The 69,926-nt window shown below is 48.5% G+C and overlaps 2 protein-coding genes and 3 long non-coding RNA genes across 16 annotated transcripts in view; 4 read left to right on the forward strand and 1 right to left on the reverse strand.

Moving 5' to 3' along the window:
- Positions 1-22,441: 22,441 nt before the first annotated feature.
- On the forward strand, positions 22,442-27,507 carry LOC128423724 (uncharacterized). Of its 2 annotated transcripts, none has more exons than XR_008332821.1 (4): positions 22,442-23,213; positions 23,928-24,076; positions 25,312-25,465; positions 26,365-26,949. It is a non-coding gene; the product is annotated as an uncharacterized LOC128423724 (long non-coding RNA). The 2 variants fall into 2 exon arrangements; XR_008332822.1 differs by lacking the exon at positions 26,365-26,949 and adding an exon at positions 26,974-27,507 and having other exon boundaries at positions 22,443-23,213; positions 25,312-25,459.
- Positions 27,508-31,504: 3,997 nt separating this feature from the next.
- NR2F1 (nuclear receptor subfamily 2 group F member 1) lies at positions 31,505-41,774 on the forward strand. Of its 3 annotated transcripts, none has more exons than XM_053409181.1 (3): positions 31,505-32,072; positions 34,803-35,330; positions 40,980-41,774. In XM_053409181.1, the coding sequence occupies exons 1-3, from the start codon at positions 31,640-31,642 to the stop codon at positions 41,258-41,260; spliced, it is 1,242 nt and encodes a 413-aa protein (XP_053265156.1). In that variant the 5' UTR covers positions 31,505-31,639; the 3' UTR covers positions 41,261-41,774. The 3 variants fall into 3 exon arrangements, with proteins under 3 accessions (XP_053265156.1, XP_053265157.1, XP_053265158.1); XM_053409182.1 differs by lacking the exon at positions 31,505-32,072 and adding an exon at positions 34,056-34,385; XM_053409183.1 differs by lacking the exon at positions 31,505-32,072 and adding an exon at positions 34,057-34,358.
- Positions 41,775-49,818: 8,044 nt separating this feature from the next.
- The window catches only part of LOC128423529 (uncharacterized), a 21,736-nt gene continuing 1,628 nt past the window's right edge, over positions 49,819-69,926 (forward strand). Inside the window, exons 1-2 of the long non-coding RNA XR_008332786.1 lie at positions 49,819-50,486; positions 69,834-69,926. The exon at positions 69,834-69,926 is cut by the window's right edge and continues 40 nt beyond it. This is a non-coding gene — a long non-coding RNA (uncharacterized LOC128423529). The remainder of the gene's footprint in view (positions 50,487-69,833) is intronic.
- Positions 51,358-69,926, reverse strand: part of FAM172A (family with sequence similarity 172 member A) — a 238,723-nt gene continuing 220,154 nt past the window's right edge. For 8 of the 9 annotated variants that reach the window (XM_053408785.1, XM_053408784.1, XM_053408786.1 and 5 more), the window contains one exon: positions 69,752-69,926. This exon is cut by the window's right edge and continues 2,737 nt beyond it. Coding sequence is in view for 1 of the 9 variants with exons in the window: in XM_053408778.1 (XP_053264753.1) it covers positions 51,373-51,467 (95 nt within the window). In the remaining 8 variants the exon portion in view is untranslated. Of the gene's footprint in view, positions 51,468-69,751 lie in introns of those variants that run through there. The other variant, XM_053408778.1, reaches the window with a different exon arrangement.
- Positions 55,136-59,163, forward strand: LOC128423530 (uncharacterized). Its single transcript, XR_008332787.1, has 2 exons — positions 55,136-55,916; positions 56,476-59,163. It is a non-coding gene; the product is annotated as an uncharacterized LOC128423530 (long non-coding RNA).

Here is a 69,926-nt window from a genome sequence, read left to right on the forward strand (position 1 = left end):
TTGGGTGTCCAACACTATGCATGCATAGATCAGAACCTTTCATATTTTAACACTGACTTCTCAGCGGGATATATGTCATCCCCCCCATGTGATATTTTAATTTGAGGGTTCACCCCACATCTCATGCGGGGACCGAATTTGTGCTGAGGAACCTGTTTTCAATGCTGGGCTCAGCCAAGGAGCCTTCAGGTCGTGATGATGAAGATGATGTCTGATCTTGCTCACCACTTGAGCAGCAGTAGACATCGCCCCTCTGGAATTCTTGAAATATGTGTGCAGATTTAATGCACAGCTTGGAAGCCGAGCTGAGTGCTTGAATTTCTTCTTTACCCTTTGTTATAAACTGTGACTCTGAGTTTAGGAAAGCAAAGGAAAGACATACTTGATAGGAAAGTTCCTTGATCTGCCTAACTATGGTAGAGATACAAAGACTCAGCAAGAGTAACATACAAATATGTCTCCTCCTCTAAGGTGAAGAGGAAGAAGAAGTAAGAGAATTAAGAAAACAGCCCTAAGAGCATCCGTCTAGCACCTGAGGAAAGCTCATCACAGGTTAAAGGATAGTCTGGGAGGTTTAGAGGTTCCTCTCTCTCTCTTTACTTTCTCCCGCACAAACCCACTTAGTCTTCAGTACAAGCTGAGTTGCACTTCCAAGAAGAATTAGCCAGAAACAGTTCACAGAGCTGAATGTTATTTTCCAGGAAAGCATTAGCCAAGCAAAGGCGCCTTTCTTTTTATACAACACTAGCTTTCTTCACAGGACCCAGTGTCTAGCTCCAGAAGCCACAAGTTTCATCTGTAATCCAAAGCTAGACATATCTTCCAGTGAAATCCACATTTCTGTTCAGGGGGAAGTGACAAATCCTGAAATTATATTATCTACATTACAAGAGCCCTACTGGATCAGACCAGGAACTTGCCAAGTCCAACATCTTGTTTTCACAGTGATCAACTGAAGGCCTGTGGGAAGCAAGACATGAGAGTAATAGCCCTCTCCCAGTGTTGTTCCCTGGTAACTGGTAACTCAGGGGTATACTGCTTCTAATCTTGGAGATAACATCATGAATAGGAGCCACTGAGAAGCTTGAAATCAATGGATTTGTTCAATCCCCCTTTAAAGGTAAAGGGACCCCTGACCATTAGGTCCAGTCGTGACCGACTCTGGGGTTGCGGCGCTCATCTCGCTTTATTGGCCGAGGGAGCCGGCGTACAGCTTCCGGGTCATGTGGCCAGCATGACTAAGCCGCTTCTGGCAAACCAGAGCAGCGCACGGAAACGCCGTTTACCTTCCCGCCGGAGCGGTATCTATTTATCTACTTGCACTTTGACGTGCTTTCGAACTGCTAGGTTGGCAGGAGCAGGGACCGAGCAACAGGAGCTCACCCCGTCATGGGGATCTGAACTGCCGACCTTCTGATCGGTAAGTTCTAGGCTCTGTGGTTTAACCCACGCCACCCACGTCCCTTAATCCCCCTTTACAGCTACCTAAATTAGTGGTTGCTTTCATATTTTGTGGTAGCAAGCTCCATACTTTAATTACGCCCTGTGTGAGGGAAAAGTTCTGTATGTCCCACCATTCAGGTTAATTGCATGGCCCCGAGTTCTCATATTTATGAGAAAGAAGAAAAACATCTCTGTCTACTTTCTATTCTCCCTGCCCATAATAGTTGTCTTTTTCCTGTAAAATAAAGCCCTTGCCTCATAGAGAAGTCACTCTGCACTGATAACTTTGCTTCTTTGCTGTTCCTTTTCCCATGCCATTTTTGAGGTGCAGCATCCAGAACTCTATGCAGTATTCCATGCATGGGTCACACCATAACTTTGTATAATAAATGCATACTGGTACTTTTATTTTTGATCGCTTTCCTAATGATCACCAACATGGAATTTGCCTTTTTGACAGCTGCTGCTTCATACTTCACCATGACCTCAAGATCCCTTTCCTGGTCAATCACTGCCAGCTCAGCCCTCATCCATGTAATGTGAAGTTAAGAGTTATCAGTCTTATTATAATCATTATTAATTATTAGCCTAATGTGTATCACTTTATACATAAATTTAATCACATTTGCCATTCTATCACCCACTCACCCAGTTTGGCAATCTCCTTTTTGAGATCTTCACAAATGCTTTTTGCTTTTACAACCTCGAATAATTTGTTGTCATCTGTAAATCGGGCTGTGAATCTGCTGCAATGTGCGCCAAGCCTAGGGGGCACTGCAAGGTCTCTAGTGAGCTTCTGCTCATTAACCACACAGGTGTTCTGTTGGACTTGATGGTACCTTTCCTGATCTGCAGTATATGTTTTAACTGAACATCCATTTACTGCAGTTTTGAATGTTTCTCTCAAGTGTTCTGAAGAAATTTGAATGAATGATTTGGCTTCCTTGTTCAACTTTTCCACCAGTCACCTCCTCCTTTTTCAGAAATTTCCTCTTTTGATGTCCAAGCTATGTTGGACTTTCTTGGCATTTCTCCACTTACATATTAACTGAATTTGACCATTATTTCCAGTTCGTTCAATAACATGCCTCACACCAGGTCCTGGATGCCACTTAAAAGTCACTACCTCTCTAGTTGGTTCCATGACCGACACCAAGTGCTCTGGGTGATTACCTCTTTGTTGTGAACTAGAACATGCATTTACCTAATGTATGTATAATCAGTCACTTGTTAATGCAACACTTTCTTCTTTGGATACCTTCCTGAACTGATCCTCCATCTCAAGATCACCTTGAGTATTTTGTTCAGGCAGGCAATCTTACATCTCCAAGAAGCTGATTTTTGTGGGGTCATATTGCCAACCATAGTGATTCTATGGTGGAATCTGCCCCTTTGTTTGACTCTGTGTCAAAAAAGACTCTGTCTTTTTTACATACAGAATGACTTTGCCTCTAGTATACATACAGTTTCAAACTATTAAACATGAAAAAGAGAGAGGCATGTGGCCAGATACATTATGAGAATGCATGGGAGAATTGTTCCATTTACCACATTTCTTCAGATTCCCTAGCTGCAATCACTAGGCTGCCTGTAATCCTGTCAAATGCCATTGTTTGCGTTTTGCAGTCTGATACTGTGCATGTTAACTCAGAAGTAAGGATGTGCTATAAGGCTTTCTTCCCAGGTTAGTTCACCTAGGATTTACTTGCATCTTAACCAAGCTTAGCACCATTTGCCCACATTCTTCCTAATTTTGTCTCTTGCTTCCCTCCCTCTGTTGTTTCCTCCATTGCTTATTTGTTAATGTAAGCTCCTGGGAGGCAGGGACCTGATTGTTTTTGCCTGTGTAACACCTGCCCACTAAAATTAGGCAGCCGCCTTCACTGTTTCCTGTGCCTGCTAAGAACATTTTTGTTTTAGCAAGCCTACCCAGACACATAATTTCAACATGTGATTTTAGTGTGTGTTTGTTTGAAAACTAATGACTTTATTATATTCTGATGAATTTTAATTTCAATATGTTTTTAACATTTGAGTTTATTGATATTTTTATGGATATTTTTATGTGAACCACTTAGAGATTCTTGTTAATTAAGTTGGAATATGAATCTTGTAAAATAAATAAAAGAGGGGAAATAACTGCATTAATGCTACTTAATAATTTGCTATCTTTGCAATAAAGGGAGGTAATGCTCAAATGTAGTAGCAGCTGAGGACCCAGACCTTTAATGGCTGCATCCAAGGGGGAATGGCGTAAGTGTCTCCACTTGGTGACAAAGTACTGCAAGAATGAAGCAAATTGTCCCTGGAACATGCTCCTTCACCTATACAACGATAGTGGCTCCAAGGCCCTTCTCTTCTCTTCTCTTCTCTTCTCTTCTCGAGACTTCTGGTATTACTGGAAAGTTCTGACAGAGAAAGGCAGGCCCTCAAAACTCACACTTTCCTACCGAAGTCAGTGGGGCTTCTCCAGATTAGGTAAATAATTGGTTGTGGTCAGAAGCTTTTGTTTGACAACAGCCAGCTGTAGTAGTAATGTAATAAGGAACCATAATCCACTTCGCCCTCCCTGTAGCATAGCTGTCAACTTACAGCCTTGAAAATAAGGGACCAGCAGCCTTGAAAATAAGGGACCAGCAATCAAAATAAGGGACCTGCAGCCTCACCTGTTCCAGGCACTCCAGTCTTCCTGTCCTCCTGCAGTCTGGTCAAACTCATGCTGGTAGCTTCGAGAACACTGTCCAACCAACTTTGTAACCAGAGGTTCAACTGAATAGAATCTGAATCACATCCACCACAAGGCCTATGCAGCCTCAACTTAAGATGGCTCCCCGGCCTGGCTCTGCACTGCAAAGTTTGCAGCAGCACGTGCAACAAAATGGCGTCCAGCATTCAAAAAACCCCTCAGCTTGCATTAACTAGCCACACACAACGCATGCAAGCTCCATCCCCCAGTCATTCTTAGACTTCTTATTGGGTGAGCAACACAGCCAAGCAGCACAGTTGGAGCCTCCCTCCTCCCTGGCCGGCAGGGAGGGAGGGAGAGGAGCTGCTTCCTTTGAAATTTAAGGGACATCATTTAAGGGACATCCATCAATAAGGGACAGCAGCAGGACATGGCACTGGAATAAGGGACTGTCCCTTCAAATAAGGGACACTTGGCAGCTATGCCCTGTAGTGATGTGTTAGCTAGACTCCTCCTTGACCTTTGTCTGTCTGCTCAAAAGCCCCACCTAGAATCAGTTCAGTCCTTGTAAGTATGCCTATTATTTTTCAGACAGAACTTGAACAGCCTCTCCCCTGCGTCCTGTTATATATATTTATATATTTAAGTAGGACAAACAATGCTCTTTCCGTGGTCTACGCCAAAACAATGCACTGCGCTATAACTTCTCTTGAGATTGAAAGTCTGAAGCAAACTAAAATCCATTAGTGTTCAAACAAACACTTTGTCTCAAGAGGCTTGGCTGGTTTGGGTGCAAAGCTGGTGTGAATGTCCGCTTCCCTAGGGAGGGCAAAGTAGGGAAAAATATATCCCAGTGTGAGGAGGGGAGTGTGATGGACTTCACGCTGTGCTAAGCATAGAAAAGGCCCCTTCAGTATCTGATCCAGTATCTGTCAAAACATCCAGGAGGCAGATCTCTTCTAGCAGACACTGCTTGGGAAAGGAGAGGAGGTCACACAGAGAAGGAAACTGCAAGGGTCAAAAGACAGTGAATAATTCACTACTGGAATAGCAAATAGAAGCAAAGCCTGTCTCTTAACTTCCTCTGTCAGTTAGAGCTCTTATCACATATCCAGCCTGTGAACCAAAGCGCTTCATGGTCAGGTCTTATTTTCTTTTCTTTCTTTCCTTATATAAGAAAAAGAAAGAAGACCTCACCTGATAGGGCTCAGAACTCCCATCAATTCACACCCATCTGGAAGTTTCTCCCAAATGTGTGTGTAGGGGGCTGTTTACAGCAGCTTTCTAGTGAGCAAAGTGCACTCCATATTCTGTCCAAGGACGTTCTCTTTTTTTAACCTATCATTTCACATGATCTGGAGCAGAACCATTCCTAGGATTCAAAATCAGCTTCAAGGCTAGTCCCTTAGTTCAAATTTCTATCCTGTTCCTAAATTCCCAAAGTTTCCTCTCATTTATTATAGCTCATAAAGCCATCTATATTTATATTTGAGAGAGGGGCAGGGGGGAGAGAAAGTGAGCGCTGACAGCACAATTCTATACATATTTACTCTGATGTAAGTCCCATTAAGTTCAGTGGCACATACTTCCTAGTAGCATACCTCCGTGAGCTCATAACTCAGTCTGAGCCAAACATTTCCCACTAATGATTAAGCTCTCATGTATAACACAATGGAAAATAATGCCACTTTCTGACAAAGCTTAATGTTAAATGTAGCATAAAGCTGCTACCACCTCATTCTTGCTCTTATTAGTAACCTCCTCCACCTTTTTACCCTTCAGTGCACTCTAAGCAGCAATATTGCACTGTGGCAGAAATAATCATTTTTGAAAAAATATTTTCCTTACACATCAAACAAACACTTTAAAAATCAGATTAAAACCTGATCCCAGCCAGCATAATATATATCACCAAAAGCCAGACAAACAAAAAATGCCTAAGCTTTCGTAGATCTAAATAGCAAAGGTATTGTATAAGCCTTCTGTCTGTGTGCATGTGATGTTCTAACTGGGCATGGAGACTGTCAGTAAGATGGAGCTCTTACAGTGCAAATCCTGTTTTTTATGAGTGGTATTCAACTAAGTGTTACTCAGAGTAGACCTAATGAAATTTGTAAACAGAAGCTATGATCCATTAATTTCAATAGGTCTAGTCTGAGACACTCTTAGTTAATACTATCTCAGGTCTACTTAGAGGTAAGTCCCATTGAGTTTAATGGGGCCTAGATTGCATCCTTACTTCAGGGATGGTCTTTGGCCTTTCAAATTTCAGTGGCTCCCTGTGTGAGGCCAACATTTGGCAGCCCCTGCCCCTTGCCTTCCATTTTGCTCAACTTTTATAGTTGGGACACCTTGCGGCACCCCCTAGACTCAGCGCCCAGTGCAGTAAAACCTGTTGCATTGCCCTAAATCCGCCTCTGCTTGGTTGACAGAACATATTGTGGAGGCTGGTGCTCATTCAGACTGGTAGTGCAGAACGGGGGCGGGGAGATCAAACGGTATGAGGAATCAGAGCCAGAGCAAACAAGTTCTACTCTAGTCCTCATCCTCCTCTCTGTTGAGTGTTGGCTTCTCTTACAACACTGAGACCAAGGAGGAGGAAAGTGATAGGCCATGCTATCCCCTGGATTGATTGTAAATTAGAAGACAGGTCAACAGGAAGACAGATTGAGGCTGGTTGGGCAGTGCTTCATACAACCTAATAGTAGCAGCCTCCACTGTGCAGTGGCATAGTGGGCCCAAGTCACTTAGGGTTAACTTAAAAACATTGACCTTGAATTCTGCCTTGGACACAGTAGGAATGCAGAGCTAATACTGGAGGCTTTCTCAAACTCGGCCCTCCAGATGTTTTGAGACTACAATTCCCATCATCCCTGACCACTGGTCCTGCTAGCTAGGGAGCATGGGAGTTGTAGGCCAAAAACATCTGGAGGGCCAAGTTTGAGGAAGCCTATGATACCGGAACAGCAACATTATCATTATGCTGCCGGTGACCCACCAACCTAACCCTGTTGGGAGAGAGACAAGTTTCCAGAACAGTTCTACACAAGCTGAGACCTTTTATGCAATGTGACCTAAAAGGTTCCATAGGCACAGACAAGTAAGATTCTGAACCTGGAATCAAATCCCTGCCCAAGCTTACTTGGGACCAGTAATAGTCTCTCTGCTACCAAAGAACTTTGACCTAGGTCACACCACAAGGTCATGAGGAAAGCAAATGCTCCTCATGATCCTAAAGCTCTCTAACCCTTCCAAGCATAAAGTTTATACCATGCCAATAAAAAGTTAAGGTACTGGTTTTTAGCATGAAAGCCTTAAGTGATCTGATTCCAGCATACAGCCACCCCATCTAATATCAACCAAGAGTGTCTTCCATTATGGCTGAAAGCATAATGCATTATGCATTATGAAATGCATAATGAAGGGATGCGGGTGGCGCTGTGGTCTAAGCCACTGAGTCTCTTGGGCTTACCGATCAGAAGGTTGGCGGTTCGAATCCCCGCAACGGGGTGAGCTCCCGTTGCTCTGTCCCAGCTCCTGCCAACCTAGCAGTTCGAAAGCATGCCAGTGCAAGTAAATAAATAGGTACCGCTGTGGCGGGAAGGTAAACGGTGTTTCTGTGCACTCTCTGGTTTCCATCACCGTGTCCTGTTGTGCCAGAAGCGGTTTGGTCATGCTGGCCACATGACCCAGAAATCTGTCTGTGGACAAATGCCGGCTCCCTCAGCCTGAAAGTGAGAAGAGCGCCGCAACCCCATAGTCACCTTTGACTGGACTTAACCGTCCGGGGTCCTTTACCTTTTTTTTACTTGAAAGCAATGCAAGCTCTCTGAGCCCCTCAGCCTTCCTCCCTTACTCTCCCAACCTACCCCTTTCCCTTTCCTCTTACCTCAGCAGTGGCATAATTATAGATCTTGCCTTGAAAAGCAAAGGGGAAATAGAGCTTCCTCTTAATTTCTTCAGCAATAGCTTTAAGTACTGCAGGGAGCAAGAGGGGGAAGGCAAATGCTGTCTGCTGACAAGGGGCTCCGTAGGAGAAAAACAGAAACACACAAATGAGTCCCTAAAAATCCACTCTTCCTCCCCCATACACCCCATGCTGTTTGTAAGATATGTTGCAGGCAATTTGATTAGTGCATAAAACCGAGCATATTTGTCCCCTTGGCCTAGCAGTAGCATCATTGATATAGCTGCCCTTGAATGTTGGCCTTACAATCCTTACCTGGCTTACCTATGACTCTGTGCAAAGCTGAGAACTTAGCTTTGGGTTCAAATCCCTGTCTTAATTGCAAGGCAGGGCTTAACTCAACCAGTGTTCATAGAGGTCGATCTCCAGAACCTATCCACCCTAAGGCTCCAAACCAGTCACAAACAAGAATGCTTCTAAATATGTGCAAAGTGCATTTCCCTCATCATTGAGTATCTAAACTCACTGTTGTCAGCCGCCCGCCCCCCCCCCCCGCCCCTAGCCTTAAAATACAGGACTTGCCATTCACAAGATCAGCTAGTCACTGAGCCTGAGTAAGTTTCCAGGATGCCTTTAAAAATTGCACAGCATGACACCACAATAAGAGAAGCTAACTGTGTTCAGCAAACTATTCCTCCCTTGCTTATCACAATCCAATAGCCAAATAAATGAATAAATCTTTAAGGCGCCCCAGGACCTTAAAGACTTATAAACAATAGTTTTGGGACCCCTTTCAAGGCCTAGAGGAAATCCTATTGTTGGGGCAGATGAGATAATGGTGTTTTAGCCATGATCCACAAGAACTGTTTTCTTCCCACTGGGGAGAGGCTTGTTGAAGAATGTGGTCTCACCCCTTCAAGTCCATGCTGCGTTCAAGTTTTTCATCTTTAAAAAGCTGCCTAATGCAAGGACCTGGAGAAGCTCTTGGGGTCGGGAGAAGTATGCTAATTGGGAGGGCCTAATTGCTTCAAGATATTCCGGAGAGCCTCATTGATGGGCTTGGCCTGTTCCTAATAAAATGAAGAAGCAGCACGGACTTCAATCCCAAAAGCAGGAGGACTCCTGGAGTTTCCACAGGCGAACCAAATGACTTCACCTAGCCCCTTATTCCCCCCTCAGATGACATCTTGAGGGAAAGCAGACTCTGTTCATCCTCCAGAGTCATAAATTGGCTGTGCCGAGGCCAGTAAATCTGGATTGATTTAAAAAGGCTTTTTCATCCTCCCAATCAAATGAAGTCACTGTTAATTAGATGTTTTTTGTTAACAGTGTCACTCCTGCCTATATTACCTGCTCACACATCAACCGGACTTATTACAACATCTGGCTCAGCACTTTGCTTTTATTACAAGGAAGGAGATATTCCGATCGTTTTTGATAGAAGCAGGTTTCAAAATCTCTTGGCAGCGTTACCAGAAAGAACCCTAGGCTTGCTGGTAACACAGCCACTGTCTTTTGAGTGGTGCAACACGAACAGAAGCTGCACAGCTTAACTCTGAATTAAGTGTTTTGAAACAACATTTAACTCTTCAGTCTATGTTCACAATCACTAGCATAGCTTGGAAAAGAAAGAAGAATGGTTTCACCTATAATCATGTACTGGGAATGGTGGCGGGGGGGGGTGCCACACTTGAGTTATCAAAATAATAAGGGCAGTGATGGGCAACCTGCAGCCTCCAGGTGTTGTTGAACTTCAACTCCCATCAGCCCCAGCCAGCATGGTCAATGATCAGGGATGATGGGAGTTGCAGTCCAGCAGTTTCTGGAGGACCACTGGTTCCCGGACTGCCTTTAAAGGCTGGTTTAAGGAGCAGTCAATTCAGACTGAGGCTGAAATCCCATACAGCCCTACTAAGAAGTAAGGCCCACTGAAACGTCCTGGAGCCTATTCTGAGTAAACATGCTTTTGCATGTTTTAGACCTATTCTTACCTATACATCTTTATGCCATATCCACAAGACTGAAGCCCTTCATTGGGGCAGCCCAGTCCTATTCATGTTTACTTAAAAGTAAGCCTTCCTCATTTCAATTGGACTAACTCCAAAGCAAGGGTGCACAGTATTTCAGTCCTAGAATCCTTGATCTACTTTCCTGAGTAGTCTGTTTAAACACTGGGATGCAAGCTTAAGGAGATATTACTCTGCTGTATTGGCTGGCATCTATAAATAGCACAGAATATATTATGTCAACAATATTATTATGTCAACCTAAGCTAATGTCAAACAGATTGCAGAGGTTAGAAGCGGTCAGTTAATCGGTATGATGACCCAAAAGGCTTAATAAGAACAGGTTGAAAATAGTCTGAGCAGTCCAAGATTTTTCAAATCAGTATGGAGTGGATTGCACCCATAGCTATTTAAATGGGATTTTAATCTATAAAGCAAAATAATAGAGAATAAAAACCTGCCAAACAGGACACTGTTATAAACCATTTCCTGCTCTGGACAATCCTTTCTGTTGTGGGGAGGGGGTCCTCCTAGTGAATAAAATAATAGCCATGATTTCTTTTTGGAGTTTGGTAGCCTATCTACTCTACATTAAAAATGCTCTTTCAATATTGCTGCATATTGCGTAGAGAGATAAAATGACATCTCTTGTAGAGTGACCTACCTAGGTAATCGGTTAAAAGCATGATAAGTTGAATGACTCAAAATATTTCCTACTTTGCTGTGTGTATGAAAGTCTGATGACAGGTAGCTCAAAATGCTTGGTAGGCCAAATTATGGATTATAACCTTTCTAAGCAAGATTTATGGCAGATTCTCCTGTGTAGACACTAGCTGTTCAAGGTAGGGATGAAGAGATTGTGCATTTAAAAATTAAGACTATGTACAGTATTGCAAGTTGTCCATAAAAAAGTACCAGCATTTTTTGTGGTGGTTTTCATTTTTTAAAAAATCAAATCTACCTTTCTGGACAGTGCCCAGCCAAGGTAGCTTACAACAGTAAACATTTATAATCTGACAATACCAAAAAATATACAGTTTTCAATCCCTTCTCCAGATAAACTCAATCAACATACTCGGTCAGCAAATTAAAACACTTTTTGCAGAACTGTTTAATGTTGTGCTCAGTTATATACATATATATATGTCTTGCATACTTATTGTCTGTTAATTGCAAAGAAGATGTTTTCAGGTTGCAATCCTTGCCCAGCAGTAAGTCCCACTGAATCCAGTGGGAATTACTTCCAATTAGATGTTCCTGGGATTTCACAGAAAGCCCCCTGCCTTTCTCAATAATCTTCAAGGAGGCCTCAAACCGACCAACTTTCAGATCTCAAGAGTCTTACAATCCACCAGGTGCAACATATTAGAGGTTAAAGCCAGCAACGGGAGTGTGTGTAACACACACATTTATAATCTGTACACACACACACACACCTGAAAAATCTCTATGCTTCAGGCCTGGGAGCTGGCAGATAAGAGTGACCATCCCAGAGAGGAAGGACACAAAGTGTCTGCTAAGGAATCCAAGTAGGGCTGCCAACTTTTTTTTTTCTGGCATAGCTCTTTCGTAATGACCCAGAGGCAAAAAATAAACAGGTGGAACTGTTTCTATCACTCCATCTCTGTGTCTGGAAAAGCTCCACCTGCTGAATTTCTGCCACTTAGGTAATTGTTGAAGGCAAAGGGTGTGGGATATATTATTACTAGAGCAGTCAAGTACAACATTTTCCTGTTGCCTAGAATGGACATACAGGGGAATGTGGCTACAGACAGGGAGGACTTCCTGCCATACCTGCTCTGAAGCTTACTCCCCTTGTGTGTGACCAGGGTAGATGGGTGTGTCCCTAGCTGACCAGATAAAAGGGCTGGCCATGCAACCATCTCTCTCATGGACTTTTGGACTCTTAGTCTTCGACTCTCACTCTCCTTGCTCTCCAGGGCAAGAAGCATGGCTCAACCTTCACATAGGATGGAGTCCACAAGCAGAAAGTCTGAGATGTAGCTCAGTCTTCTTCTCACTGGAACCACAAGATAAAGTTACTGCTGTGAACTGAATATGAGTCAAACTTTATTCTTACTTTTAAAGAAGACTATGTTGTGTTATTATTTTAAGAGGGAAATAAAAAGGGAAACTTACCAGGAACAAGCCAGACTGGATTGCTTAATTAAAGGATTCTAACGAATCATCAATTTGCTTCCAATAAGTTGCAAAGGGAATGTGCTCTGCTGTTTACTCACTAGCGCGAGTGAGGAGGGATAATATCAAAACAATATATCCTCTCCTACCTTCCTTAACATTCTCACAAAGGGGGCCTCCCAGGAAAAAAAGTGGGGGCGGGTGAGAATTAAATGCCTCAAAAATTGGAACGTCGCACAGTCTATCCCCGCAGGCTAGAGAAATAAGAAGAAAAGGCGAGGGAGAAGGAAAGAGGATGGGGAAGGGGAAGAACGGAGTGTGGTTCTTTATTAGGCTGGCAGGGTTAGACACAGCCAGTTGTTGGTTTTCGAAAAGAGAAGTGGTATCCCCAGCATTAAGCCCTGTCCTTTGAGTTTACTTTGTGAGGAGGGGGTAGCGCGCTCTGCACGCGCCTCCAGGCATTCGCCGCTCCCTGCTCCCTATCCCGGGTCTGAAGCGCGCTATCCTACACAGCTGAGCCTCCTCCACTCCTTAGAGACAATCTCATGGAGCTCAAGGGGCCGATTTCGAAGTTCAGCGTCAAGGGGAGCGGGGGCCGCCAGGGCGCAATCCAGAAAGAAAGCTCCCATTGAATGCAAGGAGAAGCCGACAAGGCGTTGATGGGCATTTCCCGGGTGATGCTCCTCCTTGGGGCTGCGCAAACCTCCGAGGTCGGGTTCCCAGCACGCGCCCCTTCCCCTTTGACGGGGACTCTAGAGGCTTTCTCCTGCTGGAAGGAACAAAAGCTTGGGCCCCGCTCTGCTCTCACCGCCCCTAAAGCCGCTCTGCCCCGGCCCCGTTGACCTCTCGGCCAAGGCCTGGAGACTCCGCAGCGGCATGATGTGCCTGCTGCCTGCCAGTCTCTGTAACGCTCGTCCAAAAGAGGCTGCGGAAGTTTGCTTGGAAGTCCCTTCTTTTTCTAGTAGGAAGCCGGCTTGAGAGGTCGCAGCCACGCGACCCGATTCCCCACGCGCGTCTCCTCGGAATCAAGTGCCAATGAGTTCCAGGGGATTTACTCCGGAGGAATGGTGCGTGTGGTTAGTAGGGCAGAAGGCCAAGGAACGTCCTCAGACAGGCTGCCAGAAGGCGGCCTTGCCCTGCCTGCTCTCTTGCTTCGTGGTTTATGGATCCCAGCCTTCCCCCCCCCTCTAGTTGCTAGCACGCTGTGCCTAAAGAGCTGTCCTTTCCCCCAGGTGGAGAATATGCTTTATTAGTTTCATAAAGGTCTCCGTTCGCCGGCTCTCCGTCTTTTTCCCCTTTCTTCCCCTGCTCCCGCAGTCTGTTTTACAGGTTCCAATCTAATTGTGCCTTATGAGCTGCAAAACAGCCCAGAAAGCCTAATCATAACAGAGAGCGCTCTTCGCCTCTCCTTACCAGCCGGTGTTCTCCAGATCTATGTCCCAATATACACCTGGACAGGCGCAGATCCGTCACCCAGGCGCGCCGGTTACGGGTGCATCGCGTTTAATGCGAAGCTGCGCTTCTCTGCTCCGACGCGCAGGGAGGCAGGTGCCGGAGATTCGCTTCTGTTCCAAGTTGGGCGCCGTTCTTCTTCTCTTGCCCCAAAGGTCAGAGACTTAACAGCCGGCCGGCTCAGAAGCAAGTTCCATTGAACTGAATGGGGCTTACTCCCGAGGAAGAGCCCAGAGAGAAGTTCTCAAAGCTACAACGATCGCCGCAGGAAATCCCATCCGCAGGCAGGAGAATGAGCAGGAGGAACCCCAAAGACATCCCACATTTTGACCTGAAATAATACACGTTGCCATCTAATGGGGCGGGGGGAGCTCCTTAATACCATTAAGTCTAGCATTACCCGCGCTTGCCCCCGATGAACCTTGCTTCTGAGTAGACAGTGCATAGGATCGGGACGAAAGCTGCCACTCACGTCCCCGCTCAGCCGGGTCCACGAAGCCGTTATGTCGGAGAACTTGAATCAAAAGGAGGACTTCGAAGTCGACCTTTCTGGTTTCACGGCTTCAGAGAAGGGGTTCTGACCAGGCCTGAGTCTTTACGGGGTCGAAATTAAACCAGGACTTCGCTGGTTTACAAGGGTTGCACAACTTTATTGCCAGGATTGCTTTCTGCACCCAAAGTCGAGACGATTCCAGATACGGAGGATCACTACACTAATGAGAAACTGAAATGAATTAAATCGATACGATTCTAGTTGTGCACGCGGGACATATACAAATATGTTGTTGCTGAAATCATAGCAAACTTGGTTCTGCAGCAGAGAGAAAATCCACACAGGGGATATTTTAATGTACATGAAAGGGAGACGGGGATCCTTCCTTTCTGACACATGCACTCAAACACTCTAGAATCCAGGGATGGACAGAGCTCATGAATGGGAAATGGATTCCGACATTTGGAGTGTGGGATCGCACGCTTAGAGTGCTGGTGAAAGGGGCGAGAATGAACAGAGAGTGCGGACAATTTCTCCAAAATCCAACCTTATGGCCTTCCTTTAATCTTACTCCGAAGTCAGCTCCCTTTAATGTTAGGAGGCTTCCTTCCATGTAAGCGGGCACGGAAGCTGTCCAGTTAACGTGACTCTCTCAGGACAGAGGTCTGGTCAGTCTGAAACAAATCCAAGCAACTGTAAGGCCAAAAGCAACGAAATGGGGCAAGGGAGGGAGAGAGCCAAGGTCTGCATTTCTTATGTCGAAAAACAGAGAAATGCTGCCTTGCTATAATTTAAAGAGGTTTGGTTTTGGGGATTTTTGTCCGTCTCCCTTCCTCCCACCTCCGGATAACGTGAGAAGCGAGCCAGAACTCGACCTTAAACGCCTGGCTTTATGTGGGCAGAGCTGACACGTCCCTAGGTAGGGATCTAAACTGGCTCAACGTGGATTGTGCACCACTAAACTGGTTTCCCCATTAAACCCCATAGGCTGAGCGGATGGGAGTTGTAGTCTAAAGCTGATTGGGGAAGCTCCAGGTTGTGGGAAGCTGAACCAGATCTCTGCCCCGGGTGCCGGAACGTGTGATACGGCGTCTTTCTGCTTCGGGGATCTGAGAGATGCAGATGAAAGTGCGACAGTTGGAGCTAAAACACCTGCGATCGACTTTAACTCCCTCTCTCAGCTTTCAGAAAGAACTCGAACCTGGGAGATGAAGGTTCGGATCCATTGGAAGCATAAATCGCTTCCGCAGCTCCCGAAGCAAAAGCGAACAGACAACAGGGGGAAAAGTCGAGTTTGTGCGTGACTTTCCTGGAGGCCCTGATCCCAGGACACGTTGGGCGCCTTTAACATATATTAGACGGTGATTCTTAACATCCCCAGACAAAACACTTTCAGCCCGATCCTATGCAGAGTTAAGCATCCATTGATATTCGGTGAGTTTTGGTGCGTCTAACGATATAGGGCTGGACAAATTCACTTGGAAGCAATAACATCGATTCCAAATTCCAATAGCTCTGGTTTCCTAGTAAGTCTTGAAGATCTGGTTACTAAAGAATCAGGACGTCAACATTTCATTCGCGGGAGCGCGGGGAGAGAAGAAACTGGACTGGGGCAAAAGGAAGAGTTTAACAAAGCATACAGGAAAGGGAAGGTGTTAAGTTTCACTTCATTTTCCTTGCGAGATGTGGGAAAGTAACAGAGACACGGCGAAGAGCGATGACCTCGCGCCGGAGTGTTTACCTACCTTTATTCTACCGCTGTAACTCCTGGGGCGACATTTGCATGATCTGCATGAACACACATGCACACTTTTCACATACGTGTACACTTTTACCTATGTGTGTGTGAGAGAGAGAGCAATGCGTTCGCTAAAATTGGCCAGAGGTACTGCATGCGGTGTGTCTATATAGCAATATGTGTATCTGTGCAAAGTTACCTCCTGTGCATGTCAAAGCAGACCCGTGTGCACAGTATATAGGGGCTCCGGTAGGAATGTACGTCGCAGCGGTGTCAAAGGGGTTAAAATATTGCGGGGGGGGGGGTCAGGCAATCCCCGCATCACAGAATCGATCACAAGATGCGGCGCACAAACACCATTTGAATGGCAATGCCCATCAACTTTGGGGTGGCCCGGCCCCCTCAAGTCTTTAATGGGGTGACGACGGGACCTCGGCCCCTAGTACCTGGCTCCTGTGGTATGTACATAGAGAGATAAATAAGTACACAACACAAGCGAGTAAACGCCCTATAAAAGTATTGGACATAACACACTAGAGACAGCTGCAATCTTCTGCTCCCTTGGTTGGGAGAAAGTTCCATTGATCTAAGTGGAGCCCTGAGGAGAATTGCAACCAGAGCGAAGAGAGAATTTCGGTTTCACAAACACGCGTTCTGTTCGTTTCTGTGACTGGTGCGTTTCTCAGATGCCAAGAACTGCAGGCACACACGTGTGTGTGTATAGAGCTTTCATTGTCACTGATCGTATACTAACAGGCGAAGGTTGGATTTGGACTGCGAGCACATCGCGGTTTTCCGCTCTGCCAAATCTGTATCAGTTTCTCCTTACCTACGCTGCACTCTTTACTCTTGCATAGGACCGTAAGACGTTCAGGATAGGACGAAGCGCCGGAGGATCCTATTGCACGCTTGCTCGGTATCCAAGCCATAGGGAGACTCCCTCCCGTGGAACAACATCCCAATTCACTTTGTCTTTTCCCCAACCGAAGGACAGTCGGCTGGCAGTGAAAACTCCACGCCACCACTTGAAAGGAGTGGGATCTGATCCGGCTCTGCAGTCGCAACCTTGACTTCACGCCCAGCTAGCATGGCCTAAAGGTCGGCTGCTGGGGGGAGAGGCCGAGGGTAGGGGAGAGAGAATCACTCACCACCTTTGAGTTTGGGAAAGAAGGATGAGCGGACCCCTGCTTAACGTTGCTTCTTTGTATCTCGCCTTCCTCCGGTGGAGCTCAGTATAGTACGGCAACCCTGAGAGGTAGGCCGGCTTGAAAGACCGTCATTTCCCAAGACCAAAGAGCTTCTCGGGCCTTTATCCCCACCCTATCATTCTCCTACCATTTACTTTCTCGGTTCGCACTTCCCCAATAAGTTTATTTACTCAATCTTAAATTCATTGCCTTTAAACACACAAACACAAACTCGCTCCCTCCCTCCCTCTCCCCTTGTTTGCGCAGATCATCACGTTCCAGGGACAAATTTGTTTCCTACGAAGACTCCACTTTTTAAATGCTCCTCTGCAAAGCGATGCCATGTCACCCGTGTGCGTGTGCTTCTTTAAGGTACATTAAAGGATCATTGCAGTCTCCCTGTGAAGTCATTACGCCTTTATCCCCACCAATTAACCACACCTCAGAGGGCTGCTATTAACAGCTACATTGAGCTTAAAAGTGAGGTATCCCATTTCAGAGAGATGTCGTGATCTCGCTCAGGAAATCCCAGCAGGCAGCCAAAAATGGAGCTCTGACTCCTGATCTCTGCCTTAACAGGTCTTTAAAATAAAATAAAAAACACCACTCCACGCAGCCCCGATAAGGGGAGAATTAAATATACTAGGGGAAAATCTGAAGGCTAGAAAGTTCAGAGGTAGAAGGTTGGAGCGGGAAGGGTCCTGGAAGAACTTGAGGAACAGCTTGAAATAAAGGAGAAAGAATTTCAGGTGAAATTGCAGATTGGGAGGAGATCGTTTGTCTAAAAAAAAAAAAAGCAACTACAACTGAATTGTAAATTAGCAGCAAGCGCTGATTAAAAGGCAAATAAATGCACGTGCACACGTTTGTGACTCTGATAACTATCCAATCCTCCTAAATTGGTTTTGTGACATCCGATTTCTTATCTCGCTCTCTTTCTCATCACACAAAACAGGAATGAAACCCCATTGATTTTCGGTGTGGGTGTGACTTCCAGGTGTCACAGGTGGGTTGGCGGGGAGTAACAGAAGACGTGATGGGGGAACTCGGAGAGCTTGAGGAAGAAAGCAGAAACCCTCCTTGCGCTTCTCCAGCAACTACCCAGGATTTGTCTTGAAAGAGACGGGGGAAATCTCTTTCTCTTTATCTCTCTCCTAGCTCGCTCACGTATACACACACACACACACACACACACACACACACACACACACACACACACACCAAAGGAAAGAGAAAGTGTGGGGAAATGCCCGGAACAGAATCTTGCCGGTCAGCAGCGTGATCGAAGGCAGAGGGTCTATTCGCTGCCACTTTGCCTCTGTTTCCTCTTCTGAGTAACCCATGAGGTTCCAGGTTAAAAAAACTCCCCCCCACCCCGATGCTGGCAAGCTTTTTTTCCTTTTAAAATAGTAACAACAACAACAACAACCCTCTTCTGCTTCTATCCCGGATACTTACCAGATCTGTGCTATCGCCTTATAATAGCACCCTTATATAAACTAGAAAACCAACTTTCTGCTGTTGGGTGGGTGATATTGCTTTTTTGGGAGCTCTGAACACCTTATGTTGCTCTTTTTTGCCCCCTATGGCAATTTCTCTTACTCGTGTCCTCGTTCTAAAAAAACCCAACAACTAACCCATCCAAAGGCAACAGGAGCCCTCACTCTTCCCGCCTACCCCCACCCTTAAATGAGGCGGATTTAATTTTCAATATTTGGTACACAAAATTTAGCCAGCCGAAAGGAGATTAATTTTCTAGAATAATCCAATTAAAAGATTTCTAAACTAATCTTTTGGGGTGGGGAAACAGGCTGGGGTGGGGGAAAGGAGGGAAAGTGATTTATGGCCGTGGTTGATTGAGAAGACCTGACGGCTCCTTCTGCGGCTCTCTTAAAACTAAGCGCTCGCATCTGAAATTGACCAATGTCAGACAACCCTCCCTCCCAAAATTCAATTAACCCAAAGCAGTATGCTTTGAAGATTGATTTGTACCCGTCCTCATTCCAGTGGCACAAACCCGGTATAAATCCCCTACTCCGGCTTGTGGGTCGGGCCGCTTGTTTGCATTGTCTTCCCGGATGGGTTTAATTCAGATGTTGCATTGGGGAAGAGAGTCGCTTATCACTCACACCATTCTTCCCCTCAAATCATAATGTGGAAAAGGAGTTCGTGCTGCTTACAAGCCCCATGGACTTTTTTTCAAGTGCTAATAGATTTATGGTCTCCCTTTTTTTTCCCCAACGCCCATCCACAGTAATTAGCACATATGTTCTAAATAGATGATAGTTTTGTGAGCAATAAAGCAATTACCCATCGGTGGAGCTGACAGTTCCTCCAACTAAACTCCAACCAGCAGCTAATTGGAAAAGTCATTTCAGCTCCATTGTCTGCAATTAGTCTTGCTAAACTACTGCACCCCAAACTAGCCGGTTTGAGGTTTATTTATTCATTTGCATTTGCACTTGCAAGCGGTCATCGCACCAGGCTCAAACTTTTCCAGAGCTTAGATCACCTTTGCAGATTCTCTTCGACTGCCTTGATTTTCTCTCTCTCTCCATTTCTGCCCCTTCCCATCGATACCGAAAGGTTCAGTGGTTCCCAAACATTTGTTCCTTCTGCTGCGGCGGTTTGTAAAAACAATATTTCCCCAGCCACTCCGGAATGGTGATCAGTGTTGCCAAGTGGAGGAGGCTTAAATGCTGCTTCTAAGTTTTGTTTGATTTTTTTTCCTTCTTCGCCCTTCTCCTTTTCAATTTTAACTCTGCATTGGGGGATTGCTTAGGGGGTCTTCGCTGTGGCCCCAGAGCACTAAATCAAATAAATCAGATGTTCTGCTTAATACACCGCCGGTCATTTTCTTTGTGACAAATGGGATGATTGGAACCCCAGCTCTCTCTCTCTCTCTCTCTCTCTCTCTCTCTCACACACACACACACACACACACACACACACGCATGCATTCAGCCAGGAATTCCGGATCAGTTAGCAACGTTTATGTTTACTTTTGAGTGAAGAAAATGAGGCCGGGGGTAGGTGAGGGAACAGGCGAAAAGCCGACCTCCCCGCTCCATTCTGCTGAAGATGGGGAGGGGGGAATTAAGAGGGTCTTCCTGATGAAGACTTGTGCACAGTGGGGGGAAGCAAGGCGTTAAAAGTGACGCCTGGACGCGCCAGCGGAGCTTCACACGGAAGATCCGCCAGGTTTCTCCGCCACTTAATTTAATCTTCGTGGCACTGGGCCGGGAGATGACTTGGGGCTTCCCGCCCCCGCCTCTCCGAAGCCCTAGGGTCGAAGTCAAATGGGGAGCTCTTGCTCTGACCTGCAGCCTTTCGGAGGCGTTTCAACGCGAAGGCGCTCCAGAGAGCGTGGTGGCCAGGAGGTGGCCTTCAGGGAAGCCCGGTTGGCCCTGGGAGGTAGGAGAGATTCATGGGTGGGAACGGGCAGCCCCTAGCAACCATGCCACCATTCGGCAGTATTTCCAGCTTCCAAGCATCCCTGGACTCTTCAGACAGCAAAGGTGGCTCTTTCTGGGCGGAGGGGCAGCAGCAGTGGTAGAGAGGTATTTCCCGCCCACTCCCTGGCAAAGGGATTTGGAAGCTGCCTCTGAAATGCTCTTGGTTCCTTGCCGCCAAAGCCATTAGGCTATTAATAGGAAGGCCTTGTCTTTTGATGCAAAGGAACAAATAATTCTGTCTAACCAGGCTTTTTTTTCTTTTCTTTTTTGCCAAAAAAGACACATACTCATCTCCCACACAAGGGTTGGGGGGGGGGATAAAAAAAATCGTTTCTGAACAAACAGGGACTTGGCTTTCGTGTCTTGCGGGTTCAACTTTAGCTTAGCATGACAGCTATTGGGAAGGAAGAGATCGCTCTCTCTCCGCCCGCCCCCTTATCAGTATATTTCGGATTCACTGGGTGATCTCAGCAGCCGTGGACGAAGCAGGGCCTCGTGCGAAGCCTACAAAACCAGTCCGGGATCTAGAGTGCGGGTGGACGCTCTTTCTTTTTTTTTACTCGCCAGACCAACAGTTCCGTCCTAGCCTTGAGAAAATTGTTTCGGCTTCCAGGGACTTTGCAAAAATGGGAGAGGCGGGAAGCCTCTTCGAGGTTTGTTCCCTGCTCTGGTTTCCTTTGTATCTGTTTGCCAGTGGGGAGTGGTGGTTGGAGGGGACATTTTATTTTATTTAAGGGATGAGTCCATCAATGAGGCCGAGGGACTCCTTCCATCCCAACCCTGCTTGCTGCCAGGGCGAGATGCAGGCAAGGGGAGCAGGCAGCGCGGCCCTCTCGCCACCTTCCGCGTCTCCCACCAAGGCGCACGCGGTGGGGAGCGAGGCATTCCTCCGCTCGCCGCCGCCTGGCTTGAGGCCTAGGCGCAATCATGCAAGCCAGTCCCCTCCTTCCTAGAGTGAAGGCATTTTCGAGCCTTGCCCCACTTTCTTTCTATGAAGAGCGATTAGATGGCGCCTATTCAAAGCTGCTGATCCAGAGAGAAAAGAGGAGTAGATAAAAGGCGATTTCAAGTGACCTCTTCGTCCTTTTCACACCAACCTGAGTCCCCAGAATAGCCGAGGATCAGCTGGGACAAAAGAGCGTCCCCTCCTTTGCCCTTTCAGCTTCAGAAGCCTCCGTGCAAGGGGTTAACAATAAAGCAGATTTCTCTTCCCCCACCACACACACACCACCCCCACAGCTTTGCCAGCCCCATGTCTTCCAGGATACTTTTTATGAGCCCCCCCCCCAATCGCTGCTCTCTCTCGCGCGCGCGCGCGCACCCCCCCCCCATGCTCCCCATAGCCAGCTTCAGTGTGGCGCGATTCTTTATGGTCTGCTTGAGCTGTTTCATTGACTTTTTTTTTAAGCCCAACTTAAAAGTCCTCCCGCCCCATCTCCTTAGCTGCCTGAACAGGCCTGTAATAAACACATCTCGACCCTGACAGTTTAAGGGAAAAGTCAGATTTATTAGTTATATCAAGTTTAGGAGGAGCTCAGGGTGATGCTCACACCAGCAGCCAAGCCTGGATTCCCTCCCCCACCCTTTGACACCCTCTCGGCGCCTCGAAGCGATAACTGAACAATCGGTGGGGCAAATCTTTTATTTTCTTACACAGAGAGAGAGAGTTCTTTTAATTTTTAGCCTGGAAAAGAGAAGTCCAACTGAACTCATCTCCTGATGGGCTAATGCCTATGATAAAAGAAATGGGAGCTGTGACAGGTGACTATTATGGGAAATGATTCTACAAGCCAGGAGATCGTATTGTCAAGACACGGGGGGGAAACTTCTCTCGCAAGTGTGTCCCCTTTTCATCCCCAGCATAGCCAGATATTAATGCCTACACACGCGCGCGCACACCCACACCCACACACACACCTACTAGATCTGGGCATCAGCTTGCCTGGGCCTTACGCGATGCGTGCATGACAAGACTGGTCTCCAAGCGAAGGGTAGACCCTCAGAGAAGCCGAAGGGAGACTCTCCAGCGCTGCCATCTACACTCATTGAAAGTCCTCACTCCCCACCCCGCTCCCTTCATGGCATCCGCACACACTTATGTCGCTTCGCTTCCCGCATTAAGATCCCCGCAGCTTTATTTGTGCGGAAAGTCAATATCTGGATGTGAGAATTCGCCATTTTGCGCAGGGAACGGGGTGGGGAGCGCATGGGAGAAGACAGCTCTGACGCAGGAAGGCTGCAGAGCCTGCTGACCGCCAGTTTCCTGTGTCCTGCTAGGATCTTCCGGATCCATCTCGGCCGTGAAACAAGGCACACTATAAAAGCTGGCCAGTATGGGTCCCTCTGTTGGCTGGGAGATTCCTGCGCCCCTCGAGGCCACTCGACTACGGCGCCTGGTTTAAGAGGCCCAAAGGACCCTTTCCTGGAAATATTCTCCAGGGAACGTTAGAGGGATTTACTCCTGAGTAAGGGCTGTACTGTAAACCTGCAATCCTGCCCCCCCCCTTTCTTGGGAACAAGTCCCCCACTCAGCTCCGTGGAACTTCGTTCCAAAGAAACAGCTAGTGTGGGATTGCGCTGCCCCTGACCTCTGCACAGTTTTCAACTTGTTTGGGTTTCCTGGCTGATGTGTCGGCAAATCCACGATTTCAGTGGCCAGCTGCCGCCGTCTGGTTGAGAGGAGACCGCCGCGCTCTGAAAGCACCTGGTAACTCAGCGCGACATTTCGCTAGGTGCCAAATGGCCAAGTCGAGCCCAGAATACGGCCTGATGGCTCCTAGTGAGGCCCGCGGGGGTGGGCGGGAGGCCTTTGGGAAAGGTATTTTGCTCCTTTGCCTTGCTTCTCTTACAACTCCACAACAAAAGCATAAAGCCAGACTCTCGGCAGCCTATTTTACAGCTTTCATTTTAGCCTTCGACCACTGGCGGGTGCCTAACCGGGAACCTTTGTCCAGGTTAGAGCCCCTGTTTCCTCCAGACGCTCTCCTCCCTTGGCCCAGCTGCCCATATAGTAAACACGCAGCGTTTTCTCTTTTGTAAGAAAGCCTAGAAGGAATGGTATCCACATATTTTCTTGGAAGTAAGTTTCATGGAATTCAGTAGAATTTACTTTCAAGCCCTAATGGGTTGTGCAGACATGGGATTCCAAGAAAGGACTGCTTTAAAAAGTAGGTCTGATTAAGATGTTGGAAGTAAGTTAACTAGAACTTATATCACATGTGCACAACACAAGCCAGCTTCATTTACATTTATGTAATTTTAATATTTTGCTGGAAGCCTCCCAGAGTGGTTGGGGAAACCCTTCCGGATGGGCAGGGTATAAATAATAAATTATGATTATACATTATTATTATTATTATGGAGGAAGGATTTGCTGGAATATCTCGTGCGCGTGTGTGCGTGTTTGTTTGTTTCCAAACAGGCTTTAAAATGGGAATCATCTCGCACTTGGTCCCCTGAAGTGAGTAAGGACATAAAGGAAAGCGAGTACAGATCAGTTGAGAACTCTCAGGGATCCATCCAGGCACTGGTGAAATCCTCCCTCCCATGCACACGAATCTGAGCATCCGTGTGAGTGCATCAGGCTTCGTCTAGAGAGAAGGGGGCCCCCGAAATATTAGGTGGCCGGTGGCTATTTATTTACAAACGGGCGCTGTAATCCACTGGGTCTACTTTGGCTGGGATTCTGGGAATGGCCAATTGTGTATAAGATTGGGTTGGAGGGGGGGTTGAAATCTGCAGATTTGTGCAGATAACAAACGACGGTCGAGGAAGGGGCAGGCGCGCCTCGTTTTTCCACCCGGGCAGGAGTTCCATTGCGCTGGAAGCCTGTGACCCGGCACTAGTGCAGACGGTGAATGCGGCCTACTTCCGCTAGTCGTGGCAGCGGCGTTGCTGGGCAGGCTTCCCTGCCAAGGCCTGGCTCGCTGACAGTCTTGCCCTGCTGGACACCAAGCCCTCGCCAACGGAAGGCAGAGGGAGGAACCAGCAGGGCCGCCGCCACTACGCACTTTGCTTGAGGAGGGGGCTTTTGGGGGGAGGTGGGGGGGAGGGAAAGAGGTGGGTCAGCAATGTTTACACTGCAATTAATATTTGACGAGGACTGGAAATAGTCCTCGAGGGGAGGGATGCCCCTCGACAAGCTGGCTTCTCTGATGGATCAGGCATCCAAAAGCTGGAAGGCAGAGCTTGTCAAGAGTTCGTCGAAAGCGCAAGCTCGCTGATTTGTGGGGCAAGCGGCCCAGCATGCTGGTAGCGTGTGAAAGTGAGAGAACAGCATTCAAAGCACGCCTTCCGTATGGCTTTCTGGGTCTGTTTTAGGTTGATCTATGTAGAACGGGGATGGCATATGTGTGCTTTAAAAAGCACTTCCCAAATGTCATGTCCTAACGAAATGCAGCTGGATCTCTTACCAGAACGGGGAGTGAGTTGCTCAAAGTTGCTAAAAGAATGTAACAGATTTTTTTTCCCTCCACTTGGGAGAGAGAGTGAAGATCCCTCCTGTGCTATTTTCCCCTATAAGGATTCTCGAATACACAGCCAGGCACAAACACACAGTCAATATATATTATACAGTACTGCATTGAAAAACCACACATACGCCATACACTTGATTTTTGCAAAGGAATCGGGCCTTTGAATTTAAAAAAGCAAAGGTTACAGCAAGCGGATAAATATTTCTGGGTACAGATCATTTCCATCCCCCAGCTAGGCTTTGCTATTACCTTCTCTTCAGCCCATATTTGGTTTGGGTGTTTTACGGAGGGAGGAGGTTTCGTTTTTTAAATGCCCCCCCCCCGTTCCAGGAAAAGTTCTGACAGACACAACGTTTTCCTCTGGTCCAGTGAAGATGGGTGTCTCCGAAAACAACCCCAGAGAGGACAGCATTTCTTTTCTGAACCCACAAAGTGACTGTAAGTCCCACCATTTCAAATGAACAGAGGTTACTTCTATGTAAGTGTGCTGTGGCTCGTGGTCTTAAGCTCAGCCTGTCTGCATCTCTGTTCTCCCATAAAATGACCTTATCAGATTACAAAGCCTTGGCTGAAACATCGAAAGAGGAATCCTGGTTGGCCCCACGCAGGAAAAAACAAAACCCCTTAAGCGGAGCCCGTGCATTACTTCCAGAATATTACAACCTCGTTGAACATAACTGATCTGCTTTATTCTACCACCATCCCAGTTCGCACGCCTATTGAACACCATGGATGCGTCTTATTTTAAATTCTTCACACACACCCTCGCTGGTTTGCATCTGAAAATGCCATTCGGCTGTCCTGATATTTGAAGTTCAACCGGTTTAGCAACTCCCCTCTGCTTAACCAATTTGCCCATTGCGGCCCAAGATGGGATTCTAAACACAGATAAGAGACGCGGAAAACCTATGCGATTTCCATGTAAATATGGTTAGGGCAAGATTGGGGTTGGCAGTCTTGAGGAAGTTAGAGCTCGCTTCTATTTTTCGGGGCATACTTTAGGCACCGCAAGAAGCTGGCGGGGAAAGCCGGATTTTCCCAATTAATTACATTGTGGCCACATTACTTTTCTTTATTTCCTTTTGCTCTCGGAGAGAGAGGAAAGTGAGCGTTTGAGAGGGAGGGAGAAATTGACAAAGGATTTCTATATTTGAGCCAGCTTCTTTTGGAGAGGTTAAGGATCCCCGCTTGCAATGAAGGATCCATTCATTTATCGCGGCCTGAATTCTTATCCATTTCCCATTCAAAGACCCAGCCAGATCCCTAAAAGATGGGATTTCCTGAAGGACTCATAAAATTGGCTAGGCTTCGCTCTATTTTCGCTGAATAAAAGCAGAGATTGAGTGGGTTCTGTTTTATACCTAGTCTAAGAGAAATGGACAGCAAAGGCAATCTTGGAGTGGGGGAGACAGAACATAATCGGAATTAAGGGTGGGTTTTGTAATTATTTTTAATGGGCCTTTCCTTGTCATAAAGGTATTTCTGTCTCCCCCTCTCTCTCGTTCGGTGGATCTCCCTGTTGTCCCTTTAATCTGTTGACACTCCCCACCGCCACCCTAGATAAACAGGCTGCCATCGATCTTTTCATTAGGTGATCAAATAACAAACAGAGCAGGTGAAAGACAACAGCATTAGCACGCTGACACTCGTCTGCAATCCCTCTTTAGGGGATGAAAAGTCCTGGCATAAACACTCAGCCCCACTGAATGGATCTGTTCACCTCTTCCTTAAGCCTACCTAGGCAATAGGAGGACTATGGGATTCAGCTCTGGATCTGGACAAGTCGATCCCTGCTCATTCCCATCTGAGGTTGTTCCCGGAGGCAGCTGGTCCCATGATCTTAAGGACTGGGGATGGGGGGTTCCACAACATTGTTCAAGCAAAAATTATTATTTTTTGCTACCTCTGCTTCTGCTTCCTAACTTCTTACATCTCTCTCTCTCCCTCTTCTCCGCCCCCCCTCCGCCCCCATCCTTGCCGCCTCTCCTTCAGATGAAATCTGGCGGGGAAATCCCAGCCAGGCCTGAACTGGGAGCCTTTTCAGGGTCTCCGACAAAGCAGGTGAGATGGTGGAGGAAAGCGGAGAAGGAGCGTAGGTGGGGGGTGGTTTGTTTTTTTTATTAAAAAAGTTACATTGCCCAAGTGGAACTCTATCAGAAGAGGATGGGGTGGGGATGAGAGACCCCAACTCCCTGCTGCCGGATGCTGCTTTACAGCGTCTAAAAACCCACCAGAAACACACGTTACAGAAAGCAAAAGCTACTTGCCTTGGCCAGCGGAGGTTCTGCTAGTTGCTGGTGGAAGCGATCCGGACTCCGACGAAACCTTGTCAAGAAGCTGGTGCTTCTCTGTGCACCTTCTCCCGGGCTTTCTTTCTCTCTCCCCTTCTCCCTCCCTCTTCTCTCTCTCTCTCTCTTTTGCTCTGCCTCTTTTTTCCCCCTCTCTCCCTCCCTGTCTCTCCATAGTCCGGAGAGTAAAACCTTAGATGATATACATACAGAGCTGGGGTGTGTGTGTGTGTGTGTGTGTGTGTGTGTGTGTGAGTGATTTAATCTTATTCGTTTCACCTTTTCAGTGACCACCAGAAGACAGGACCGAGAGTTTATTGGGAAAGAAAAGAGAGGCGAGGAGGCAGGCGAGAGAGAGCCCACTGTTGCATAGTCAATAACATCCTTTTTATCAATGCAATCTACAATAGGGACGGCTTGGCAGGAAAAACTGATGCGGAGGGTGGGGGGGAGGGAGGGAGAAAACCACCCTTCATTATTTCACCACCAAATCGCAAACCGTGTCTTCGGGTGCGGGACTCTCCTCTCTAACTGGTGCCCTGAGAAGGGACGCACACAACTCTCTCTTTCTCGCCCTGGCTCTAGTGCGCTGCGGTGTTTTGGAATAGCCCCCGCCCGCCCGCCCGCCAACCCCGGCTCTCTGCCGGTGTGGAAACTTTGATGGAAGTTGAGAAAACAAGGAAAATAAGGAGAAGTCAGGAGGGGCTGAAGATCTAGAAGCTAATGGAGAAATATTCCAATGGGAAGGATTACTCCCCATAGAAACATGCAGGCAGGGGACAAATATTAAGGGAAAGAGCCATTCAGATATTCTCGCGTCCCTTTCTGCTCCTTCATCGGAGGCGCAAGCTTTTTATTTATTTTTTAACTACACAAGGAAGGGGGGAGCTAAACAAACTGTAGTTTCACCGCTTTCTTCCTGTCCGCTAGATGGCAGCACGAACCAGCGATTCTTCTAGGACTGGCGAAGGGGAATTTGTGTCGTCGTTGCGCCCCCCCCCCCACCCGGTTCCCAGAATACACTTCTCCAAACTCACATTCTCTCTCTCTCTCTCTCTCTCTCACTTGAACTTTCCTTTACAGGCATTGATCCTTTCATAAAGACGGCAAAACCGATCACTTACTTACGTTATCCATTAATCATTACTGAGGCTGTTTAAAAACATTCGCGAAAGCAAAACACAAGGAGGACAGACAAGTTAATTTAATATATGTATCTATATATTAATAGTAAACAATAAATAAAAATAATGGGAGTTGGAGTGGAACCTCCATGTGAAATAGGGTTGTCGATTTCTGACCGGTCATATTGCTACGGGAATGAAATCTATTCTAAAAAAATTACTAAATCCTGGAGAATATTTAAAGTGAGGGGGAACAGGCAGCGAGGTGGGAGGGGGAGGCAGGGGGCTGCTGATGAACTGGAACATATGGGACCATAAATGTATTTTTTAAATACTCACAGTCCTTATGGACTCTCCTTAGCCATCTCCTTGCAGCCATTAAACAATGGAATCCAGTCCAAGTATCGTAATTCCTAATCAGGGTTATTTTTGGAAGGAAGGAAGACCGGAGGGGGGGCGAAATATCCCAAAGAGAAATCTGATCATTAAAAAAAAAAAACTTTTCAGAATGAGCCAAAATAATTTCATTTAAATTCCCCTTTCCCCCTATCGCAATGCATCTCTTCCCCGCCCGCCCCCCTTCCTTTTGTCGTGCGTGTGTGTCTGTGTGTGTGACCATAGACGACCCATACTAATCAGGTCTCAAAGTAAATAGCAGAGCAGGGCGATCTCAATGTAAATTGTGCTTGTCAGAAGAATCCCCCTCCCTTTCTCTCTTTCTCTCTCTCTCTCTCTCTCTCTCTCTCTCTCTCTCTCAAGCCCCCTCCCTTCCCTCTCCTTTCCTCCCCCCTCCCTCCTTCCCATCTCAGTCAGTAGGTAGCAAAGAATAAAGGCGGAGGGGGGGAGCGAGAGAGAGAGAGAGGAGATCTCAGCCAATGGAGTGAAGGAGGCTTGGCTAACCTTAGCCTCCCATTTTCTCTCCCCCCAATTCAGGGCTCTGACCAGTCAGTCGCCTTTGATTATCAGTTGCCAGCAGCCCCTCTCTTGGCTCCTTGACATGAGCTCCATATAAGGCAGCGATCTCCATAGAAACGTGTCAGTTTCAATAGTAGTGTCAAAGTTCACTATATACAGACATTCGCGCAGATCCCCCTTTCGGAAACATTGCTCTGCTAGTCTTCCCGTTTAAACGCATTCATTTTTTGGTTCTCTCTCTCTCTCCCTCTCCCTCTCTCTCTCTCCCTCTCTCTCTCTCTCTCTCCTTTCTTGCATATTCTATTAGTTGAAGGCTGGTTTTTTTTTCTCTTTATCTCCTTCTCTCTCCACTCCTTTTCTCCTTTTCCTGGTGCCTCTCGCTTCCTTCCTTCATGAGACCAGAGAGAGGGAAAACTTAAAAGAAAGGGGAAAGACCGCAAAAGAAAAAGAGCAAAAAGAAAGAAAGAAAGAAAAAAGAAAGAGAGAGGGGCGCCTTTTGAACATCTTCATATCTTCAATTTTTAAACACTTTTTTATTGTTATTTTGGGGAAGGGTTTTGTTCTTGGCTGCGGAGGTTTGTTTTCTTTTTCTTTTTCTCCTCCGAAATTTACTTTAAAAAGAAGAAGAAAAATAAGAAGGTGTTTTTTTTTCCTCCTCCTTTCCTTCCCCTTCCTCTTGGGCGATCTCCAGTGATTATTGTCAGCAGCACGGAAGAAGAAAGAAGGCGAGGAGAGAAGGAGCTGCCGCGCGAGCGAGCGAGGAAGGCGCCAGGAGGAGAGCAAGCCGGAGAAGCAGGAGAAGGGGCTTTTATTTATTCGACCTACTTTGGATCTCTCGCTCGCCTTTCGGCTTTTCCCCTCCCCTCGGCGCGCGGCTGACATTCGCTCCGCTTCTGCTCTCTCCACGTTCGCCTTCCGCTCCGCCACTTGGCTGGGGATCCTCGGTCTGCCGCGCCTGGGCGAAGTCGAGGGCGCTGCTGGGGCTTCTCCTTTGTATTTTCCCCAGCGAAATTGACGAGGGAGAGAGGCAGAGAGAAAGAGAGAAAGCGGCGCGCACGGAGAAAGAGAGACACAGCTAAAGAGAGAGAGCCCGGCGGCAAAGCAGCGGCGGCGGCCGGAGCCCAGAACAACGGCGGCGTCGGCGGCGAGAGACCCCCAAAGTGTCTCGTCCAGTCTCCTCTCGCGTCCTCCTCGGCGTCGTCGCCCTCGGGCTGGTCGGCGGAGCTTCCCGAAGCGCCTTTCCTGCATGGCTGACGCGCTGCCTCGGACTTGGCCCCCGGACACCCGCGCGCCCTGAGCGGCAGCCGCGCCTCGGCTCCCCGTGCGCCTTTGCCGGCCTCCCTGCGAGCCGACGGGCGCGATCCAGCGGCGGCTCTCCCGGCCGGGCCCCAGCGGCTTCGGCGGCGAGCAGTGGCGGCGACGGAGGCGGCCGCAGCCCCGGCAGAGAGAGCAGCTTCTTCACCAGCAGCAGCGGCGGCGGCGGCAGCAGCAGCAGCAGCATCGCGCGGCTCCGGGCTCCTTCCTTGCTGCTGCTGCCTCTTTCGTGTCGGCCGGCCGGGCGGGCACGCCGCTAGCCCGCCGCGGACGGTGCGGGGCTGGCTGGCCCGGCAGGGTGTCCGGCGAGCCGGTCGCCTCCTCTTCCTCCCTTTCCTCCTCCTCCTCCTGCTTCTTCCCCCCGTCGCCCTCTCCTCCCTCTCCTCCCCAGGGTCACCCTCCTGAATGCCTCTCCCGACAGCCCGCTTCGCCCTGGCTGCTTTTGCAACTTGAAAAGGGACACGTTTCTGGGGGGGAGGGAGGGAAGGGACTGAGAGAAGAAGCAGGAGGAGGAGGAGGAAGAGAAGAAGAAGAGCGGGGGACACCATCCTGCTAGACGGGGGGTGGGGGTTAAACCCTCTGGAATTCCATTGTCTCCCCCCTTGCCAAAAGAAAAAGAAGCCACTCCACATTAGAGAGAGGGAAAGAGAGAGAGAGAGGAAGGGAAGAAGGAAGGAAGGAAGGAAGGAGGGAAGGAAGGAAGGAAGGAAGGAGGGGGCAGGGCAGCAGAAAGAAGCAGAAAAAGATCGGCAGCGGGAGCAGCGGAGAGGCGGCAGCGGCGGCAGCCACAGCAGCAACAGCCGCGGAGAGGCGGGAGGAGCCCCGATCCCTCGCCTCTGCCCCCCCCCCACGACAAACCCAGGCAGCCGCTCTTCTTTCCCCCCTTACCCTACCCCACCCCCCTTCCCCACCCCGACCCCGACCCCCCACCCCTCCTCCTCTCCCGGCCTCTTCTCCGGCAGCCCACCATCACCACCAGCCACCCCCCCTCTTTTTTTTCCTCCGTGGGCCCGAGATATGGCAATGGTAGTTAGCAGCTGGCGAGATGCGCAAGAGGACGTGGCCGGGGGCGGCCCCACCGGAGCAGCTCAGCCGGGCCGGGACCCGCAGCAAGGGGCCTCGGCGGCCCCCCACACGCCGCAGACGCCCAGCCAGCCGGGCGCGCCGTCCACGCCGGGCGACAAGGGGCAGCAGCAGCAGGGATCGGGCCAGAGCCAGCAGCAGCAGCAGCAGCACATCGAGTGCGTGGTTTGCGGGGACAAGTCCAGCGGCAAGCACTATGGGCAGTTCACCTGCGAGGGCTGCAAAAGTTTCTTCAAGCGAAGCGTCCGCAGGAACTTAACGTACACTTGCCGGGCCAACCGGAACTGTCCCATCGACCAGCACCACCGCAACCAGTGCCAGTACTGCCGCCTCAAGAAGTGCCTCAAAGTGGGCATGAGGCGGGAAGGTGAATATTATTTCTTCCCTATTCGGATTGTTTGTGTGTGTGTCCAGGGCAGGTTGGGAGGAGGAGGAGGGAGAGAAGGCTGGTACCCCCTCCCTCTCCTCCGAGCATCCCCCTCCCCACCAGACAAACAGACACACTTTCGCAACCACTACACTTGCTTCCTTTAGAGATGCGTAATGTTGCAATTACTCTTACTCCACCACCGATTGAATGGTGTCTATTCCTGGGTTGGGGGCTCTCTCCTTTCTTGGCTCGGAGCTGGTGGGGGCAGGCAGAGAGAGGGAGAGAGAGACCCTTCTTTCAGGCTCCCTTTCCTCTCTTCGTTATTTCGCCCCATTAGAAAGATGGGGGGAGCGAGGAAAGAGAAAGCACAACAGTTCACGTTAGATCCTTCCCCCACCACAACCCTGGCCTCAAAGCTGAAAGAGACGTGTGTTGTGTGTAAGTTTGTTTGTTTTTAAATCATAATAATATATATATATTTAAAAAATTGAAGAGCCAGTGGTGTTTAAATTGCTCTGTTTGTGTGGCTGCTTCCTTGCACCTTCGCTCTCTGCTAGGCGATCCCACCTCGCCAAATCCGGCCTTGTTTGGACTCCCTCGTGCTTTCAAAGGAAGTTTGTGAACGATCACTGCTTTTACAGTTCTGTCATTTCCCACCCCGTGTGCATGCTGCTTGTTTTATTTCTCCATCAGACGCCATCGTCGCTTTATACTGCATCCCAATAATACTGGTTCTTATTAGTCTTATTATTTTTAAGCATAGCTTGCCTTTGGAATGTGGTGCTTATTTGAAAAGGAATACCTCCAGTGTTATAATGGTACTTTCTGTGTGTGTGTGTGTGTGTGTGTGTGTGTGTGTGTGTGTGTGTTAATTCCGAGAGAGAGAGAGAGATCTATATTTATATGAATGAAAGGAGTAGTTATTATATGTATTTGTATGTGTGGGGGGTGTATGTGTGTGCTTGTGTATATATAGCAAGAGCGATTTACTGCGGCGGTGTTTTTGGTCTCCACACACATACTTGTATAGATATATAGACACACACTATTTAGCTGTTTGATGCTGAAAATTCAGCCTCGTGACCCTATTTAAAGAGGTCCTTAGGAGTCAAATGAGCCAAACACTTTCGGCAATGGAAATGGCTTGAAAATAATAGAAAAAATAAAAAATAAAGCACATCTCTCCCGTGTGCCACAAGGAAAGAATGGAAATCCTTTTAAAACGGGCCACTGATGACTTCATTTAGGAGTTTCGGAGAGCTGTTGTCAGGATAGGGGTCTCGGGGAAAAATGTATATATTGAGAGCGAGGGGGAGCACAGGGATATATATGTATAGCAGCTAACAGCCCTCTCACAGCCTTTGAACTGTGTTTGCATTTAATTGAAACACAGAACCGCCAGGTTTGGAAGTATAATTTGCAGAGGGAGGAGGGAGGAAAGGGGGATTCTGACAGCTCGATGGGAATATTAGATTTTTCCCCCCATCAAAAGTATGATTAACAACAGGAAACCCTGAATAAAATAACTCTTCCTGTGAAACAGAAAATATTAATTTTCTGCGCCTAAGAAATAACTCTCAGTTGTCCTCTCTTTGCTCTAAGTTACCTTTGTTTACATGCCAGGAGTGTGAATTGCTGACCCAGATTAAGCAGACCTGGACACACACGCGCGCACACACACAAACTTTGCTCAGCTTCGGAAACTCCAAGCATGCTCGCGTTCGGGGCTGGGGTAGTTAATGAATTCCGTGAGTTTGTGTGCCCGGCGCGTCTCTTTTTGCACAGTTGCAAACGTGTGTTTTCACTGGCCAGATCGTGGGCATATATTTCCCACCCTCCTTTAATTTTCATTTTCATGCATCTGCAACCACGCAGCCAATAATTCGCCCTTCTCCCACACTCATGTTCGGCTTCCGTAAATCGAAATCTTCATTTTGACCTCCTTTTTAATAACAACAACAGCAGTCAAACCTTTCCTTCCCCCCCCCTCCCTGTCCTCCTCCAACCAGGGAGAAAGAACTCTGCTGCAAACAGGAGAGAAGCTTCCTCAGCTAAACCTGGGAACTGTTCAGGGAGAAGGCGCGGGGGTAGCTCTCCCACCCCTCACCTCACCTCACCCCACCCCACCCCCACTCCAGGCACTTTTGCAAGCCTATTTGCTGAGTGGGACTCCGGACTGGCAAATAAAGCGGGGAGCCTGCGCGGGATGGCCTTTCCGGATTCCCAATCCTCGGAGCGCTAAATCGGCCGAGAGGTGACCAAGGATGGCTACCTGGCTATCAGGCAAGGCTAGGAGGGAGCAACTTGGAGGTGGGCCCTGACTTTGGAGAGTTCTTTCGGGGACTGCATCATCATCATCATTATCACTATTTTCATCATTCCTCTTATTATTATTACCTATTACTACAAAGAGAATGGCAGTCTTGTAAGGCAGTATACATGTCCCCATTTGCACAACAATGCAAGCTGAGGTGGGTGGGGGGAACAGCCTTGCATTGTGCGTGTTTGCCACCCTCCCGGCCGGATTTGTGCGTGTCTGTGTGAGAGAAAGAACCGACGCCTGTGTGTGTGTGTCTGTGCGCCTGTGTACGCGCTGTGTGCGCGCGTTGCTGTGGGAAGAAGGCTCCGCTTTGTTGCGCGGCGGCGGCGGCTAGCGGGCTGGGTTTCGCCAAGGCTGCTGGATGCACATTTCCTCTCCTTTTCTCTCTCTCTCCCTCTTTTCGTCAGCGGTTCAGCGAGGAAGGATGCCTCCGAGCCAGCCGAACCCGGGCCAGTACGCGCTGACCAACGGCGACCCGCTGAACGGCCACTGCTACCTGTCGGGCTACATCTCGCTGCTGCTGCGCGCCGAGCCTTACCCGACGTCCCGCTACGGCAGCCAGTGCATGCAGCCCAACAACATCATGGGCATCGAGAACATCTGCGAGCTGGCGGCGCGGCTGCTCTTCAGCGCCGTCGAGTGGGCCCGCAACATCCCCTTCTTCCCGGACCTGCAGATCACCGACCAGGTGGCCCTGCTGCGCCTCACCTGGAGCGAGCTCTTCGTCCTCAACGCGGCCCAGTGCTCCATGCCCCTGCACGTGGCGCCCCTCTTGGCCGCCGCAGGCCTCCACGCCTCGCCCATGTCCGCAGACCGCGTGGTGGCCTTCATGGACCACATCCGCATCTTCCAGGAGCAAGTGGAGAAGCTCAAGGCCCTGCACGTCGACTCGGCCGAGTACAGCTGCCTCAAAGCCATCGTCCTCTTCACGTCAGGTCAGTGGAGTGGCGGGAGGGAACGGGGGGGCGTGTTAGGGGGGGTGAGCAGCAACACCAGGGGAGCATGGCTAGGCAAGCCCAGGCACCTTCCTCTCCAAGCAGATCGGCCTCCTGGTTTGGGGATAGTCCCCCGGGATAGTCTGGAGCAAGGAAAGGCGCGCAGGGCCTGCTGAGGCCAAACCTGCCAGCCTGCTGCAGAAGGTTTGTGCAGTAGACGCACCAGAGCCTCATCCAAATTCACTTTGCGTTGGGAAAACGAATCCCTGCCCTCCCCGCAGCCCGGCTGCAGCTTCCTCCTGCGCTCCCAGTCTTCTTAAGCATTAGTTGGATTGTTCCCCTTAGGCAGGCGGGTGGCTTTGGCAGCTTCCGGTAGGCCTTGGGTGAAATCGACTACCGTAACTCGAAGGTGTAGCGTTGTGTTCATTGTAGAAGGTGGTATTCGGCCTCAGGTGGGGGAGAGGGGGGTGCGGTAGGAGCATAAATTCCCCACACCCTTTCCTCGTGCGTTTGTGTGTTTATTTGTTTGTGGAAGGGTGGAGAGAGTGGTTAGGCCTCGCTGAAAGGGCTTCTCGCCAGATCTTGTTCCAATAAGGCAGGCAGGAGCACAAATAAATCATAAATAATACTGCTTTATTGCTGCCTGATCCCCCCCACCCCCACCCTTATCGGAAGCCATTCATATTTGCAGTTGCTGTGGTTAGTGACGCTCGTAAAAATGGATTCGAGCGCCAGAAAAGGACTTACTTCCCTCCTTCAAAATAAAGGAAATAAGACCCAGCCTGAGGCTTTAGAGTACCAGCCTGCAGATGCATTTCCTCCCTCCCTTCTTCTTCTTATTTTTTTTAAACAATGCAAAACCACGCAAACACTGGGAAATGTAACAGATTGCCTGCAAAAATATCAAATTAAGGGTAGGCGGGGGTAACGTGCATGTTAGCAATTTTGCTTATGATAGATGGTTCAAATTAACTTTGCAGGAGAGTGCATTAACGTCGCCTTTGAAGTGCTCCGGTTGGAGCCTATAAGAATACAAGACATCCTTTATTATTGTAACCTGTGGGAGAGACATATATACACATCAACCTGCAAGGAATAAGGAACAAAGACAAGGGGGAACTTGGCGGAGCCGTTTGGGACGGGCGGGGGCGTTGTATTTGCGAGGGTGGAGGGGTGCGGCGCTGGTCTGTTCACCGAGCACTTTTTGCAAAACTTTTCTCTCATATATATATATATATAATGAATATATATATATATTCAGGATCTTATACCATTAAATCCGCCACCCACCCCTAACCCCGTTTAAAAGTGGCCCGAGAAGATATACAAAGCTTTTTGGAAAACAAAGCTGTTTCAGAGGTCTGGCTGGAGGGGAGAAACCCATCAATATTTGTTGCCTTTCATGCATGAGAAATAGTATTTACATTGTAGTCAAATGACTCTTAAATTTGCACAATATTGTAATGTAGCAAATGTAGTATTAATATCGATTTGAACATCGGATAATTTATTTAGACAGGGGGATCTCATTGGTATGCGTGGTGCTGGTAGACATGGACTGTGACTGCCCCCCCTTGTTCTTCAGGCTGCAAATGCAGGCCAGAGCGAGGGTGGAAAAAAGCCGGGCTCTTTTTTCGCAGAGAATCAAGTACAGGTCTTAAAACAAGTGGGGGACATTTACTGAACAGCCGCAGAGACGTTGGGGTGCGTTTTATCTTCAGGATCCTTGCCTGACGGAAACGTGTTTTTCAGAACTGACAAAAAGAGACCCTGGTGGCATTTTTCAGGGTGATTTAACTGGAGGGTCTTCCCGCAGCCCCTCGTTCTTTTTTGTTAACTCGTTTATTCATTAGGGGGGTCGGTTAGATCTAAACTGGGCGGGAATAGCCCGGCCATTTGGAAAATGCAGCTTTTAGGCCGCAGCGTTAAAGAAAGAGGGCGGCCTGCTTTATTGACTTCACCGCCAAAAGCCCTTGCCTAAAAGGTTTGACCCCCCCTCCGCCCCCTCGAAAGGCGCTTTCTTCCTCTTTTCTCAAATCCAGGATGGCTTAGAATACTGCTAGCTGCATCTGCTATATTTATGTGTGTCCATATATTTTGATGGTACACAATGCAACATTATTTTTTTAATCGAGGCAGTGCAAATTGGCGACATCCCAATATAAGCTGAAATAATAATAGCATTTTCTAGCACTCGGATGGGGTGGAAGCCCCAATGGCGGAGACACAGAATTCCCACTCTAGTTATGTCCTGTCTTCCTCCTCCTCCTCCTCTCTCAAACGCCGCCACTTCTACCCCCTACACCCATTTCCACTTGGGCCTGATCTTGTTTTGATTGCTAGCCAGAAGGTAATTGATGGCCCGGCTTTCGCCAAGTCCTCCAACTTTTTAAGGAAACTTTGATGGATGGAGAAGACATTTTTAGCCACCTGGTCCCAGGGGCTTTAACTCAACAACCTGATCCCAAACGTAAAATGCTTCCAGATCACTGGTGTTTAAGATCAGCAGGGGTCACTGGCTTGGAAGTTATTCTAGTTTCTCGCTTGCCTCTTCTTCTTCTTCTTCTTCTTCCTCCACCACCTCCTGCCCATTTGGGTTCCGGATATTATTTTCCATCCACAAAAGTTTGGAGCCTGTCCCAGGAAGGAGCATTGTGTTGAAAGTAGCGCTGGTTGATTTGTTGTTTTCCCACACAGAGAGATATGCAAACTCCATTAAAGAATTGCCTTTCTAATTCTGACACCACCCCGCGCTTCGATATATAAAATCTCCCACGGAGGGGCCAGGTTAGATAAGATCAGCTCAATAAATCTATCTCCTGCGCCATAAGAACTTTGATTTCTCCTTATATGCCAGCTGATTACGTCTATATTTTCTGAGCACTAAACTCTCCTGGATGCGTTACATGAAATACATTCCCTGTACTACAAAGGCCCAGGTTGGCGTGTGCTGAACAGTAATGATTATTTATTTACATCATTTCTTCGCCATAGACTGGAGGAAGAAATATTGAGAAATAATGACTGCAGGAAGAAATATGATCATCTTAAAAAGTGGGACACGCACAATTTCCACCCAAACCCACCCTTCTCCCGTCCCAGCCCGCCCCCTTCATCCTTGCTGAGATGTAATTCACAGAAGGTGAATATGCATCGCTTTCCCTTCTTTGGTCTATTTCATCTTAACTCAATCAGCTAATCGATCAGATAGCATAGATTGTTTAATTAATTTTCAGATCCTCTTGCTTCGCGGTGGAGATTGAAAGCATCCCCCGATCCTAGCGGTATTTGTTTGAAATGTAGAGGGGGGGAGATGAGTCCCTCTGAGCTGGCTGGTGTTTCGAGTAAGGGGGTGCGGAATAAAATCCAAGCGTGCCTCTCATATATACCTGAGAGGACCTTTCTTTCTTTTTTTATAATAAAAAATGAGAGACAGGCTGAAGAAGCTATCTGATAGAAGATGCACTGGAAATAGGACAGGAGAATCCCAGTTCTATCTGGTCTGTGCCTTTTCTCAAAGATCCGGTGGTGGTCTTTGCGCCGGAGGTGAAAGACGGGATAAATATTTCACCCCCTCCCTAAGGAATGGGACCTCCCAGATAAATGTGAGGAAGAGGCAATCAGGCCCTGAAGTCCTGCCGTGTTTAAAAGTTGGGTAGAAACCTTTCGCCTGAGTGGACGAGTAGCAATACAAGGCAAATAGCAAAGGAGAAGTTAGCTGGTGATCTCTAGCAATCCCCGTCCGAGGAGGCCAGGGACTCTCTCTGCTATGGACCACGAAGAAGGGCAGGCCTCCGCTGTTGGGTGCGTGTGGGTTGCAAGCTGGCTCCCTCCTCGCCCACCCGTTAGATGTTGCAAATGATCACTGCATTTAAGGCAAAAGTAGAAATTAGCACAACAGTCAGGCGTAGGTAATTGCAGATCTAAGCGCTCCTTAGGCCGTGGCTGGGGTCATGGGGGTCTTTTCCTCAGAAGAGCCAGAATTACAGCTTGGTTGCTCTCTGTTTTCGCTGGAGGCCAGAGGCCTGGAGATGAAGGTGTTTGACATGCTTTTTTTAAAAGCCACTTTTGGAAACTAGGGAGAGGGATACCCCACCCCGCAAGTTCAACAACAACAACAACGAAATCGACTTGCCACTGTTCCCCCTTTTTAATGGATTGCTATGATGAATAAATATGGAGCGCCTTTGCAGGGTCATCCTTTTTTTACATGGGCAATTTCGTGAATTCCTTTTGGGGGCCATTACTCTGCGATTAATTCTTATATAGATTTCTATATTAGCAGAGGCCGCCTTTGATCTGCGCTAAACCGTCCTGCTAGCTGACGGCCGCCTTGTGATCCGGGTGTTTTGAAATATTTATTATTAATATAAGAAAAACAGGCCGGGGGTGGGAGGAGGAAGAGGCGGCCTGCGGATGCTTGAGCTCAAAGAACCCACCGCCTCGGTGTGTGGGGGGGACTTCCTCTCTCCCTCCCCCAAAATACTATGTGGTGCCTGTGTGTGCGTTTAGGCAGGGGAGAGGGGGTCTGAATAGTCCTTAACACTTTCTGCTAGGACTTCTAAGACAGAAGGAGAAATATCTGGCGAGGGAGTTGGGTGTCCTTCCTCTTACTGCGCCTTTTGCTGGCTGTGCCAGATGCCCGGGATCTCGGGGTCCTGAGCGCCAGAGCTGGGCCTCCTGCCTTGCTCTCTGGCGAGCTTGATCGAGCCTTAGCGGCAGCCGCAACAGCTCCAGCGAGGCAGCCGGCGCAGCAGCTTTGTGCGTGCGAGCGAGGGCGAGAGCAGCTGCAGACAGACGGCTGCTTAGCACGCAGGCTTGGGGTGCGGAAGGGGGGCAGCTTGGCGGGGCTGGAAGAGGCAGCCCGGACCGAGCCGTCTTCCCGGCGATGATTATATAGCTTACAGAGATGTGACCAATTTTCAATTACTCGATCCGAGAGATCCCCAGACAAAGCAGGGCCTCCCGTTCTCCCTCCCCCCCCCCCCCACGATCGGAAATGGAAGCGCGGCCGCCTTTCGTGCGAGCGACTCCAAATCCTCGCCTGGCTTTCTCGCACACGCGCGCCGGGCCGGTTTCTTGCACCCCGAAGCCCTTTTCCTTTAGCTGAGGACGAGACTGCGTGTGCTTGTCTTGGGCGGGGTGGGGGTGGGGAGGCTGGAGGGAGGAGAGAGAGAGAGAGAGAAAGTACTTGGGAGAAACGCAATCCCTCCCGGCTGGCTGTATCTGTGTGTCTGTCTGTCTGTCTTGGGAGATGGTATATGTCAATGGGATGTAACAATAGGATTCAGCAGCCGAGGCCTCCGTCCTTTCCTGGCTGATGGGGGGGGGGCAGGTTGCTGGCTGGCTGGCGAAAGATGGCTCCGGCTCCCCTCCCGGCTGCCTTTCCGCGTCTTCCATTATTTATTTGCAAGGTGGAGGAAGCTGCACAAAGAGAGGGGGGCGGAGGGGGCGTCCGGGGTCGCGGAGGCCGGGTTGCTGCTGCTCCTGCTGCGCTTTTGGGGATGGGGAGAGTGGGGAGAGTTGTGGGCCTTGGTACCTCCCTGGCTAACCGTGTCTCCTCCTCCTCCTCCTCTTCTTCTTCTTCCTCTTCTTCCTCTTCTTCTTCTCCTTCTCCTTGTCCCCCCCCCCCCCGGCGCTGCGTGGCAGATGCCTGTGGCCTCTCGGACGCGGCGCACATCGAGAGCCTGCAAGAGAAGTCTCAGTGCGCCCTGGAGGAATACGTGCGGAGCCAGTACCCCAACCAGCCCAGCCGCTTCGGCAAACTGCTCCTCCGGCTGCCTTCGCTGCGCACCGTCTCGTCGTCGGTCATCGAGCAGCTCTTCTTCGTCCGCTTGGTAGGTAAAACCCCCATCGAGACGCTCATTCGAGACATGCTGCTCTCCGGCAGCAGCTTCAACTGGCCTTACATGTCCATCCAGTGTTCATAGAGCACCTCCTGGGCTCCCCCGCTTAGAGACCCTGAGAGGAGGAGGAGGAGGAGGAGGAAGGCCTCCAGCCCAGCCAGAGACCGGCCCAGACAACCACCACCTTGGGGGCGCACGCAGCCGGGTGGGGGATCCGAGGAGAGAGAGAGGCAGAAAGAAAGGGGGTAGGAGGACAGAGAGAGAGAGATAGGAGCAGCCCCCTCAGACACTGCACGAAAGACTCGCTTAGGATCAGACCCCGGCTGAGAGAGGCGGTGATGATGATGATGATGATGATGAAGGCGAAATGGACACCTCGTATTTTGTGGAACAAACCATTGACACTGAGATGGGAAACTTTAAACAAAAACCATTTTAAAAAAAGGACCGAAGAGATTAAAACAAAAACTCCCCCCTAAAAAAAGAAGACTAGAACGGATTTCCCTGGATTTATGATGGATGGACTGAGGTGGATCTATCGTCTGTACAGCAAAACAAAACAAAACACACAGTTTAAGAGACAGAACAAACAAACAAAAACCTGGAGCCGAATTGAACTGGTGGACGGGGTGAGGGAAAGAAGGAGGGGGACCCAAAGGCGAAACACTTTCCACGAACATTGTTCTTCATTTTGTAAGATATTAGTCTTTATTTTCACTTTTTTTGTAAAATTTAAAACATCGTATGCGCATAAAGGAGGCGAGAGGGGAGGGGGAAAAACACCACAAGAAACAAACAAGAATTAGGGGAGGGGAAAAAATAACATTTTCCAAATAATTATTAAAAAAACAACAAGGAATTGTTCTGTGTGTATGTATCTATATCTGTTTTGTATTTCTTTCTGGTTCCAAACCAGGCTTCCTGTGATTCTATACTAATAATTTTTTATATAACCCTTTGCTTCTTATATTGAGTGCGATATATGTTGTCGAAGCTGTTCTTCAAGAATTAAAATTGAAGTGAGAATTTAAACAAAAATAAAAGAATTTAGAAAAAAAAATTTACAAAGGCAACCCAAGCGCAACATCCAACACAGATTCCCACGCCAATCCATGTTTTCTTGTTCCTTGAAGCAGACCTAAAGTTTGGGTTTGCGGGTGGTGGGTTTCTTTCCCGCCCGCCCCAAGGCTTTGTGCCTTATATAAGAGGTCCAAGGTGTGGGGTCTTTGTTCAAAAACAAATAAACACAGTGGTCATGCTGCTGGTAAGGTGCACACACCTCTCAGTATTCCCAAGCTGCCTGGTTTTAATGCGATTCTGGTGACTGATGCTGACGAAATGGAGTGGGGGGACAGTCAAGAGGAATTCCATTAGGTTGCAACCCTACGTTCATTTAACTGGGAGGGAGTCCCATTAAACTTCTGCGTGAGCCTACTGGCCTTCTATGAGAATAATCAGGAAAAGAAAACAGGGCCAGCCCTACCACTAGATAGAGTAAGGAGGGTGACTCAGGCAGCTGATTTTTAGGTGCCTTGAAAGGACAGTGAATAGTTGTTGTTGTTTTTAATTTATTAGTATTATATTTTTGCTCCCAGCGAGAGGCGTTTGTGCTAGTTGGCTTTTTGTTTTTCTCGTTGGGTTTGCACCTTGGATTAATTGAGAGGAGATCCATTTGCTGTTCTGCCTGTAATGCCTAATAAAGGTAAGGCGAAGTGAACTATTCTGCCTCGGGTGGCGAAATGTCTTTGGCCTGTCCTGAAAGTAAATTTCCACTCCTCTGGAGCGCTGTGTTGTCACGTCTGGACTGAAGCTCTTATTTCCCTTCCCCACCCCTTACACTTTGTAAAGGTCTCTGTGTCAGGTGCGGGCAATTTCCTCCTGGTGCGGGTCTTTCCTCCGGGCTGGTGAGTTTCCCCTGAGTTCTAAAGCCACCCTCAGAGAGAGGGAGGTGCACATGTCTGGTCGTGTGTACTGATCCAAGGACAGGCGTGCGCCCCTCTTCCCGTGGGCTCATGGAATCCTAAAGCTGTTAGTCTCCTTCAAATGACTGTCGGAGAAGCTTTCCAAAAACACCCCCCACACACACACACACACATCCCCCCCCCAACGTACCATTCGTTCTCCGAGTGGAGCCCCTTTTGAAGGTAAAGATTTTCCCAGAGCTTGGAGCTGGTCGCTGCAGATCTCTGTAACAGCTTTCAGTGCATTAATGTTTTATAGGATCTGAGACGGAGCTGTAAGAACACACACTGCCAAGGGAGCTCTTTCTTAACGTATTAATAAAGCCGGATCTTTAAAAATAACATTCGTGTGTGTCTCCCCCTCCATCGCCCCCCGCCTCACATTCTCCAGTTTCTCCCTCGCCCTCCAAACACATCGAGGATGAGGCAGGATTTTCAATTGGAGGAGTCACTGGCACTGTTTTTTCTGTTAATTTGCTGTCTACACTCCCCAGATTTTTTTTTTACTTTTTTATTTTGCATTAACAAGATCCTTCAGCCTAACCCGCTTGGGGTTTTTTAATATTCTAGACGCAGTAGATCCCTGGAGAGAGAGAGAGAGAGAGAGAGAGAGAGAGAGAGAGGGAACGCATTTTCTGTATGGCGGGCACTTACAGCTGCATAATAACATTGCCAGCAGCTACAGTCTATGGACTAGTCAGTTTCAATAGGCAGGCTGTAAGAATGCACAATTTGGCTCTTAACTAGCCAGGACGAGCTCTGAAAAAACCAATGTAACTGCCAAAGCCGGAGGTAGCCCTGTTTTTGCCCTGACCGGGTAGGGAAAGGTCACCTCAGGGCCCTGAGGACCAGACAGCCCTTGAAGATTTAGGCCCGGATAGGATTAGGATCCTTGCGAAAAGGCCGCAGAAAGTGTCCTCTTCGCACCAGAAGTAAATCTAAACGCTGGTATGTTATGCACCCCTGGTGAAACCCGAGTAATGCTTCGTCTTTCATTCATTTTCGACCTTCTGGGGAACGATGATATTAAATAATATTTTGTAACACAATAATGCCGGGAGTGGAGAAATGCTTCCAGATCTAGACAAGGTGTAGAAAAGGAGGTTGATATTCTGGGCGCATTTTCCTTACTGACGAGCGCAACAAAGCCTGCCGGAATTAGGCTGTATAAAGCGCTAAAGAACTAACTGATGTTGTTGGACCCTACCCTACATATAATGATGAATCTGTTAGTCAATCTAAGACTAAAAACCAATCCTTTCTCACATGGCGTTCTCTACATTAGACATGCCACCCAGTCACGAATCCGTTGCCCTTCTACAGAAATGGATGCTCTGTTGGGATACGCCTTCTTCTAGAGCCTGTTTGAGACCAGAATACTATCTGTCTACCGCTTTGTCATGATTCAACTGTTCCTCTTTGCTGCAGTTACAAGACCTTCAATAATAATAATAATAATAATAATAATAATAATAATAATAATAATAATAATACTGGCTAGGTCTCTCCCTCTTTCCCTTGTCTCATACGCACACTCTCTCACACAGGCATCCTAAGCAAACCTCACCCGCTTTTCGAAAGCGTTAGGCCACAATAAGCGTCGCCTTTTGCCTACTCTCAGGGTGGCTGACCTTCTTTTCTCCCACATCCCAGTTAAGTCTTTTCTAGTCAATCTAATTTTGGGGCCTCCTTGGCGATGGAGCTTGAGAATTGCAGAGATCCTAATGTACATAATAATTGTGAAATAATAATAATAAACAACTAGTTCTGCAATGTGGACATGTGGCTGCCTTGAAGTCTTCAGTCGCATTTAACGAGAACAACTCCCCAAAAGCGGAGGTGCCCTGAGTGAGACGGATTTAGACCCACCACTGATGTTAATGGGACTGCACATTTGGTCAGGAATGTTCATATATAAGAGCGGAATGTAGTGGCCTAAAACGATGTACTTGGAAGCGTCTTGTGTGTGGATCATCATCGCTCGCCCGGAAAGGAAAAGGGGTCTGGCAAGCCAGTTCCACTCCCATCATCTGTGAGGCTTGATTTAAACCTAAGGTGTTTGTGGGTCGCCTTTATGAAATGACTTCAGCCCAACTGGGCAGACGACAGAGCCCTGACAGTTTTTTGACAAGGGAAGAGGGAATGTGTCTCAGGGCTTCACAGCGCTCTGGTTCACCTGCCAACGAATAACAGATTTGTTCCTTTTATAAGAATCTAGGAGCCACATGTGGATGTCTACCAAATTAGGTGAGAGAAGAAGGAAGGAAGGAAGGAAGGAGGGAAAGAGAGAGAGAGAGAGAGAGAGAGAGAGAGAGAGAGAGAGAGCGCTTTGTTGAGTCACGTTTAACGTCATGGAAGGGAGGGGGGAACGGTTAATAAATTTATTTCAAACGCAGCTCTCCATGTAAGGATGCTCTGGCAGAGATCGATAATACCGAGAAAGCATTTTGGTCGAAAGCTTGAGGTTGTGGGCCATTCTCCTTGGGAAAAGGCAACTTGGGTTAACTCCTTTTCGTTCTAGACATCAATAAGAACATAGATCTGAATGCTTTAATCCGAAGTCACTCTTTTTGGCATAGATCCCTCTCTTTTAAATGTGCATGCGTGCGTGATGTGCAAGTCAAAGGGTTCGTTTTTTGCAAGCAAAACGTTCTCGGGGAGAGGGAGAGCTTAATATTTCTTTGAAGTGGTTGCAAAGTGTTGTAGATTCAAGCTGCTTTTAGAACCCTCCGCCAGCCAAACAAATTTAAAAAGGCAGAGGATGGGGGTCGGAGAGAAGTTCCCCCCAGGAATTACGGGTGGCGTGAGAGAGAAAAAGAGAGAGAGATCCCTTCCCCGCCTCGTGAATCTTGAGAGAGACAGGCAGACAAACAGAGAGAAGAGAGACCTACACCAGCTCCTCCCTAGTAATGAGAAGACCTTTTGGAGCTAAAGCTTCGGCCCGAAGCAGATTTGCCTGAAACTAGTAAGTCTCACTGACTCGTGGCGTGAGATTGCGGTGTCCCTTCTCCAGAGTGAAGTCTGAGTAAAAGAGAAGGGGCTTCTCTGCTGGTTGGGCTTCTAGACGAGGTACGGGAGACTCAATACCTTTGGAGGAATGGATTCTGTCCCTATTCCTTCCCCCTCAAGTTTACATAAATGGGTGTAATAGAAAGAAAGAAAGAAAGAAAGAAAGAAAGAAAGAAAGAAAGAAAAGGCAATATCGTCCTGATGCTAGGGAAAAAATCTTTTTTAAAAGAAAAATAATAATGCAGTCGGTTCATATTTTCTATTGAGTTTCTAGCGGGAAAGGCAGGCAGGCAGGCAGAGCCAGCCCTGATAATTCTGGCAGATTTTCAAGTTTGCCATGTGGCTACTACACCTTTCGGAACCTGACAAGTTTTTGTCTTCTTCTTCCTTTTTTTTTTTTTTAACTAGTCAGTTGGTGCCTTGACGAGGCCTCCCTGCGGGGGTGGGAGGGAGGAATTGGGGAAAGATGAGGGCTCACAAGTGGAAACCAATAAAACTCTTGTTTAAAAGGGCTCGCTCAGGATCCACGCCGTTCCGGGGCTCTTTGACTCGGGGAGCCCGAGAGTTTTATTCCTAAATGAGTTAAAGAGCCATTTACCTCTGTCGTGTTCTATTAATCAAGCCGCGAGCCCTCGAACACGGCGGCTATTTGTTTGCTTACACAACCAGCTGGGCGCAATTTCACGTCTGAGATATCTATCTGAAAGCGCCTCTAATTTATTATCCTTACTTGTCAGCGAATCCATTTTCAAAGTTGGGTTGTGTGGCTTTTAAAAGAGAGAGAGAAGAAACCATTGAGGATTTTGGACTTAAAATATGCTCCCTCAATGCCCTCCTCCCAATTCTTTTCTCCCCACCCCGCGAGCACATCACATAGAAGAGTCAGCACAAAACAGCTGGAAAGGAAGGAGAAATTTGCAGAGAAGCTGGAAGGAAGGCAAGGTGACTCTCTCTCTCTCTCTCTCTCTCTCCAGAACTGCCTCTCTTCCCAGCTGCGTCACGTTCTCCGCTCCCCTCTCGCCTTCCACCCACTCTGAGGCTTGGAAATTGGCGGAAGCCCCTCCAAGGACTTCAGCCGGACTCTCAGCCTCTTTTACCCCGCTGCCTTCCATGGCAAGCCCTTCCCACGGAGACGGCAATCGCGAGCACTCCGAATGAGCTCCATTGAGCTGGATGGGGATGGCTTTGCCAGTCATTCTGCCTACGACATAGGGCTTCAAACGCGCACCTAGCGTTGCACCCTTGTCAAGGTTGCAGAAACAAGTGGAATAAATGGGCTGGGAGTCTCCAGTGGGCCATGCTGGCAGAACGGGTAAAGGAAGGAGGGACTTGCTAGATCGAGTAGGGGCGTCCGCATGGGCACCTTTGTTCCTCTGGTGCCAAGGGCAGCCACCTGTAGAGGGATCCAAGGGAGATGAACGTGAATGGGGAGTAGGGCTGGCAGATGAGCTGCCCTGTGGGTCCCCATCCTTTGTCTGATCATGCCGGAGCAATTCGGTGTTGGGTCAAATTTCTGGGTATGGTGAATTTCACCGGAAGGCCCCGATCTGGTTGGCTGCCATACATTTGAAAATAAGTGTTGCCCGCCTTGCTCAGAAGCACATCCTGCTAAATGCCGCGGGATCTACTCCCAAGTAAGACTGAGATGCATTGCAGCCCTAAGCTCCGACGCATCTTCTCACGACTAAGAAGGGGGTGGAATGCATTTTGCCTGTGTGTGGTGGGGGGAGATGGCTGGTCTCTTCTCTCCCCACCCCCAACCCCCCTCAAGTGGTTTGCATTAGAATCACAAAGCCATAACATGGAAAGGAGCAAATCGGTTTATACATATAATTGCAAGGAAAGAAAGCAATTAACAGAGAGGACAGTGGGAAATTAGATCTCCTCCCCACCCCCATTACAAAAAAAGGGATAGCGTTGAGCAGCCTTTAAGCAGCCCAGCCAGGCTGACAAGCGAATCCCTGGAAGAAACAGCAAGCGGGGTTGCACAATCGTGTATCTACAACCTCTTGGCTGCAGAGCCCACCATCAAGCTTCAAACAGAGGATCCCGTTGAAAACTACTGGGTGTAAAACGGGCCCCGGTTGTTGTGGAAAGCGGAGCAGAGGGCAAGAGGCAGAGCGAACTTCTTGAAGGCAGAGCAGCTTGGCTGCTGGGAGATATCCTTGTGTGTTGATTTAGGAAGACATTTGCTGTATATAACGTTTAAGGCTGATAATATCATTGCTCGGTCAGATAAATAAAGCACTGGCCAAACCGTGGGGTCAGCTATCGATCCCTCTGTTTAGAGAAGGAGGTAGGAACGTCTCTCTCTCTCTCTCTCTCTCTCTCTCTCTCTCTCTCTCTCTCTCTCTCTCTCTCTCTCTCTCTTTCTCTCCCTCCCCCGCCCCCTCTCCCTGTGTCAGAGCAAAAAAAAAAAAGACCGAAGCTCGGATAGCTATGGAGGAGCGAACAATTACAACATGGTAATTTGTGATTCGGTCTCGCCGGTGGAGCCCAACGAGCCACCCTGTCTGGAACAGTCATAACCAGTTAGAGGAAAACCCTTGGGATTCCAGCCGACGCGAGCCGTTCGGTGGAGTGGCACTCAGACTGCTTCCACGCAAACCTTTCCTATGTCACCCCAGGGGGAGAGGAACGAGGAATAAAGCCTGAGTAGTATTGTATGTGCCTATGTTGTGTATGTTTAAGGATTGTGTTCTTGAGTACATAAGATCCAGGGATGGGTGTGTAGCTGGTGGACGTGAGTGCAAAAAACCAAGCAAGTGCCCTAGGAGTGAGAGCGAAACAACCCTCGACAGAGAGAGAGAGGGAGAGGGATGACGTGACTATGCGAGAGATCTGCAGCCTTCAGCCCCTCTGCAATGGCTGATTAGCATTCCTCGCCTGCCCCTGGACCTGAGCTGACAACTAACAGAGATATCCAGCTCACCACTAGGCCTCCTCTCCTTTTGTTTTCAGCTGTCTAGGAGAGAAACAGGCTTCTCCGCGGGCCCCGCACACACTAAACGGCCCCCTGATCCTGGGGCTGCCGAGGATCCCACCCAGTCCAGTCAAATCGCCTCAGCATCAGACCCGCCCCCGCTCCTTCGCCTCCCCGCTTGCGCCAGCTGCCCCCGCCTCTGCCCAGCCTGTGCCTGCTTTCCAGATCTGCGCCAAAGGCTGGGAAAGTTAACTTGCTGCGACTTTCCTGACGCGTATGCGGCCCGAGAGGACGTATCTGCATCGCACACCGGCCCTTCTCTCTCTCTTTCTTTTTGAAGCTTTTAAAGTGATCGTATTCCAAGAGAGGAAAGAGGAGGATCTTATTCTTTCCCTGCAAGATAAAACCTTATTGTTAAGAAGGTTGCGGTGGGCTGGGGGCTGGGGGGGGGGTTCAACAGCAGCTCATGTCACTGGTGTTTCTTTTGGCCTTTGTCGCTGTGCCATTGAGACACGTTTATATCCCCCCCCATCTCGAAACGGTTTATAAAGAGCTAAGAAAGGGGAGCGGCTGAGAGGAGGACGGTGGCCTAGGGTGGAGAGGGGAGAGGGGGCTTTAATCCGAAGGCCAGAAAGACCTTTCAGGTCAAACTTCCCCGTTTGGTTTGGTCTTAGATCCATTTTAGGAACTTTCTAGGATTAAACACTCACATAAAAGCGGGGTGGGAGGGGTAGGGGGCGGGAGGTTAGAGACAAAGATCCCTGCATCGACCAACACAGACCCTCACAAAACTAGTCAGTTTCTCCTCGCAGCAAAAGCTTACAAATTAGCTCATGTTGACAGATGTTTGTCACTTAGTAACTTCTCTCCCAGTCCCCCCCCCGCACTATTTCCCCTCTTCTCTCGCTCTCTCGCCCCCCCCCGCAATCCCTTCTTTGGGGGCTCGCTTTGTTGTTTTTAAAATATGCAGGCCTCTCAGGAATGCCAGTCACGAGTCCAAACTTTGTGTCCAGCCTCCCTCGCGAAATGACCCTTTTATAGGGATCCCGATATGTCTCAATCTGCACTTCGCTCCGAGGCCGGGCTCCCTGCTCCCAAGCGCGGCAGCAGAAGCGCGCGGCTACCTCAGCAGGGAGGCCAGCAGACGCGTCCCCAGGAAGACGCTCTCCAGGGGATGGGACGGAACTGCAGCTCTCCTTCTTGCAGAAGGTGCCAAAGGACAGCGGAGCCTGGGAAAAAGAAGGGAGGGGCAGGGAGAGAGGGGCAAATGATGGAGAGAGAAAGTTTTATTTCTCTTCTGATCGCTATGATTGGCCTATGACTACCCGAGCAAGCCCAGGCTGAGTGGCCTGGGGAGGCAGTGCTTGGGGAAAGGAAGAGAAGAAGGAACAGCCGAAGGAAAGGCTCCGCTTTCAAAGTAAGTGGTTAATGGGATACTGCTCAGGGGTGGGGGGTGTCCTGGCTGTGAGCGATTGGCGAGCCAGCTAGGGCCGCACACCCTCAGCTCACAGGGATGCTTTGCAAGGCGGAGGAGGGCCAAGTGGGGAAGGAGGCGGGTCTGACACCAGCGACCCTTCTGACAGAAATATGGGCCAAAGGAAGGCGGTGAGGGTGAGAGATGCGGTGACAAGTCAGATGAGAACCCTCCTGTGCGCAAGAGAGAGGGAGAGAGAGATGCAGTTCATCTGCTACAGGTCTCTGCGTGGGCCAGGTTCACCCGGAAGGGTTTGTTTAGTACATTTTCTCTCCCCCCCACCCCCACCACCTGTTTTCCCTCCTTTTTGCCGCGTGCTCTTAAATCGAGCCAAGCATTGCAGTGGGGGGGTAATAGATATCCCAGCTTAAACAAGGATGGAGGGAACGGAGAGATAAGCGCAAAGGGCTAATTTCCGATTATTATTATTGAGTTGTTACTCTTGCTGCTGCTGCTGCTCCAAGCAAAACTTCCCAACTGTAGAGCCCGGCAGGCAAGACGCTTCTCTCTCTGCCTCCCTCGCGCCCTCCCCCGCGCTCCCGGTTCCTCTCCTGCGCGATGGGGAGTGACGTCACCCGGGCCCCGACCTATCCGTCTCCGCGACCAAGGGAAGGGGGTGGAGCTCTTCCCTGCTCGCTCCTGCGCTTGGGACCACCTCCCAGCAGCAGGAGGCGAAGCGGCGCTTGGCGCGCGTGGAGAGGTTCCTGGGGCTGCTCCGGGGCGACTTGCTTGCGGGTCCCGAGATCACCAGCCACAGACCATCGTCCAAGTTTAGCTATAGGCCGGGGAGCCAAAGGGAGAGGGGGGAGCCTGCAGGCCCCGTGCGCTTCTAGGAAGCTGCGGATGGCTCCGTTCGCTGCCGTCTCCACCGCTTCTCTTGAGCACCAGATGGCTTGCCATTGTGTTGCCCCAGCCGGCGAGATCCTGCATTTAAAAAGGAAAAAAAGAGGGGAGCGGGGAGGAAGAGGACAGAGAGAGAGAGAGAGAGAGAGAGAGAGAAAGAGAGAGAGTCCTGCTATTATTTTTGTAACAATCACACCAGACCATTTTGACTACCATTTTGACAGGCGACCATGGTCCCCCCCCCCCCCCAGTTTTGAACCATAAAGAGACATATATATTTAAAACCAACCCTGGCCACAGTTTCTTAAGGGAGGCACCGTGGCCCTTTCTCATAGCTCCTTCCACATGGGGTGTCGGACAAGGAATCTGGATGCGTCCCCGGGGATCTAAGGGTGCAGTCCTAACCTTTCCAAGCCGCAGGGAACTTGGACCGGTGGGAATTAACTTCAGTAGGAGGCGAACTGGCTGGCTAGAGAGCCCCCGCCTCCCCTCCCCTCCCGGCCCGCCCCTCCTCCGCGGACTCCAATGGCATTTATTTCTCACTCAGGATTATCGCCTAATAGTCAGAAGCACAGACGTGCGCATAAAAAAAATCCAGGCATGTTTATTCATTCTATTTGATCAATCTCTGGGTGTCTGTTTATTAAACTTCCACCGATTTTACGTTTGGTGTTTCCTGATGGCAAACATTGTCGAATGATAAATATTGCATACAGTTAATTGTGCTGCCAGGGAAAGCTCGGCTCCGGGTTTGTGCGGCGGTGCCGTCGCTGTCTCAAGCCCTCCCATGTCTTGTGCTCCCCGTGTAACTCAGGGCAAACACGAACCTTTCTCAAACATATTAGTTAATGGGGCGAAAAGAGGAGCGGGGAGGGAGCGAGAAAACGATGGGAACCCTCAGACTTGATCCCTCAGCTTGGAAGGGAAGGGAGGCTGCCTGGAGAGAATGGGAATGTGAAAACAGCTAAAAAAGGGGGGTGCTCTGAAGTAAAGCATTTCTTGTCCAGGAATCACTTCCATTGCTTTTTGGGGGGAGGTGTCCCTCCCCCTAAAACAGGGGGGAGTGTCCTAGAACACTGTTTTCTCTGTGTCTGTGGGGAGCTGGCAATCATATTTGGCACCTCCTCTTATTTTATTATTATTTTTTACTTATTTCACTGAAAATACACGCCTGTTTGGCCAGGCCCCCAGAAAGGCTCTTTCTATCTTGAAAAATATCCACAGGCCGTTTCTTTTTCCGGCGCGGCTGCAGGTGTGTTCTCTTTCCGCATCCATCCCCAAGTCCCCAAGACCCTTTCCCCCTCCTCCCATTTTTATTGCAACTCTTTCCCTAATTTAATTTTGTTGTTGTTACGAAAAAAAGGGAAAGAAACCCAGATGTGTGGGGTTTCTGTATGGCTCGAGCCTCGTCTCGGCTGGTGCTGCGAAGGCTCTAATGCGCCCGGGCTACTAGTCACTGAGCAAAGCGCAGGGCGCCCTTGGCTCCTTTCCAACAGAGTTGGTCATAAAACAAGATGTGGGGAGAAGGGAGGGTGGAATTAACATCTGCTTTTCTAAACTCAAATATGTCAAGGAGCTTTTTTATTATGATGATCATGAATGCTTTCCTCATTTGAAGAAGAAATATGTAGAGATAAACTGACATCCACATGTATAGAGTATTTATAATGGTGTTAGGATTTAAAGGTAGCTATTCATTGCATAAGCCATTTAGAACTGACGTTTTAAAAGCTACTTAACCTCAGACATCCTTGAATCTTAGCGAAGGATTCCAAACGATATTATTTAAAGAGGAATTTGCTGTAATTTAATTGCATATCAAGGCGGAACGAGGCGCGAGCTTTGCACCTTCTGCGCTGTTTAATAGCGTTTTAACTGGCGTTTTATTCACCCACGTTCTCGGCTGCCCTCGCCTTTCCTTGGGAAGGGGCCGCTAGAAAGCGGGTCCCAAGTTAGTGGTCTCTCTCTCTCTGTGAGTGTGTGTGTGTGCGCGCGCGTGTGCGCGTGTTTGTTCACCATTTGCAACGGGCAGTCATCTTTGCGCCTGGAGCTTTGCCCTCTTAGGGGACACAGTTAGTACCTCGGTTCATTAGTGCCTATTTATTATTGCTGCAAAGAGAAAATAGCATGTCAGATTCTGTGGGTGAATCGACCGTTTGCCCCCACCCTCAGATCGCTCCTCTCGCCTTTCCCCCCCAAACCTGCCCACAATTCGGTAGTGCCGGCATTTATTCAATCTGCCATCCACTTGAATTTCCGGGGGCCCAGGGCGCCTGACATCCCAGTCCGATGCCCTTTTATTTACATTTCTCAGAATCCCGGAGTTAAGTCAGAGGTGTCTCTGAGTGGGGTGGGAAATCAGCTGGCATGGAACTACTGCGGCTTAATCTGGGCGAGGATCGAGCCGGGGAGGGGGGGGGGGCTGACGTTCTCTCAATAGTACCTCGGAGGGCAGAGAGAGAGAGAAACAGGCCCCTGGCTTATTGGCGCCGGCGGTGTAAGGCATGCACCATCAACCCGGTTATGTATTTTTCTCCATCCGCTTGGAAAGAACGTGTGCATTTGGATCAGAGATCGCTGGGATAAGGAGGCAGCTGGTGACGCCCATCATGCCAGAGCAGTACCGCGGGTGCCCCTTGCAAAATGGCTCTCCCTTGAATACAGGCCGCCTGTGCACTGTTCCTTGGGATTAAGCCTCATGAAATTGGGAGGCGGGAGGGCGGGCTTGCTTGTGAGTAAAGGAGGGCAGCAGTAGAGATCTTGCTTTGAACCATTTCTCCTTTTGCCTGCTAGAGTGGCTACTCCAACTCTAAAAATATCCCCAGCACACGCACACGCACACGTATGGCAGCAGCTCGTAGTCTTTGCTGGCTGCTATGAAGCTGGTTGAGTGCCCCTGAGCCATCTGTAGCCTGAGCCTCCTCGAAGAGGAATCCAAGCCTTTGGACTTGAAGAGGGTTTAATTCCCTCTGGTTCACCACTGTGGCATAACTGGGTGGATAAAAGGGGGGGGGGGAGAGAAAAGATCCATCCTAATTCGAATCCATAGAAAGTCGGTTCGATTTGAAAACGTCTCCATGCAGTTTTCTAATCCACAAATAGGTATACTGGGGCATTCCATCCTTTCTTTAGGATGCCAGATTGAATTAAGAAAAATCATCCCACTCCCCAAAAGACTAATTCATCACCAATCCTAGGCCCTCCATTTCTTTGGGGCATGGCTCCAGTGAGGGGTGGGGGTGCCCAGGGGTCCGCACGGCTCTCCAGGAGCCCCGGGGTCTATCCCGTCGGGGACCAGGGGACGTAGCCCGGTTTAGGATCTTCCACTGAAGGCAGCGGCGACGGCCTGAGCCTCGCTGGACGGGGATCTTGTGCCCTGAAGGGAGGGGGGCATGAGGGGGGGAGCAGGGAGTGGGGAGAAAGGCTGTCGATCTGTGAGGGCAGAGGAGAGAGATTAAAGAAATGGCCCTTAGTTCTCTGAGTGACACGGCCCCATTCAAAGGGCAAGCAGAAAGAAATGCTGCTAATATGAATAGAGGGATGCTCAAGAGCCTTGCCCCCTTTTCTTCTTTGGCTCCACTTCGGGTCGGATCCTGGGTGCATTCTTAGAGCCGTGTATACGCTATCTGGGCACACGCACTCGCGCATGGCAAAAAAGGTCTTATCGATTCGAGATCGATATTGATTCGAGATCGATTGAGACCGATGTAGCTGACTGACCCTCCTACCCTCTTTCTGGCTCGGTAAGAGATTCTTCCAAATAAACGCTTTGGGTTTCTTGCGCCGGTCTGGACAACAAGTGGGAAAGGCGGGTGGAGCGGCTCTCGGAGCCCGGGGGGTCTGGCCTGAAAGATAGTGCATTTATGGGAGACTCTCTACAAAGAATTGCTCCGACTGATGAGGATAGCAACCCCCACCCTTCCTTACATCTTCACTTTTGCCTTGCAAAGGGACAGTCCTCAGTTGACATCTCCAAAGTGATTATTAGACGCCTCTGTGATAAATCAGGTTGGGGGGGGGGAGAGTAGGGGAGCAGGAATAAGGCCAGGCTACACACACACACACACACACACACACACACACACACACACAGTGTCTGGCTAACGCTGTATGACTGCCCGACAGCCCTTTTCAATTTTTCCACCAACACCCCTGAAATAGCACATTGCCTCAACAACCTCTCTTGTTTGTCTCTCTCTGTGTGTGCTCAGAAAAAATCTTTAAAATTCCTGTCCACGGATTTCCCTCTCCTGCCTCTCTTTCTCATCCCCTCTAGCTCCAACCCCACCCCACCCCAAAGAGCCTCGGAGCCCTTCTTCCCTGATAAGTTGTAAGAACTTTGCTTTCAAGAGTGTGAAATGAAGAACACAGACAGTATATCAGTGAAAAGAATAAAGTGGCCTTTTAATGAGAACTAAAGACAACAAAAACGTAGATGAAGTGTACCGTAAAGACTGTTTCAAAGTGCAGCTCAATCCCCTGAGAGCAACCATCCCATAGGCTGGGTAATTGGGACTTTACTGCGCAGAGGTAAGTCAGAGTGGTAGGATTATTTTTATTTTGCTTTGTTTGTTTTGTTGTATTATATTTTTGCTTCTCAGTAATGGATCTGTTGCAAAAGAGTTTGTGCAAAGAGCATCAGGCCTTCTAGCAGATTAAGGGAGCTTTGTGTCTCTTAAAACAAATCACTCGAACATTCTAATTTGTGAAAATTAGTATTTTCCTGCTCTTCCGTCCTGCTCCCTTTTCCCAAAGCCCGGGACCTGCGAGGTGCACCTATATTTCTTCAAGTCAGCCTTTCTTTCTTCTTTCTTTCTTTCTTTCTTTTTTCGTAATTTCCCCGCTTTCCACAGCCTTCTCCCCACCCATCCCTTCCTCAACAAACCAGGTAACAAGAGCAATAAATCCAAGCAGGGGGGAAATAAGACAGATTTCCTCATCGATGTGTAATAAAGTTAAAGGACATTGTTTTGTCAGACAAGCGCTAAGCAGAAAATAAATCTTAGGGTCTGGGGAAACAAAACGGAATGATGTTGGCGTGTGTGTAAATTTACTTTTAAACGCAATAAATCAATGTTCATTTAAACAGCTGGGGAACCCCACCACGGAGCAGGTTTCATGGGTAAGAAAATCTGGACTAGAACAGGCGATAGAGATGAAACCACCCAAAGAGAGCAGCCTTCTCCCTGCCCTACGCACCCCCCGCTCCCCCAATATAGTTCTCCTTTTTTCCAAGGAACTTCAAGAGCTGGACAGAGCCCGAAGGAGACAGAGCTGATTTCAGTGGCCACCATTCTGCCCCGTATTTCCCACGGATCTCACAGAACGGGAAGCTCAGACCTCGGGAAAAAAGAAACTAGAGGAGGAAGGGGAAAGACCCCCCCCCCTTTTCCTATAGGGAGTTAGGCAAGCAAACACTAGAGCTGGTGCATCGGATCCTTGTGGTTGTTACGACGGACACGTTCTGAGACCCCAGTTAGCTTCAAGCCATGTTAATCTCAAGGATCTGAATGGCCGGGGAGAGGTGGGTGGGGAGGTTTTTTGGGAAGGATGCAAGGTTAGCTGAGATGTTGAATACTGGGCTTCTAAAAGGGGAATGTCGAAAGATGCTTGGCCAGTTGAAAGGCGAGTGGGCGCCAGAAGCCTGTTCTGAAGGGTGGGCGCATCTGGAGACAATCTTTCACAGCCCAGACACTTCACAACAACAGCACAAGAGCGACGGGTGACATTTGGGCTTCTGATACTCCGCAGGAACATTTCTCGAGCAGGTGGCAATAAAGAGCTGTGAAGGCAAAGGTGCGCCTTATTTGTCTTAGTCGCCTCTTCCTAACCCGCGACGATTTCCACGAAGCCTCGATAATGACTCTCCCTTTATTAGAGAGCCTTCCGCGCGCTTGCAGAGTGGCAACAATTTCTCTTCCTCACAGTCATTTGGTGTCTTTGTTTAATTTTGCAGAACTAATGTAAACATGGCTTGCAAATACCCAGAGGTGGATTATTTGGTTTATTCTCTCTGCTCCCCCCCCACACCCTTTCCTCTCCCTCCACCATCCTTTTTTTTAAAAAAGAAAGAAAGCCACAGAAGATTAATCGAACAGCAAAGATTACGAGGATGGAATATGCCCTGCCTTTGTTTTGTAGTCCTTCGAAAGCCATGCAAATACACATCGAAGGGCGTTGCTTCCCTTGAGCGACGTGGCCACCGCCTGGCATCTTAAGTTTGTGAAAATATATTACATCTATTTCACGGAGCGTTTAAACGCCTGCATTTCATCGGACCAGCAAAGCAACCAAGCAGCCACCAACCACCTTGGCTATACTGGGGTGTGGTGGAGATGCAAGGATAGAACAGTCAGGGGACCTGGTGACTTTTGTCCTTTCTGTACTGCTCAATTGACTTCTCTCACTCTTTCCCCATCCCTAAAAACGAGAGCTGGAGATAACGAGCAGAGAAAAAGTTATTAAGCGCCTGGCAGGTGCGTGTACCTCGGTTGTATACATCCCAGGGACCAGATAGTGCTAGTAGTATCTGACCTTGATTAGGGGAAACCTGCCTGTCCTAAATACTCAGAAGCGAAGCGCAAACGACACGGAGCCGAGTTGCTCTTTCAGAAGCAGGGAGGGAAAGGGCAGAGCCCTGCGAAACACTGAACGGAGTGCGGATTGTCTGCTGGGGGCGGGGGGGGGAGCTCTGCTCAGGTGAAACTGACGAGGCAGTGTAAGTTTCCTGCTCAGTCTCTCTCTCGCTTCTCTCTCTCTCCCCCCCTCTTTTTCTATGACTGCCCGAAGGGCCTCGCCGATTCCTCGCCTTTGATTCTCCGTTTGTTTGCTAGATGGCGCTGTGTCTTTCAATACATTCCGATTCAGAGCTAAAACGGCCCCTTTTCGTATATCCTCCCCCAGATAAATCAGATTACCTACCCCCGCTTCGTTCTGCGAGGAACGCACTTTAGTTCCAGCAAAAAAGAAAAAGTGCTATTAAATAATGTTAAGAATCATACAGAATCATCATATAAATATCCCGATTGAAATAAAAGGCAGCCTGCAAGCAAAATCTGAACTATGGCGTCTTTACTCTCTGCCAATTCATGTTGTAATCATGTTGTAATCTACTTAATGATTTCCCTCCTTTTTGGTGGCTGGACCAAAATGTAGCTAATTTGTATTTGGGGAAACCTAATAAAAAAAAGCAACACACAACCCGGAGATTTGATACATGTTTTCATTAGTTGCAGGCAATGTAAATACGCACAAGAGATCTAGCTTCACCAGAAATAGAAACTGGTCGTATTAAGTTAGCCTCCTTGTCACTCTTTCATGAATAGATCAAAACAATTATGAGCGATTTAAAGTGAAAATGCCACAAAATCAAATGTACGTTCTCTTTTCATCTTTTTTTTAAGGTTTGTAAAGCCTGGGGGGTCTGTTTCTGTATCTCCTACAGTCTAAATTTATTCTGCAAAATTACCTTCCGTGTTCTAAATTTATTCATTTCATTAAAGTAAGAAAACTGTTTAGAAATTTAAAAGCCTCGGTTGTTTCTATTGATTATATGATTAGGGATTCATTATATGGAAACTCCTCTCCTTAGAAAAAGTAATCTGAAAGTTTTGTATTGACAGGTACATGTATTAGAGTATAAAGTACTTTCAATTTATTATTAATTCCAGATTTCAAATACTATTATTGTGATCATCGTTACGTTTATAGAAACAGGAAGAGCGTATTCTTAAGTGTTAAAACAGCAATGCATATTAAAGACGTTCCTTTTTCAGAAGTCATTTTGTTGCATTCTCTTTTCTGGCTCAGTTTCTCAGAAATGCAGGTCTTTAACAACAATCACTACCACAGGGGAAGAAAAATAGGCTGGTTTGGTGCGACTCGCAACATTCGATAAATTACATGGTTGTTATTTCATTTTCTCCCCTTTAGTTAGAGCCTTTGTAAAATCTCAAAGTGTTAGGCTGTAACTAGGAGGCGCTGAAAACCTAAGGCGGAAAATTTACAACTTGATCAACTTCAAACCACACACACAGAGAAACACACAGACACACACACACACGGCGCTACAGTTGCAAACATATGTTCCGGATTAAGTTAAGCAAACGGGTCTCGTTTTCCAAGGTAGAAAGCTGATAATGAAATCTTAAATGCTGCAGAGTTTGGCTCTTGTTACGGCTTCACTTGCACCAACATGAACGAATCCCTCTACCTTTCTGGGACATTCCGGTTTTAGGTGCAGCGCCGGCAGAACCTCGCTCTGATTCTCTCCCTCCCTCCCCTAAAGCAATTCAAAGCGCACAGGTATCTCTTTCAGCAGCTGATCTCTAAAGAGCAGTGCTTTAAAGCAGGCAAGGCTCTTTCCCGTCTTTTGTGGGCCAGGCAGAACTGCCCATGGAGAAAGAAGCTGGGTTGCCGTGCTTAGTCTTAGGATATGTGCCTCCTCCTCTGAACGCTCTGGGGTCGTCAGCTTAAGCATCGTGCGGGTATGAAGGGAAGTAGAGAGTAGCAGAAAGAAACCTCTTTCAGAGAGCCGGTCCTGATGAGCAGGGAGCCACAATTATAATCGTTAATAAGGTGGGCCGGAGTGTAGCTTCTACTCAATAAGTGTATAGAGTTCATCTGCACATCTGAGGTTCATTTCCATTGAACAGAATAAAGTTTGTCTTGTAGGGGCTGAAAGTCGAACCCATTATTACAAGGAAGCTAGCGAATAAATGCGTGATATATGCATTTGTGTGTGCCTGCTCATACACACACAATCTCACACGCACATACTGTGGCACGTTAAAAGTAAAAAAATTTAAATACTTAGGCTTGAGCACAGATAGATAAACAGGAAAATGACACGCATATATCCACAATGATTCAGTGGGAGAGAGGCGACAGAAATGTGTTCCTGAAGCAAGACAGAGCTCAGAAGCAGCATCTGCTGCCAGCCCCATGTTTTCAAAACTTCCCTAAATGTAATTACTCTTGAAAATGTTCTTTGTCAAACTCCGCTATCCCAGTGGACTGTAATGAGGATCCTGCGACTTTATCCCAGGATATTATACCCAAGGAGCTGACTATTTTCCCCCCCAAAAAAATACCCAGTAGGCACTTAGGACATTAATGGGTGTCTATTGATTTCCAGAAAACTCTATTGAGGAATCCTTTCATATATCTAAGATATACACGAAACACTTTCATTTCACTAGATAGCCCAGGTAGTTTTGACGTTGACAAATGGCCAAAAGACAAGAAAAGTAATTTCAAACGACTTTGAAGGGTTACAAGAGTTAAGAAGGGGGGGGGGAGGAGAGAGAGAGAGAGTAATATTTTTCAACGCATGTCACGAATAAGAAAAAAAGAAAATAATCACAAGGTAAACCATAGCTGGGGAAAATAATTGAGGAGCAAATAATTGAAAATGCTTTCATGTTGGACACCCAATCTCTAGTCCCTTTTCTCTTTCCCCTTTCTAAGATTCCATTATTTTCTATATGCCTCCCATTAAAAGTTATGTTTAAGATTACTAACACGGACATGCACTCGCTAAATTGTTCAGGATATGTTCAGGATATGTATGTTCAGAATAATGGAGGTGGGGGGAGACACAAAGCAAAATTACCAGAAGAAAGAGGATTTCGTAAGAGCTGAGATGAGAAGGTTTAATGCAGGATTGACAAAAGGGATTTTTTGTTAGTCAGTGAGGCTCACGCTCCGGAGAAACCTAATATCCTAATATAGATCAAAGAAAGGAGCAAATATTTAATACCGAAGGTGAGCTACCTCGAAACACAAATCCTTCCCCCTCTTAAATATGCAGACATCTAACTTTCACTCGGCCAATTAGTTGTCAATAATAATAAGAATAACAATAATACAAAACTGGTTTATAGTAACATTGCTCACTACAACAATGTCTGAATTATGGTCTGGAATCAATTCGATTACTGATCAGAAAGCTATCAGTATCCACGCTATAAAATATCCTGGTTAGATAGAAGATACCATGAATTAAAAAAATAAAAATAAAATACCACGGTGATCTTCACTTTCCCCAAATCAGAAGCGTGCAACAGGTTATTCCTCTGAAAGTTTAATTCCTAACCGTTCTGCGTCGGAGTTCCCTCTTACAAAAAACGAAAGCGGCCCCCTCCGCCTACCCAGGGCCGGTTGGCTAGTTGGGGGGAGCGAGTGGACCCTTTCCTTGGACTTTTTGTGGGTGCAAATGAAGATCAAGCAGAGAAAACAGAATTCCCCCTACGAAGCTGCCCTATAGAGAACAGTGAAAACGGTGGTGCGCGTGTGTGTGAGCCGAACCTACTACAGGTGGGTCGAGAAGAAGGGATTCCATTTAATCCATCGTAACACGGATAAGGGGTCGTGATGACGAAAAGGGGGTTCGAGGTTTCCCTCGTGAACTTGCCGGCAAAGTTGATGCTGAAAACAGAATAATTTGACTCGGACGTTGGAGCGAACCCTTTTAATAAGCGAACTATGTTCTCCACAAGCTAGCAGAGAGAAGGCAGCGGTTTCTTTCATTTGAGGGGAGGAAAATAACCCTCAAATAACCCTGTTGTGGATATCTAAATATCCGTTTCCATGAATCTGGCTCACGATCCGTAATAGTATTTAATATTAGTAAGAGCACTGGGCTATAACTTTGCTTTCCTAATGCCCCAAAGCCATTCCAGTAAGTTCCTCCCCAATAACTCAAAAGCAGGGAGGTCTGTAACTCCTCGCTGTCGTTGCTCAGCTGGGGCTGGGGGCATTTATATTAAGGGAAAGCCAGGAAATCCTAAGCTATCCAACTTGCTCATTCCCCCCCCCCTTTACCCCTTTTTTGTAATTTTGGACGGATCGGGGAAGCAAATGGGAAGGAATCGGATCTCTCAGCAAAAGAAGGCAGAGCGAGAACATTTTAATGAGCAGAGAGCATCTTGTTGCATTTAAATAGCGAACACGTAAATAGCTTGACTTTACAAGCTTGCACGGCTGCAAGTTGTTTGCTAAAATGACAGGGATGTGATCAAAGAGGAAGAAAAAAGAGACATTATTTCTCTCTCTCTCTTTCTCCTTGCGCATAACTGGAATTAAAGGATGCGGAGACTGAGAGAGGGCTTAAAGTCCCGACGATCACAGCAGGTGGCGGGTCTGGAAGGGGGAAGTTGAAGGGAGGTAAAGTTACGGGGTTGAGACGCGCAGACTGGCCGACCCTTTAGCAAAGCGGGGAGGGTGGAGAGGGAGAAAGGGAGGGCTGCCAGGCTCTTAGGGCTCTGGCTCTGGGGTGCCTCTCCCGAGGCTGCAATTAACCAGCTGCCTGGCAGTCAGTGGGGTTGCATCGAGTAGGCGCGCATCAAAGAAGGGAAGCGGATCTGCTTTGCAACCATCCAGGAGGACCTCAGATCCCCGCCCCCACCAGTATCGCCTCTATAGCCAAGGGAAAGATGAAGATCGCATGGGAAGGGGGAAATGGCATGCACGCATCCCCGCAATGGGAGAGAGAGAGAGGAGGAGGAGGAGGAGGAGGAGGAGGTCTGGTTCTGGGCAAAGCTGGAAACCAAGGGTGGGCAATGCGGGAATCTTGGTGGAAGGAGCTTAGGGAGAGGACAGAGGATGAAAACGAAATCGGGGGCCTGCGGGCAGTGGCATCAGACCAGGGCAGTGGAATCGGACCAGAAGAGCACATGAGGTGGAAAGTCCTGAGAAGGGGGCATAAATGCATGGTTAACTCTCCCCGCTTCAAGGGAGATGAGAGGAAGCGCGGAGCAGGCGGGATTCAGGATACAAAAACGTCGTCTCTGAGAGCGAGGTCTTCCGCAGCCTGCTCCAGGCTTGGGCTGAACGAGGCAAGGAGAGGCTTGTTTAGGGCGAGGGCAGCTCAGAACTAGGAGCTGTCCATGGTGCTACAGAGAGTGGATGGCGCAAACCCAGCTCCGCTCCGCTTTTTCGGGTTCCCTGGCAGAGAGACTGTCACAGCCTCAGTTGCTCTCTCAAGGGGTTCCCAATTCGCACCCCCACCCCAGCCTGGTAAAAGTTTGGACACCTTCCCGCGGCTGACATGGTTTCTCTATTTTCTAAATCTTAACAGCCCAACTTGGGAGGCTCAGAAAACACCCGTATCATAACTTCCCACCCACTTTGGAAGCTGAAGGACTGAGTCGTTATCTTCCAACTTGCTTCCAAGTAGCAGATTAACATGGAAACCTGATCCTGATTCTTTAACACACTGAGTTTTAAGGAAAAGCAAGGGTGGAATGAGCGATTAAGCAGGCTAAACCCAGGGTTCCAGGGTTCCAGATTTCTTAGGTATCCTTTAAAGTGGCTTTAAGATGTGCAGACAGAGATGCCCGAATGAACACATGGTCAGCGATCCATGAAGAAGTTATTACGTCTTTCTTTATCCTCTCTTTTCCAGTCTCTCTCTCTCTCTTTTAGCAGGAAAACTACTCTGATTTGTGCCAAAGATCAGGAAAGTCGCACAGGAGTTAAATCGACGTTACTAATTAACAGGCTCTCAAGGTTCTCCTAGTTAGAAGAATTAATTAGGATGCAAAAGTAAACTTTTGCACCTATATTTAGGAAACGGAAAGTGAATTAACCAACTGGTTAATAACTGAGGGACAAGCCCAAACTTTTTTAAAGATCAAAAAAGTTCGAGGAGAAAGAGGAGGTCCGCGCGCGCACCCAGCCTCCAAACACTTGCCCGTGAAGGTATTAGATACGATGTTACCCGCAAGATGCTTCTTAACTTGTCTTAAGTAGGAGTAAATCGCAGGCGGAACTGGGGCGAAATTAAGACTGGTGTGCGCTCCTTCTGGGTCTAGGGAACCCGTTCAAGGAATTCATTAAACGCAGAAGCAAAGAAACATCTCTCATATTTTACTCTTTGTTCAATCGAGGTGATCCGAAGGGGCAGTAGACATTGCACTGGGTCGGAGCTCTGCTCTACCGTTCCCCCACAGGGGGAATTCGAAAGCAAAAGTTAGACGATGGGCGTGAGATGGGCTTTTTGGGAGGGGGCAGAAGGGATTATGCGGAAGGAAGAGTGAAAAGTCTCCCCCCCCCCCGCTAGTCAAGCAGGGCCTTTCCTTTCAAGCCTCGCGGGTCCAGCCTGGAGTGGCGAGCCGGGAACTGCTAGCCGGTCGTTCTCGTCACCTGACCTCAACAGAGACTCAGGCATGTCGGGGCTGCAGGGAGAGCATGGGAGGCAGGACCCTCTCATGGAGAGGCTAGCAAAACCTCGGCCGTCGGGGCGAGCGATCTGCTCCCTTTCCCCCAGGAAGCCGGGCCAGAGGCAGAGGGAACCAGAGGCACGCTCTGGCCCTGAGCTCTCCAGAGCGGTCCCCCTTCGTGCCGCGAATATTCGCCTGTTGGCTTCTCCCTCTCCAGGTCCCTGCGCTTCTTTTGAAGTTTCCCTCTTGTGAGGAGGAATGTCAGACGTTACTCCTCCAGCTGAGAGAGCCCGCATTCGCCGGGGAGGTGAAGAGGCGAGGGCTTTTCTCTCCTTCTTCCCCCAGATTATTCTCATTTGATGCTCTGAAGGGGAAGAAGGCGATCACCGGCCTTTTCATCCAGCTCTCGTGGCGACTCCGGCCAAACCACCGCGGCTCCTTCCTGGGCCCAGAGGCTGCCTTGGCGGCGAGACAGGCACAACTCCTGTCGGCTCTAAATGTCCAGCCTGCGCTCTTGCTCGAGGCTCGGGCTTAATCGTCCTCAGCCGAAGCTGTCAGGAAGCGAATGCTTAGTAAAGATCAGGAGAAATGTCCTACTTTCTCATCCCTTCGCCTCATTTTAGTTTTAAGTCACTTGCAGAAGAAGGACTCCGAATTCAGTTCCCCCAATGAAGGGGGACCAGCAGACCCCCAGGATGGGTTTCCTGCTCCGCGCTCAACTCCCACCCCCAGCCCCGCGACACACACTTTCCCCATTTTACCCCACAGGAATTTCCCGCCTGTTCTGCAGCCTCCTCAGTCAAGTGGGTGTTTTTTCTCTCGCCTGTCCTTCTGGCTTGTGATCACTCCTAAATCCATTCTTCGCTCCAACCATGCACGTTGATCACATTCCAAAATGATGGGGCCTCCCACGGATTTGGGTGCATTCAAGGACCAGAACAAATCCCGTTGCGAGGCTGGGGGTGATTAAGGTCGTCTTTACGTTTATTTAATTTTAAATATGATAGATCGATAGATTAGATGGCTTATACCCTCCCACCCCATCACTGATAAATGGAAGGAAAGCGGGATCCCACCTTTAAACCCATGAGTTGTATATGGGAAGCAAACAACACGAACAATCCTATTTGGGGATCCGAGTGGGTCTGCGGGCCCTTTCTTGTTGCGAATGTGATTTAGGCTGCAATCCCGGACCCACTTTACCGGGAGTAAGCCCCACTGAACGCTCAACATACACGTATAGGATTGCCCCCTTACAGTATTTGGAGCAGGCAACTGTCAACACGCATAGGCGCTTCTTTTTGGAAATCTACTTTGAAGTGACGCTCGAGGGTCTCTGCCCCCGCCTCGCTCTCCCCAGATCTACGTGTTAATCTCTGGTTTCCCCCTTCAAACAGAATTCAGTTACAAAGAGCTTGGAAAGATTTTGCATCTATTGAAGGGGCACCACGTCTTTAATTTTCTGAGGAGTAAAAACCTCCCCAAGAAACTTCATATAGCTTCTTAGGTTTTTGCTTAGCATACGTGATAAAACATTGATTGTCGTAGTTTGGTGACCCATGAAATTTGGGGGTTAGTTTTCTCTTCAGACCAGAGCATATAATTATGCAAATAAAGAGCTGTCACTGATCTGGTGAAATGCTCACAAACACACGCAATCCGAAACTGGAAAGAAAAGTGGAAAATGTGGGGGATTAGGAGCAATGACAGCGTTTGCAAAGTTTGGGGAAGTTCTTTTTTCACACTTTGGGGGACTTAAGTCAACAATTAGCGTGATCTATCAGATACACACAGAAATACACTCCGCATCCTTTAACAGGTTACTTTAACTTCAACTGGAATAGAAATTCGAGCGCAGGCACACAGACTGCCGTCGTCTTATATGACAGCTTTCAATTGTACTTGAGAATTGGTTCCTGAGGGGGGGAAGGGGGGGAGAATAAGTGCGCTTCCTCTGAGAAAAGAAATATTTAAGCGTCCCACTTTAGTTGATTAGGAATCCACGTCAATTTATGTATTAGAATGAAGGTACTAAGCTCCATAAAAGGACCTTGCGGCATGCACAGAAACTCTCTTTGTCATGAACCCAAACAGAGTTTTACTTTAAAAGGACAGATACTAGCCAGGGGCCTGTCGACCTTATTTGTTCATCTGTAAAATGGGAACATTTTCTCAGGAACAAACTTCACGGGGTTATTGGGCGGTTAACAAATATTATGTTCGGTTAAAAGGAGACGGGGGTCCTGCAGAAATAAATCCTGGGATCATATACTATAGATAGATATAGAGATATGGAGATATGGATACAGGCCCACCCAACCAGAAGTTGAAACCCGGTGCAACCTTTGATGTTAAACAGATCCTCTTAGCCGGCAAAACTAGAGCCCCATAGTCAGAATGTGTTCATAACTGTCCGTTCAGTTGCTTTGGTGCAAAACTGGGACATTTTTACAGGTGCTTTGCCTAGTCAAAGTAGAATGGAAAGTAAGAGCTTGTTCCATCTTCCTTTCGCGTTGCCCCTCTTCATTCGCTCCATCCAGAGTTCGGCGTAACTACGAACTGGTCCAGTTGTATCGATTCTCACTCTCTCTCTCCTTTAAGGCATTACAGATCTATGGCACTAAACTTGTTCTAAAACTTATAGCGGGGTGTGTGTTGGTGTTTCCTGGGCTGCAGCTACTTCACTGTCCCAAGTGAAAGAGGGATCCACTTTCAGGAGCCGAGTTCTATCCTGACAGCCTTGGGCCCTGGTTCATTCTTTACCAGGAACAATCCTCTGCCTTCGCCCCCACCCCTCCCCGGACTGCCGGAGCGCTGTTTCAGCCGAGCGGTCTTAGCCCAGATTTATGGTAACTCCAGAAGACATCAGCTTGTGAACAGACCAGCGGTGTGAAACTTGGAGCCACCAATCCAAGGAGGAATCAATTAAACCAACCATTCGGTCATTAATTCCTCCCAAGTGTGTTTTAAAGGAGATCGTTGCTACTGCTACTGCTACACAGCTCAGGTGTCGAGCTAAAAGCTAAAATGCTTCAAGGGTGTCTGTGTGTGTGTTTCAGATATTTAGCATCACTGTCCCTCGGCTAGGAGGTACACCGCCAGTCACAAACGCACGATCACAGTTTAATGCTGCTACAGTCTATAGCTGACTCTCTTACTTTTCCTAGAGTAATGAAGGCCTGGGAGAGGAGGGGATGCCATGGGTCATTCGGGTGCTGTGGGATCCGTCCATTCTCCAGGGCCCACAAATTATATTCATGGAAAGGAGTTAAGAGACCTCCTTTGCAGTGGAGGGAAAATCTCTAGCCAGCAGCAGCAGCAGCAGCAGCAGCAGCAGAAAGGAGGGACAGGATTCCTCGCATTTCTGGGTCAGAATGTGCACTGATTTGGATGGGGAAGCTTTTAGCTCAGGCCACCTTGGCAGATATCAAGGACGTGCAAGTCCCGCCCCCCGAGAAGCAGTCAGGTTCGGTTTGGGAGCTAAGTTTTGATCAGGCTTAGCCCAGCAGACATAGAGCGGAGTCAATTGCACCAGGCATCCAGAATCACAGAAGCCACCAAAAAAGGGGACACGCTCCCCTTTTCTCATCCGATCCTGGAGCTACACAGCTTTCCCACCCCGTTGGTCCCATCCTAGCGCTTGGGCAGCAAACGCCCACTTGGAGGTCCTGCTCGTTAAACTGCCCAGCTTGTCCTTTGTCAAAGATCCTGCAGGTCGATTTGGAGGTTTTTTAATCGATTTGACCCATTAGCAGGTAAGATTCCAATGCACACCAGAGAGCAGCGTGTCCAGAAAGGGCAGACTGCATAGCGGCGGTGGCTGGGAGTGAGCAGGGTCCCACGTGGTCGAAAGAAAGAAATAAGAACTGCGTAGGTCACGTGAAGGCTGCAATCCTATCTCCACTTACCTTCGAGAGAGCCTCATCCAACTCAGTGGGAGTAAGACTGACTTCCTGACATGTCTGGGATGGATGGCTTACAGCGAAATTCTATACAACATGTCTCCTGTGAACTAGGTACTATTGTTCTCCAGGTAACCCTTCTTAGAACTGGACCCATTGCTAGAAGCCCCGGTCCAGGAGTCCGCACTTCAGAAGGAGCTTCTCCTTCTGTAACCTCAGGAAACCAGGCGGCTAGCTGGGTGGCGGGAGGGCTACTCCTTTGGGGAAGGGTCTTAGCCCTTCCTCTGGTGCCATCCATGTAAAAAGTGATTTCCGCACCCAGGATGCCCCCTTTCCCAGCTTCTCCCACTTTCTAAAGCCAGCAAGGTGCAATAAGAGGACAGTTGTGCAAGGAAGGAAAGCTACTCTTCCTTGGTTGGGGTTGACAAGCCTTAAGCGCCTTCCTAGAAAAGACCAGCGATGGCTCCAAGAGGAAAATGAACGAGCCTCATCCCATGCAGGCATCCCTTGAAAGACCCCTTGATTTAAACCGGGAAGAAGCCCATGTACGACCCTAAAAATGCTTCATAATTTGCTGCTCGGGACTTTAGCAGACGCCTGAAAGGTGTGGAGATTTTTATACATGGTAGAATTTCTGGCTCGGATGAAATAAACGCTAAACTGGGAAAGCTCAAGCCCCGGGACCTTTGCTGGATGCCACACAACACTTTCGAATGTTTTCTTTTCCTTTTTTTGTTTTGGCTTTTGCACTCATATAGGGAGGTACTGGGGATGCAGCCCCTCGGAACTCACGGGCGCCTCGTTTTGGGTAAGCGTGAATGGGACCCAGCTGCATCACAGGCGATTGTTTTTAAATTGTCAAAAGCTGGGGATATAATTTGTTTGGATAAAATGGTTCCTAAACATACCCTCCGCAACACTCATTCGCAGGAATTCCCATGCACTCTGGTGCCCGATTCATCCTTTCGCTATATATGTGCCTTTCCTCCCCAGCCCTTTTAACAGTAAACGCGATTTCCCCCGCCTCGCATTTTTGCAAGGCCTTGGATATTCGTAAACACGTTCGGAGGCCACGCAAATAATTCCAAGTCTCAAACGGCCCAGGTAGAAGATCTCTCTTTCGCGGCTCGCTCTGCTGAGGGGCAACCGAGTCAGAGCGATCCTTCCTGGAAGCTGCTGCGCTCCCCTTGCTCCTGGCGAACGGGTTTGTCCGGCCAGCAGCAAATGAACATCCCTCTGAGTTGTTGCGCCTGGCACAGTCGCTTAACAAGACCAGAGGCAAGAAAGTCACACCCGCATCTTAAAAGAGAAACCATTTTTTTATTGGTTCAGTGTAAACAGAAAGAGACAACCCTTTTAACAGCTCCCTGTGTGCTTTACAGTTGGGTCCAGAAGCAGCGAGAACACAACCCAGGCGACGGCACGAGATGCAGAGCAAGGGGCTGGTGGGACCACACCGGAAGGAGGAGAAACCT

The sequence above is a fragment of the Podarcis raffonei genome, chromosome 11 (genome assembly GCF_027172205.1).
Source record: "Podarcis raffonei isolate rPodRaf1 chromosome 11, rPodRaf1.pri, whole genome shotgun sequence".
Lineage (NCBI taxonomy): Eukaryota > Metazoa > Chordata > Lepidosauria > Squamata > Lacertidae > Podarcis > Podarcis raffonei.

Coding starts and splice junctions, on each gene's coding strand:
- NR2F1 (XM_053409181.1), top strand. CDS start 31,640: ATGGCAATGGTAGTTAGCAGCTGGCGAGATGCGCAAGAGGACGTGGCC. Junction 32,073..34,802: donor AGTGGGCATGAGGCGGGAAG/GTGAATATTATT, acceptor TCTTTTCGTCAG/CGGTTCAGCGAGGAAGGATG. Junction 35,331..40,979: donor CATCGTCCTCTTCACGTCAG/GTCAGTGGAGTG, acceptor GCTGCGTGGCAG/ATGCCTGTGGCCTCTCGGAC.